This window comes from Schistocerca nitens, chromosome 1, assembly GCF_023898315.1.
Source record: "Schistocerca nitens isolate TAMUIC-IGC-003100 chromosome 1, iqSchNite1.1, whole genome shotgun sequence".
NCBI classification, from domain to species: Eukaryota; Metazoa; Arthropoda; class Insecta; order Orthoptera; family Acrididae; genus Schistocerca; species Schistocerca nitens.
The window spans coordinates 402,685,907-402,757,995 of NC_064614.1; the positions used below are offsets into that span (position 1 = coordinate 402,685,907).

General features: G+C 39.5%; 1 protein-coding gene across 1 annotated transcript; it reads left to right on the top strand.

Annotated features, from left to right (window-relative positions):
- The first annotated feature begins 52,196 nt into the window (after positions 1-52,196).
- LOC126249896 (uncharacterized) lies at positions 52,197-53,136 on the top strand. The gene is made up of 3 exons (XM_049951518.1): positions 52,197-52,298; positions 52,514-52,805; positions 52,865-53,136. The coding sequence occupies exons 1-3, from the start codon at positions 52,197-52,199 to the stop codon at positions 53,134-53,136; spliced, it is 666 nt and encodes a 221-aa protein (XP_049807475.1).
- The last annotated feature ends 18,953 nt before the right edge of the window (positions 53,137-72,089 follow it).

The following is a 72,089-nucleotide window of genomic DNA, read 5'->3' on the forward strand; positions in this document are numbered from 1 at the left end:
GGATAGGTCAGGAGTCCACTACACGCAACAAGCGGCTACACGGGTAGCAGGGGTTGTGTGGCGTGGGCTGGGCGGTTTTTTAGGTTAGATGGTCTTGGGCAAGTACAGAAAGGGCAACAGCCTCAACGGGTGCGGGGCAAAGTCAGGACATGCGGGGACCAAGCAGCAATCGGTATTGTAATTGTCAACTGTCGAAGCTGCGTTGGTAAAGTACCGGAACTTCAAGCGCTGATAGAAAGCACCGAAGCTGAAATAGTTATAGGTACAGAAAGCTGGCTGAAGCCAGAGATAAATTCTGCCGAAATTTTTACAAAGGTACAGACGGTGTTTAGAAAGGATAGATAGCATGCAACCGGTGGTGGAGTGTTCGTCGCTGTTAGTAGTAGTTTATCCTGTAGTGAAGTAGAAGTGGATTGTTCCTGTGAATTATTATGGGTGGAGGTTACACTCAACAACCGAGCTAGGTTAATAATTGGCTCCTTTTACCGACCTCCCGACTCACCAGCATTAGTGGCAGAACAACTGAGAGAAAATTTGGAATACATTTCACATAAATTTTCTCAGCATGTTGTAGTCTTAGGTGGAGATTTCAATTTACCAGATATAGACTGGGATACTCAGATGTTTAGGATGGGTGGTAGGGACAGAGCATCGAGTGACATTATACTGAGTGCACTATCCGAAAAGTACCTCAAGCAATTAAACAGAGAACCGACTCGTGGAGATAACATCTTCGACCTACTGATAACAAACAGACCCGAACTTTTCGACTCTGTATGTGCAGAACAGGGAATCAGTGATCATAAGGCCGTTGCAGCTTCCCTGAATATGGAAGTTAATAGGAATATAAAAACAGGGAGGAAGGTTTATCTGTAATAGAGTAATAGAAGACAGATTTCAGACTACCTAACAGATCAAAACGAAAATTTCTGTTCCGACACTGACAATGTTGAGTGTTTATGGAAAAAGTTCAAGGCAATCGTAAAATGCGTTTTAGACAGGTACGTGCCGAGTAAAACTGTGAGGGACGGGAAAAACCCACCGTGGTACAACAACAAAGTTAGGAAACTACTGCGAAAGCAAAGAGAGCTTCACTCCAAGTTTAAATGCACCCAAAACCTCTCAGACAAACAGAAGCTAAACGATGTCAAAGTTAGCGTAAGGAGGGCTATGCGTGAAGCGTTCAGTGAATTCGAAAGTAAAATTCTATGTACCGACTTGACAGAAAATCCTAGGAAGTTCTGGTCTTACGTTAAATCAGTAAGTGGCTCGAAACAGCATATCCAGACACTCCAGGATGATGATGGCATTGAAACAGAGGATGACACGCGTAAAGCTGAAATACTAAACACCTTTTTCCAAAGCTGTTTCACAGAGGAAGACCGCACTGCAGTTCCTTCTCTAAATCCTCGCACAAGCAAAATAAAAAAAAAAAAAAAAAAAAAAAAAAAAAAAAAAAGGCTGACATCGAAATAAGTGTCCAAGGAATAGAAAAGCAACTGGAATCACTCAACAGAGGAAAGTCCACTGGACCTGACGGGATACCAATTCGATTCTACACAGAGTACGCGAAAGAACTTGCCCCCCATCTAACAGCCGTGTACCGCAAGTCTCTAGAGGAACGGAGGGTTCCAAACGATTGGAAAAGAGCACAGGTAGTCCCAGTCTTCAAGAAGGGTCGTCGAGCAGATGCGCAAAACTATAGACCTATATCTCTGACGTCGATCTGTTGTAGAATTTTAGAACATGTTTTTGCTCGAGTATCATGTCGTTTTTGGAAACCCAGAATCTACTCTGTAGGAATCAACATGGATTCCAGAAACAGCGATCGTGTGAGACCCAACTCGCTTTATTTGTTCATGAGACCCAGAAAATATTAGATACAGGCTCCCAGGTAGATGCTACTTTTCTTGACTTCCGGAAGGTGCTCGATACTGTTCCGCACTGTCGCCTGATAAACAAAGTAAGAACCTACGGAATATCAGACCAGCTGTGTGGCTGGATTGAAGAGTTTTTAGCAAACAGAACACAGCATGTTGTTATCAATGGAGAGACGTCTACAGACGTTACGGTAACCTCTGGCGTGCCACAGGGGAGTGTTATGGGACCATTGCTTTTCACAATATATATAAATGACCTAGTAGATAGTGTCGGAAGTTCCATGCGGCTTTATCGCGGATGATGCTGTAGTATACAGAGAAGTTGCAGCATTAGAAAATTGTAGCGAAATGCAGGAAGATCTGCAGCGGATAGGCACTTGGTGCAGGGAGTGGCAACTGTCCCTTAACATAGACAAATGTAATGTATTGCGAATACATAGAAAGAAGGATCCTTTATTGTATGATTATATGATAGCGGAACAAACACTGGTAGCAGTTACTTCTGTAAAATATCTGGGAATATGCGTGCGGAACGATTTGAAGTGGAATGATCATATTAAATTAATTGTTGGTAAGGCGGGTACCAGGTTGAGATTCATTGGGAGAGTGCTTAGAAAATGTAGTCCATCAACAAAGGAGGTGGCTTACAAAACACTCGTTCGACCTATACTTGAGTATTGCTCATCAGTGTGGGATCCGTACCAGATCGGGTTGACGGAGGAGATGGAGAAGATCCAAAGAAGAGCGGCGCGTTTCGTCACAGGGTTATTTGGTAACCGTGATAGCGTTACGGAGATGTTTAGCAAACTCAAGTGGCAGACTCTGCAAGAGAGGCGCTCTGCATCGCGGTGTAGTTTGCTCGCCAGTTTTCGAGAGGGTGCGTTTCTGGATGAGGTATCGAATATATTGCTTCCCCCTACTTATACCTCCCGAGGAGATCACGAATGTAAAATTAGAGAGATTCGAGCGCGCACGGAGGCTTTCAGACAGTCGTTCTTCCCGCGAACCATACGCGACTGGAACAGGAAAAGGAGGTAATGACAGTGGCACGTAAAGTGCCCTCCGCCACACACCGTTGGGTGGCTTGCGGAGATGTAGATGTAGATGCTAGCTGTTTGCCACGGCCCTGTAGCAAGCGCCGGCAACGCGCTCTGCGGCAAGAAACTGCCGCTCTAAACTCCTGCCATAGCTTGTGTGCTCATAATGACCCCCACTTGCTACTCCATAAACGCAGTGAATGGTGTCGCAAGTAGCACCAAACCCAATCTGCAGCCTCAGAAACGAAATAATACACTAAATAAACCCTATATATGATGGCAGCAAAATCGTCATGAACAAGGCCCTATGTTATGGTGCGGCACTTCCTACCCAAACTTAACTAAACTTATGCTAAATTCATTTATTCATCAGCATTTCAATGATGCTGATATGATTGGTCAAAGGTTTCTTAAAGTCCTCTAATTATTGTCCGTTTTTATCAATCTTTTTATATCGATGTACTGTGTTTCTTGGTAGAAATTACACAGCACATACAGTAAGCACGACATCTTTTGTTGTCTTCTGCGGTGCGCCTCTGACCTGCATCAGTGCTGCAGCTCAGACCTCAGGCGCCGTTTCTCAAGTTCTCCTAGCTAACCCGATTCTACCAGGAACAAACAAAATTCACCTGATCTATTTCCTATCAGCAAAGGTGTCTGGGCACCAAGAACCGATTGGATGTAAATCCACCCACTCTGGTATCCAGACATGACACATTTAAAGCCAAATCTCATGATGAAACTTGACACAAAGACGCAGATAGTAGTGATGCCAAGAAATACATGCTGGCTACACACTTTTGTTTGAACGCAACAATTTCTTCCATTCAAGAACAGAAATGATCCAAATCGTTGCAACTGTACAACATTGAGACAAATTTTCTCTAACCAAAGTGAGACTAAGAAAATATGTGACCAGAATAATTCCATGGTAGGCTCCAGCAACAACCCTGTCTCTAGTTTTAACCCAAACAATAATGTAACTGCTGCTCAATGACCAATGAAAATTACAGCACTGCAAATTGAATAAAATAAAACGTATAAAATACCCCATGACACAACATAATCCACAAATCAGCCTATATTCCCACAAAGAGCAGTAGATACAAGCGCCCAGGTATATGCCATGCTCCTTTGATGCCAGGAAGGCATTAGATACAGGTCCGCACTGCCACTTAATGAACAAAATAAAAATCATGTGGAATATGAGACTAACGGTGTAATTTGAAATAAGATTTCCTAGCACACAGAACACACCTTGTCATTCTGAATGGACAGAGGCCTTCAGACGTAAATCTAACATTGGGTGTGCTCCAGTGGAGCGTTATAGGACCATTACTTTTCACACTACACTATGTGATCAAAAGTATCCGGACAACTGGCTGAAAATGACTTACAAGTTCGTGGCGCCCTCCACTGGTAATGCTAGAATTCAATATGGTGTCGGCCCCTCCTAAGCGTGGATGACAGCTGCCACTCTCGCGGGCATACGTTCAATCAGGTGGTGGAAGGTTTCTTGGGGAATAGCAGCCCATTCTTCATGCAGTGCTACACTGAGGAGAGGTATCGATGTCGGTCGGTGAGGCCTGGCGCAAAGTCGGCGTTCTAGAACACCCCAAAGCTGTTCTACAGGATTCAGGTCAGGACTCTGTACAGGCCAGTCCGTAACAGGGATGTTAGTGTCGTGTAACCACTCTGCCACAGGCCGCGCATTATGAACAGGTGCTCGATCGTGCTGAAAGATGCAGTCGCCATCCCCGAATTGCTCTTCAGCAGTGGGAAGCAAGAAGGTGCTTAAAACATCAATGTAGGTCTGTGCTGTGATAGTGCCAAGCAAAACAATAAGTGGTGCCAGCCCCCTCCATGAAAAACACGACCACATCATAACACCACCGCCTCCGAATTTTACTGTTGACACTACACATGCTGGAAGATCATGTTCACCGGGCAGTCGCCATACCCACACCCTGCCATCGGATCGCCACATTTTGTACCGTGATTCGTCACTCCACACAACATTTTTTCACTGTTCAATCGCTCCTTCCACCAAGCAAGGCGTCGTTTGGCATTTACCGGCGTGATGTGTGGCTTACGAGGACCATGAAATCCAAATTTTCTCACCTCCTGCCTAACTGTCATAGTACCTGCAGTGGATCCTGATGGAGTTTGGGATTACTGTGTGATGGTCTGCATGTAACACATTACATTCAACTGTTGGCGGTCTCTGTCAGTCAACAGACGAGGTCGGCCTGCACGCTTTTGTGCCGTACGTGTTCCTTCAAGTTTCCACTTCCCTATCACATCGAAAACAGTGGAACTAGGGGTGTTTAGGAGTGTGGAAGTCTCGCGTACAGACGTATGACACAGGTGACACCCAATCACCCACATTCGAAGTCAGTGAGCTTGGCGGAGCGCCGCATTCTGTTCTCTCACGATGTTTAATGACTACTGAGGTCGCTGATGTGGGGTATCTGGCAGTAGGTGGCAGCACAATGCACCTATATGAAAAACGTATGTTTTTGAGAGTGTCCGGATACTTTTGATCACATTGTGTATATTGTAGCGAAAATCAGGAAGACCCACAGATGATCGACACTAGGTGCAGGAGTGGCAACCGACTCTCAGCATAAACAAATAGGAACTATTACGAAAACATAGACAGTTTCTTTATTGTATGATTACACAATGCAGCGCGGGATTAGCCGAGCGGTCTGATGGCGCTGCAGTCATGAACTGTGCGACTGGTCCAGGCGGAGGTTCGAGTCCTCCCTCGGGCATGGCTGTGTGTGTTTGTCCTTAGGATAATTTAGGTTGAGTAGTGTGTAAGCTTAGGGACTGATGACCTTAGCAGTTAAGTCCCATAAGGCTTCACACACATTTGAACTTTTTTTTTTATATTACACATTGGAAGAACCATTTATGGAAGCAGTTACTTCCATAAACTATCTAGGAATATGCGTAGGGAGCGACTTGAAATAGAACCACTACATAAAATTCATCGTTAGTTAGGCATATGCCAGAATGAGATTTATTGGAAGAATCCTCAGAAAATATAGTCCATCAACTAAGGAAGCTTGTAGAACAGTCGTTCGACCAATACTTGATTATTACTCGTCAGTATGGGATCCGTACCAGGTTGGACTGATAGAGGAAACAGAGTAGACCACAAGAAGAGCGGTGCACCTTAACTCTTCTGTCATCCATTACCATATCATGGATTTTATCAATGATTTCTGGAGTCGTAACCTCCACAGGGCGTCCAGAACGTTCAACATCACTTGTGCCCATATGACCACTCCGAAAATTTTGAGACCACTTATAAACTGTTCTAATCGAAGGTGCAGAGTCACCGTAATGTTTATCAAGTTTTTATTTAGCCTCCTGGGTCGTTTTGCCATTCATAAAGTAACGTTTAATCACCACACGCAATTCCTTTTCGTCCATTTTTTGACAATCACTCGACTTCCTTGATTCGCACGAATGCCAAACACAAATAAATAGACCAACATGGCTGAAACTTGGTGTGACAGCGAGGGCGTAATCCTTACCCATTGCGTTCCAAAGGGCACTACGGTAACAGGTGCATCCTACGAAAATGTTTTGAAGAACAAATTCCTTCCTGCACTGCAACAAAAACGTCCGGGAAGGGCTGCGCGTGTGCTGTTTCACCAAGACAACGCATCCGCACATCGAGCTAATGTTACGCAACAGTTTCTTCGTGATAACAACTTTGAAGTGACTCCTCATGCTCCCTACTCACCTGACCTGGCTCCTAGTGACTTTTGGCTTTTTCCAACAATGAAAGAAACTCTCCGTGGCCGCACATTCACCAGCCGTGCTGCTATTGCCTCAGCGATTTTCCAGTGGTCAAAACAGACTCCTAAAGAAGCCTTCGCCGCTGCCATAGAATCATGGCGTCAGCGTTGTGAAAAATGTGTACGTCTGCAGGGCGATTACGTCGAGAAGTAACGCCAGTTTCATCGATTTCGGGTGAGTAGTTAATTAGAAAAAAAATCGGAGGCCTTAGAATTTGAATGCACCTCATACTTCCCTTGAAGGTGCTCCTCCTCCTCTCTGGTTGTTGCTGCGCTTCTTGAACACCTTGCAGGTTGCCATGTGTGGCACGCTACAGTTGCAGCACTGTTGCGTGTCTTCTCTCTGCAGGGTACATCCCTTACTCTGATGTAGACCTGTGCACTTTACACAAATGGGCAGCATGAGGCAGTAGTGTGTGATGTTGCCTAGGCTCTGGCATGAGTAACCAGCCAGTCTCCCCTTTGTTTGGAGTGGCGAATCGGTCACCCGTAGTTGGGCGACGTAATGCAACTAGAAAGATCTTTCGGTTTTCGATGTTATCGATGAGGACAACACAGAACAGGGGCGTGTTTCTGCGGTTGGCGACTCCATCAAAGTTATCGATCAGACGTTGTAGCCTAGTGACTCTAATTGCAGTAATCAGGCCGCCTTTAATACTTTAACTATCCAAGCTGGTGGCACTTCCGGTCATGGGATTATTTCACCACTTCTGGTCACAGTTATAAACTACTATCTTAATTGTAGTTTATAATTGTGACCAGAAGTGGTGAAACTACTAAACTACTATCTTAATTGCCCTCCCCTCATGAACCATGGACCTTGCCGTTGGTGGGGAGGCTTGCGTGCCTCAACGATACAGATAGCCGTACCGTAGGTGCAACAAGAAGGGAGGGGTATCTGTTGAGAGGCCAGACAAACGTGTGGTTCCTGAAGAGGGACAGCAGCCTTTTCAGTAGTTGCAGGGGCAACAGTCTGGATGATTGACTGATCTGGCCTTGTAACACTAACCAAAACGGCCTTACTGTGCTGGTACTGCGAACGGCTGAAAGCAAGGGGAAACTACAACCGTAATTTTTCCCGAGGGCATGCAGCTTTACTGTATGGTTAAATGATGATAACGTCCTCTTGGGTAAAATATTCCGGAAGTAAAATAGTGCCCCATTCGGATCTCCGGGCGGGGACTACTCAAGAGGACGTCGTTATCAGGAGAAAGAAAACTGGCATTCTACGGATTGGGGCGTGGAATGTCAGGTCCCTTAATCAGGCAGGTAGGTTAGAAAATTTAAAAAGGGAAATGGATAGGTGAAAGTTAGATATAGTGTGAATTAGTGAAGTTCGGTGGCAGGAGGAACAAGACTTCTGGTCAGGTGAATGCAGGGTTATAAATACAAAATCAAATAGGGGTAATGCAGGAGTAGGTTTAATAATGAATAAAAAAATAGGAATGCGGGTAAGCTACTACAAACAGCATAGTGAACGCATTATAGTGGCCAAGATAGACACGAAGCCCATGCCTACTACAGTAGTACAAGTTTATATGCCAACTAGCTCTGCAGATGACGAAGAAATTGATGAAATGTATAATGAGATAAAAGAAATTATCCAGTTAGTGAAGGGAGACGAAAATTTAATAGTCATGGGTGACTGGAATTCGACAGTAGGAATAGGGAGAGAAGGAAACATAGTAGGTGAATATGGCTTGGGGCTAAGAAATGAAAGAGGAAGCCGTCTGGTAGAATTTTGCACAGAGCATAACTTACTCATAGCTAACACTTGGTTCAAGAATCATAAAAGAAGGTTGTATACATGTAAGAATCCTGGAGATACTAGAAAGTATCAGATAGATCATATAATGGTAAGACAGAGAGTTAGGAACCAGGTTTTAAATTTTAAGACATTTCCAGGGGCCGATGTGGACTCTGACCACAATCTATTGGTTATGAACTGTCGATTAAAACTGAAGAAACTGCAAAAAGGTGGGAAGTTAAGGAGATGGGATCTGGACAAACTGATTAGACAAGGGCAGCATAAGGGAACAATTGACAGGAATGGGGGAAAGAAATACAGTAGAAGAAGAATGGGTAGCTCTGAGGGATGAAGTAGTGAAGGCAGCAGAGGATCAAGTAGGTAAAAAGACGAGGGCTAGTAGAAATCACTGGGTAACAGAAGAAATATTGAATTTAATTCATGAAAGGAGAAAATATAAAAATGCAGTAAATGAAGCAGGCAAAAAGGAATACAAACGTCTCAAAAATGAGATCGATAGGAAGTGCAAAATGGCTAAGCAGGCATGGCTAGAGGACAAATGTAAGGATGTAGAGGCTTATCTCACTAGGGGTAAGATAGATACAGCCTACAGGAAAATTAAAGAGACCTTTGGAGAAAAGAGAGCCACTTGTATGAATATCAAGAGCTCAGATGAAAACCCAGTTCTAAGCAAAGAGGGGAAAGCGGAAAGGTGGAAGGAGAATATAGAGGGCCTATACAAGGGCGATGTACTTGAGGACAATATTATGGAAATGGAAGAGGATGTAGATGAAGATGAATTTGGAGATAGGATACTGTGTGAAGAGTTTGACAGAGCACTGAAAGACCTGTGTCGAAACAAGGCCCCGGGAGTAGACAACATTCCATTGGAACTACTAAATGGCTCTGAGCACTATGGGACTTAACAGCTATGGTCATCAGTCCCCTAGAACTTAGAACTAACCTAAGGACATCACACAACACCCAGCCATCACGAGGCAGAGAAAATCCCTGACCCTGCCGGGAATCGAACCCGGGAACCCGGGCGTGGGAAGCGAGAACGCTACCGCACGACCACGAGATGCGGGCATTTTGGAACTACTGATGGCCTTGGGAGAGCCAGTTCTGACAAAACTCTACCATCTGGTGAGCAAGATGTATGAGACAGGCGAAATACCCTCAGACTTCAAGAAGAATATAATAATTCCAATCCCAAAGAAAGCAGGTGTTGACAGATGTGAAAATTACCGAACTATCAGTTTAATAAGCCACAGCTGCAAAATACTAACGCGAATTATTTACAGACGAATGGAAAAACTGGTAGAAGCCGACCTCAGGGAAGATCAGTTTGGATTCCATAGAAATGTTGGAACACGTGAGGCAATACTGACCTTATGACTTATCTTAGAAGAAAGATTAAGGAAAGGCAAACCTACGTTTCTAGCATTTGTAGACTTAGAGAAAGCTTTTGACAATGTTGACTGGAATACTCTCTTTCAAATTCTAAAGGTGGCAGGGGTAAAATACAGGGAGCGAAAGGCTATTTACAATTTGTACAGAAACCAGATGGCAGTTATAAGAGTCGAGGGATATGAAAGGGAAGCAGTGGTTGGGAAGGGAGTGAAACAGGATTGTAGCCTCTCTCCGATGTTATTCAATCTGTATATTGAGCAAGCAGTAAAGGAAACAAAAGAAAAATTCGGAGTAGGTATTAAAATCCAGGGAGAAGAAATAAAAACTTTGAGGTTCGCCGATGACATTGTAATTCTGTCAGAGACAGCAAAGGACTTGGAAGAGCAGTTGAACGGAATGGACAGTGTCTTGAAAGGAGGATATAAGATGCACATCAACAAAAGTAAAACGAGGATAATGGAATGTAGTCGAATTAAGTCGGGTGATGCTGCGGGAGTTAGATTAGGAAATGAGACGCTTAAAGTAGTAAAGGAGTTTTGCTATTTGGGGAGCAAACTATAGATGATGGTCGAAGTAGAGAGGATATAAAATGTAGACTGGCAATGGCAAGGAAAGCGTTTCTGAAGAAGAGAAATTTGTTAACATCGAGTATAGATTTAAGTGTCAGGAAGTCGTTTCTGAAAGTATTTGTATGGAGTGTAGCCATGTATGGAAGTGAAACATGGACAATAAATAGTTTGGACAAGAAGAGAATAGAAGCTTTCGAAATGTGGTGCTACAGAAGAATGTTGAAGATTAGGTGGGTAGATCACGTAACTAATGAGGAGGTGTTGAATGGGATTGGGGAGAAGAGAAGTTTGTGGCACAACTTGACTAGAAGAAGGGATCGGTTGGTAGGACATGCCCTGAGGCATCAAGGGATCACAAATTTAGCATTGGAGGGCAGCGTGGAGGGTAAAAATCGTAGAGGGAGACCAAGAGATGAATACACTAAACAGATTCAGAAGGATGTAGGTTGCAGTAGGTACTGGGAGATGAAGGAGCTTGCACAGGATAGATTAGCATGGAGAGCTGCATCAAACCAGTCTCAGGACTGAAGACCACAACAACAACAACATCTTAATTGCGGTATTTTACGTGTGCCGAGATGTATGTCGGTGGAAGAAAGGAAATGACCAGTCGTTAAATTTACTTCTTTCGTCGGCTTTGGACTCCAGAAATGGGATTTCAGGTGCTAGACACACAAAATTACCTAGATCCAAATGAGAATTGAAGTTTCACAACAGATTTCGTTGTATATTCTGTGATGTGGTAAACGTAACGTAAGTTTATTACTTTAGACATAATTAATGTTAGTGTGTCCAGAATGAGATTTTCACTCTGCAGCTGAGTGTGCGCTGATATGAAACTTCATGGCAGATTAAAACTGTGTGCCGGACCGAGACTCGAACTCGGGACCTTTGCCTTTCACGTCAGTTCTGCCAGTACCTAGTCTCCTACCTTCCAGACTTCACACAAGCTCTTCTGTCAACCTTCCGTGAAGTTTGGAAGGTAGGAGACGAGGTATTGACAGAACTGAAGCTATGAGGACGAGTCGTGATTGGATAGCTCAGATGGCAGAGCACTTGCTCGCAAAAGGCAAAGGTCCCGAGTTCGAGTCTCGGTCCGGCACACAGTTTTAATCTGCCAGGAAGTTTCATATCAGCATACACTCCGCTGCGGAGTGAAAATCTCATTCTGGAAACATCCCCCCAGACTGTGGCTAAGTCATGTCTCCGCGATATCCTTTCTTCCAGGACTGCTAGTTCTGCAAGGTTCGCAGAAGAGCTTCTGTGAAGTTTGGAACGTAGGAGACGAGGTACTGGCAGAAATGAAAGTGTGAGGACGGGTCGTGAGTCGTGCTGGATAGCTCAGATGGTAGAGCACTTGTCTGTGAAAGACAAAGGTCCCGAGTTCGAGTCTCGGTCCGGCACATACTTTTAATCTGCCAGGAAGTTTCAATATTAGTGTATTTTTAAAATAGTCTTCGAAGAAGTTCAATATACAATAGTTCATAATCACACTTCTCTTTGCTTGATAGACCTCTCATTCATGGAAGTCGTTAGTTTACACCACATACAAGTGATCAGTGAAGAGTATAGTGGCGTCCTTTGTAAATATTGTGCAAGTTGCCTCTGAAGTACTATTTCCACAACACAAAGCACTTGTTGCCAGGTACAGAGCTGCATAGTTAAGGATAGAAAGGTTTTTCTTTACTTTTCTTTTCATTTTTTTGCCGTCTGTCGACGTTGTATATCAGTTCTACGATACGACGCTAAAATCGTGATTCCTTAATCATGGAGTAGTCATGACGATCTTGGTAAGAGCTGACCTATCTGAGTACTGTCTTTCTCGATATAGATTGCTGAAGTGCAGTATATCACTTTAACAAAGAAACAGCTGTATTTTAGGGGGTATATGTTATGTACGGATGCATGCTCTCACGGCAATATACGTTAGTAAAATATTCTAGAATTTCAAGCGGCGTCAAGCGGTTAACTAACCACAAGCTTTCTGCAAAGACCTCCCTGTCATTGTCAAGTGGTTGACTGTCATGTGGTCTCGCTCAAAATGACAAGCCTTTCCTGGGCTTGACTGTGAGTATGTTAAGAGCCTGGTGCGCTATTCCTACCGTTCTTCTTTGGTTTGGGGTAGTTGTGCCTCACTTCTTGGATATTCTTCTTTTGAGGATGGTTGCTAGGCCTTCCTCAGGCTGGAGGCATAGGTTTCTGTTCCCTCAGCAGGTCAGGCCTGCGCGTGGTTGGTCTACAGTGGATCCGCTGGCCCAAGCGTTTGATGAGCCGGTTCTCGGAGTTTTACGTCTTCACGTAGAGCTGGCGTTCTGTCTGCTTGTACCTATGTCGAAGTAGCGGGACGTCAGTATCTTCGTGTAGCATTTGCGTGCTATATCTGCTCGGAAGGCGCAGAGCGAGCTTCTGGCCCGGTTCTGCTCCTCTGCAGCGTCCCGACGTTGGTGTCGTCCGCGTTTCCTCACACCACCGCCGCGTATTCTAACACTGACCTGGTTAGTGTCAGGTATGGTGTGACGCCGTGGTGCGGAGGCAACGAGGACAACGGGTTGAGCAAAGGGTATAGTGCGCAAAGTCGTCCTAGTGCTTTGCCCTTGACGTGGCAGCTATGTCAGTCTTTGGTCCCAAGTGACTCCAAGGTATCAGCCAGTCTTGCTCCATGGGATGGGGCCTCCTCCGATGGTAACAGGTGGCAGATCAGGTGGCAGAAACTTTCTTGAGAACACCACTGCCTGTTTTTTGGCAGCATTGTGTTTCAGCCACCATTTGTTTGACCACGTTCCAAGCGTGTTGCAGCCAAGTTGCAGCAGTCTTCTCATTTCTGCGGCATTCATACTTCGCACGAGTAGCGCCGTGTCAATACCATACAGGGCCAATTTCTAGTGCGCCATCCTTAGGGCGTCGGCGGCGTGGAGGGAGTACAACAGGGGCCCAAGCACCTATCCCTGTGGCACTCCCGCTCGAATCGACCGCTGCGTCGATCTTCCGTCGTCAGTGCGGACTTGGAATGCTCGTCTGGCGAGGTAGAAGTGGATCAGTACTCCATGTGGCATGGGCACACCATGCACAAATAGTTTGTACACGAGGCCATTGTGCCACACGGAGTCGAAGGCCCTGGAAACATCGAGTAGCACTGCCCTAAGGTACTCTCGTATCTCCAGGGCGCGCATGGCTTCTTCCACCAGCCTCAGAAACTGATGGATGGTGGAATGTCCGCTCCTGAACCCGAACTGCTCGTCGGGGATGACGGCCTCTTCTTCGACGTGACACAGCAGCCTCCTGACGTAGAGTCTCTCGAATACCTTCGAAAGGGATGAAAGAAGACTAATGGGACATTAGCTAGCGGCCAGACGAACATCCTTGTTCGTCTTTGGCACTGACATGACTTCTGCATGCTTGTATATGGAAGGCAAGACTCCAGTCCGAAGGATACTGTTAAAGATGGTCGTCAGAGTCCGGTGGGCTGAAGCCTGCAGATTTTGTAAGAGAAGGTTGTCAACTCCAACTACTCCTGCCTGTCTGACGTCCATGGACCGCAGCTGCTCTGCTACTTCCTCTTCCTTGATGGGGGTGATATCATCATTCTTTTGTCTCTCTGATAGGTACGTTGGAAGTTATTTGTCCACATGTTGGATGTGATCCAGGTCCATGTCGTCCTCAATAGCTGTGAAGTTCTCCGTGAAAGTATCTGCTAATACTCTCTCCTTCTCGCCTGGGTTTCAGTACTCGCCATGCGCTGCCGTCCTCTGGGCTTAGGAAAGTGACCAGCCCAGCCCAATCCCGGTTCCTGTGGTCTTGCACCACCGCCTTGATTTCTCGCCTCATCTGGTCTAAGCGGCACTTGGTAGCCGGCAGTTGCATGAGCTGCCACTCTCGGAAGGTCCTGTTCTTTTTCCTGATGGCCTTCACACTGTGAGGAGAGAGTTTATAGAAGTGGTCCCACTGCTGAGGTGGACGTCTCGGTGTGGCTGCTTCTGCTGCTTGTAGAAGTCGGCGATTCATGGATTCAAGAGTGGCGTTGGCACCTTCGGCGTCAGGGTCTGGCAGGTCCTCCAGCATGTCGGGAACTTCGTTCTCAAAGTGCCGTACATTCATCTTCTTGTAGCAGCTGCGGCGGGCGGGTAGTACAGTACGTACAGTGTCTATATCGTAAATAACTGGCAGATGGTCTGATGACATGGCGCAGTGAGTTGTGGCAGCCGTATGTCGCTCAACGCCTTTGATAATGGTGACGTCAAGGACGTCTGGCTACCCTTGGGCAGGGTAGATCGTCGTGTTGGGCGGCCTCAGTATGATGGCGCCGTTTTGCTGGGCGGTGCGCAGGAGGCAGTGACTGCTAACATTTATGATGCAGGAGTTCCGTTGCGTGTACTTTGCATTAAAGTCACCTGCAATGAAGATTCTCCCCACTCTCCCCACCACCACCATCATCGTCAGCAATGCTTCAATGTCAGCAGCCTCCAAGTTCCCTCTCGGTGGTCAGCAATGAAGATGATCTGTCCAACCGTGGTGTTGACAGTGACTCCTGTTTCCTCCATGCTCTCCAGCGCAGGCAGACGCACCAAGTGGTGTTTCAGGAAACACGGCAGTGCCGCCACCAGCTGTCAGCCTTTCACTTCAGTGGCTCACATGTTGACTCCAGCTTTGAGGTGAACTTCACACACAAGACAGATGTCGATTCCCTCATTGTGGAGGAACTGGCGAAACTTACCCTGCTGGGGACAGAGACTGTTTGTGTTGAAGCCAGAAACTGTGAGACCATGGATGTGACGATTATCCATGATGCATGATGGTTTTTCATGGGAATGGTACAGGCCTGGAGGGCTGCCATAACTGCCGTCACCAGGACTGGCAGTTTCTGTAGGAGCTCGTTGAGTGATCTCAGGAGTGATCGAAGTTCTTTGGCGTTTCTCTCTGGGCAGGGGCAGCTATCGTGGCGTCCTCTGCGGCTGGAGCAGCGCACTGCGAATGGACAGCAGCTGCTGGCTGTTGTGCGCCTCGTTTTGTGGGACGCAGTGTGGTGAGGGGGGGGGGGGATGGCACTACGTGCATTGGCCTCGCCCTCTGCGCGCTGTTTGCGGAGCAGCTGCTTCTTTGTCTTGCTGTTCCTTGGCTGCTACGGTAGGCTGCGGCTGTTGGTGTGGGTTACCGTTGGGTACTTTCCCTTTAATGGCATCCACGAAACTGGCGCAAGGCTTCTTAGACAGTGCTGCCTTTCCTCGCTGATTGTTGTTGGACTTCTTGAACGCCTTGCAGCCCCTGTAGCTTGCCATATGAGGCTTACTGCAGTTTCAGCATCGTGGCACGTCTTCTTTCCTGAGAGAGCACTCTTTGCTCTGGTGAGGGCCTGCGCATTTGATGCAGCGAGGTGACATGATACAGTACTGCGCCACGTGGTTTACGCCCTGCAACGAGTAGCACTGAGGCCGCCTTCTCTTAGCTCGGAGCAGCTCTGTCACTTGTACTTGGACAACGTGCTGCAGCTGGAAAATCTTACGATTTTCGACGTTGTCGACCAGGACAACACAGAACAGAGACATGCCCTGTTCATCCTCAGAGACTTCATCAGGTTCATCGATAAGACACCATAGCCCAGTGCCTCCAGTTCTTCCTTCAGGTGGCTAGGATCCACCTTCGTTGGAAGCCGGCGTTTGACCACCATGAGGAGTTTGAATGGCTCCGCAATGCGCGTGTAGCATTGGAGCCCATCCTTTCTGAACATATCCATGGGTTTGCAGTGCGCTTCAGTACTGCCGACTTTGACCTTGAGAAGGTCGTTTCCGTTGACTGCGACTGTTGCTGGTTCTATCTCTGCGATTAGGTGCAGGAAATCGTTGTCGGTACCACCCCACTGGACGATAACAGGCGGGGGGGGGGGGAGGAGGTTTCCTCCCCTGTGACGGCTCAGTGCCACTCACGCCAGCGTCCCCCGACTCAGGTATACCACTGAAACGATTTTCCATCGGTAGCTGTTGCACTGGCTGGAGCACTATGGCCCTAGCAGTGTGCTTCTGGCTTGGGAAGATAAATCACTCATCTTCCTTCTGATTAGAAGCGGGCACAGCAACTTCCTTCTGCTCCCCCTTCTTTGATCATGACTTGCTGTTGCAGTTTTCAGTGTGGAGTATGCTTCCTCAGAGGTGGCTCTGTGTTTCTGGGATAGCCGCGAGTATTTCAGGTGTTCGTGATCCTCTAGGGGTGTACGCTTAGGGAGAACTCCCTTTAGGGACGCCAGGGCATCAGTCACAACCTGGGTGGATGCGGGCGTCTGCGTCTTCCTGGCTGCCACAATGATTTTCGTATCCCCATCTTGACGGTAGAGGTGGCCTCCCCTAGCCATACAGTGCATGGCACCATTGTATACATCGACAGAATGTGTATGGTTGCGCGAGTTGTGTACATGCACAGATGGATCTGTGTCCGTTTTACATGCTCACAATCTTCCAGTGACGTAGTGCGAGTGCCGGTCAGTCATGGGTGGCAGGCAGGATGTTGCCAGCAGAGCAAGCTCCATCTGACGACGATCCGCTGGGCCACTCACAACTGCAGTCAGCATAACGACCTTCCAACCCTCTAGTAGCGTCCTTCTTGTGTTCCACTGAAAGAGACTGGTCCATCATAGGTGATGAGCAGGAGGGTACCGCTGATTGAGCAAGCTCCACTGGACGGCCCTCCGCCACGTCACTCGCTTCTGTGACTGAGGCCGTGTCCGCGTACCACTGTCCCATCCTCCTAGCAGCGCCCATCTGTCGACTGGGTGCGAAAGTTGGTCAGTTATACCTGGGGGGCCGGATTAGGCCGCTGACAGAGCAAACTCTGCCAGAAAACAATCCATCACACCCTTCGCTCCACCACCGCTTACATCTCGCCTCATCATCTCGCTAGCACTGTCTGACTGTCATGTTAACGCCGCTGCCATGTTTATATAGCTGCACCGCTGCCAATGATGTCACTGGTGCCCAGCCTCGCACCATATTTGGCAATGTTTTGGTGGCGCGACCACCGTACCTGCTTCAACCCCCCAATCACAGGATCCCAAGCCATACTTAACCATAATCACTGTCTTTATTGAGGGTGTTGTCTGATATTTTGATCTCAATTACTTCATTTATTACGCTGCACCAGGAGCTGTTGGTCCATTCAATAATAGAAGTATCATCGAATGCAATTCAGTGTCTTTTTTCCAGTGCATGCTCCGCTACAGTTGATTTTTCAGGATAGCATTTGTGGAAGGACCTTCCATATCCTATGTGGCGCTGTTCAATGGTGTGGACAGTCTGACTGACGTAAGACTGGCAACACCCATAGGGTATTTCGTGTATTCCAGGCGTTCTGAGGCATCGTCTTTTACTGGCTTCATTAGTTGCCAGAGCTTTGCTTGGGTTGTGAAGACTGTGTTGTTTTCATGTTTCTTCAGGAGCCGGCTAACCTTCACTGTTAATGAGCCAAAAAACGGTAAAAACGCTATCCTCTTCTTGTCTTCTTCGGAGGTCCTCTGCTTTTGCTGCTTAGATGAAACTGCTTGCGAAATTTCTCTGTTATTGTATCATTTTCCTTAAAATCTTCAGGTAAGTGGCTGAGTTCTCTCTGCAGGTTTTTGGCATGTGACGTGGCTTCAGCTTGATGTATCAAGGTCCTCAGAAGAGACCATTTCTGTGGAGGGTGGTGTTAGCTGCTGGTGTGCAGATACTGGTCCATGTGGATGGGCTTGCGATAAATGTTTTGAGTGAGAAACCCATTAGATTTACGCCAGACAAGGACATCCAGGACTGGCAAGGAACTATCCTTCTCTACTTCCATCATGAATTTTATGTGTTCGTGGATATTGTTGAGATGTTCCAGGTACTCTTTCATCTTTTCATGAGGCCATAAGACGAATGTACTGTTGATAAAGCAATAAAAACAACTAGGAGCCATGCACAAGGCGAAGTCTTCAAAATGCTCCGTAAAGAGGTTGGCTACAATGGTCAGACTGTCTGCACTACTGAACAGTGCCCCATAGAACATAAAAGGAATTCCCACTTACACTGTCCCGAAAAATCAGCTGTAGCAGAAGATGCGCAGGAAAATGGACCTGAACTGCATTCTATGATACTTCTAATATTAAATGCACCACTGGCTTCTGGGATAGCATAATAAATGAAGCAACACAGAGAGCAAAATAACAGAGAACATTCTCAATAAAGACAGTGGATTGTGGCTGAGTGCAGCCTGATATCCTGTGATTGTGGAGTTGAAGCAAGAACAGCAGTTGCACCACCAAAACATTGCCATATATGGTGTGCGACTGGACACCAGTGGCTTCATTGGTGGTGATGCAGCTACAGAAACATGGCAGTAGCAGTCACATGACAGTCAACCACTTAACAATGGCACAGGACATCTCTGCCAAAAGCTCTCGGGCTGTTAACTACTTGATGTGGGTTGAAACGTGAGAATATTTTATTAATGGGGTATATACTTATACAACATTTTTAGCCAACTCTACCATAGGGTTTGTGACTGTATGTATAATGCAGTATAAATGGTGCATAATATTTAAAAAAAATGTTTACTTATCATGCTTATTTCTTAAGACCTGCAGAGAAACAAGATGCACATCCTAAAGTGCACTACATGCCAATACAGTATAATAATAATTTTTAATCATATCCAAATGGGAGTGAAAGCTTGTACACAGATCGTCCATATACCGCATAATATATCGGTAAACGTTATTGAACCCATCACTTTTGACAAGTCCACCAATAGGTGATCACCCTGCATTAACATTTATATTAAATACAAATATCTTGTATCCCTCGTTCGTATCCTGATTTTTTCCATGTTCTATTTGCAAATTAATAAAGAATGTGTACAAGAAAATTTATATTCTTACTGATATCCTACCAGATGCATGCTGTTTTCTTTACTACTCATCGATGATACAGTTTCCTCACACCTAACCAGAGTGTCTGCAAAGTGTACCTCTTCCTATTTCACCAAAAGTCTATGCCAAAAACCTCCTGTAACTACATAATGCTGGCTGTTCAAAACACACCTTATGTACATTAAAATACACCAATTGTGGTGAATTTGGGATCTGTTACTGTGTTACTGCATTGTAGAGTGGTTTGTTGACTTTAGCTATCTTAAAACATCCTTTCCATATTATTTCTCACAAACTTTGTGATCACTTAACAACAGTCACCCTCAGTTACGCTTAGTCCTATGTTAATAACACAAATTGCTGTCCAAATATAGCAGTCAGAGCTTTGTTTGTACACTAAAGATCTATGAAGGAAATAATGTTCAAGGAACTGATTTCACTCAGTTCGAAACACCTAGACCCATTGTGCTATTTTGAGTATTTGTTGCTTTATTGTGGGAGTTCCCCAGACCCTACCCTGGACCTAATGCTGGCGGATCCACCTCTGAATACTATTCCAGATGTAATGGGCGTGTAACAAACTCTGAACACAATTCTGGAATTCACCTCTGAACACTGTTCAGATGTAAAGGGTTGGGATTCACCTCCAGACACCAGTCCATGAATAACATGAGTGGATCCACCTCCAAAACATATCCAGAGGTAATTTGGGTGAATACACCTCCAAAACATACAAAGAAGTGATACAAGTGGATCCACCTCTGAACCTACCTTGGAGCCTTCATATTTAGAGGCATAGAAATAGCTTCTACAGCTCTGCACAAGGCAGCTGTGGCAGTTGATGAATGAATAGATGGTACACCTCACAGTGATCTGGTTGCTGCTGTGGCACATCGCAGTGTGGTGGGGTTGCTGGTGTGGCACTTCATGTAGCTACTGAATGAGCTACTGTATCCATCTTACTGGTCAGTAAATGTTTGCATATTTAGTATAAAACATGTAAATTAATAGAAAAATACCCTAATCCTAGAATAAAACCCCAACCCAGTTCCCTATCATACTGCACACAATGGTGGTAAAACTATGCATGCATTTTAAAGAAAAGATGGTGACACATGCATTTATGAGTAGATAATCATCTTATTGATATTATAAGAGGCTCTAATATACATCTTGCTGGAAAACATTGTATTAAGCTTTTATTTAAAACTCTATGGAGCTGCAGTGCATTTTCACACAACGATGCAATATTTATAGTACACCTCCCTCCTGTGTATAATTTTACTAAATGAAAATTGACCATTCTTTTTCAAAAATGGTATAAACTCTAGTTCTGTGCATAAGAAATTAAGAAAAGGTTTGCCTTCAGTTTTAATTGTTTAAAAAGGAAATCGATTGCACAAACTAATGGCTGTTAAATGTAATACTCCATTCAACAGTTTACACCATAACAGAAGTGTCTGGCGTGGGATTACACTGTAGGAACATATATACTGGTTGTTATCATGAAAAATGTCTTGCAGCACCAGGGAGTTACAAATCATAGCTTAATACAATGCTCTTTAGTCATAGCACTTTACAACATAGTTCGGAGTTTGTGCAATCGATTTCCTTTTCAATCAATTAAAATTGAAGGTGCATTTTTGGCTGCCTATAGTTTTAATTATTATGGGCTTAAGGATCTGTGATAGCATATCTTGCTTTGTTGTGAACTTTTTTAAGTAGGTTAGTATGTTATTTTTATCATTGTGACAGTGGTCTACACAGTCAGTGACATCTAGAGGGCAAGAACGCCTTCATTCTAATGGAATGTGACTGGATTCCTAGAGAATCAGCAGAGGAGTATGACACAGCATCGCTCATAGCTATAATAACAATATCAATGGAAGCACTGCTTGCTGGATTGTAGTTCATAGGAGTTGACAGCCACTTCTTTGCTCCTGGTGTGAGCAGTGGTTTGGAGTAGGGGATGGGTTAGTATGGTATCTCACATAATCATGGGCAAATTTGTGAGTGTGAGACATGATGATGCAGGCATAGCGGTGCGAGGTAGAATGGAGATCAGAGGATAAGACTGGAGCAAAGTGGTCACTGTCCAAGGCCTGAAGAGGTGCATTATTGCAGAAGCACTCCTTCTTATAATGCTCAAAACAGCTATAGAGGGACAGAGTGAAAGGAGAAGGAGACTAAAAGAAGAGGAATATAAAAATTATAAAGAAAAATTGGCAAGGATAGGGAGACTCAAAAAGTTTGCAGTAGAGTGGAAGCAAAACTTTTCAGACAGAAGGAAAGGCTATGGAAACAAAAACACAGAGAATAATTGAAAAACATTATAAAATTAGTAGAAGATAATCCAGACAAACCAGGATTTACAGTGCCTCAAAGCAAAGGGAAAACATTGTAAAATTAGTAGAAGATAATCCAGACAAACCAGGATTTACAGTGCCTCAAAGCAAAGGGAAAACATTGTAAAATTAGTAGAAGATAATCCAGACAAACCAGGATTTACAGTGCCTCAAAGCAAAGGGAAAGTATTAAGGTCACTCCCAAAAAGTTCTTCAAAGGCTTGTTATCACAAAAGAAAAAAGTAGTCGGATTTCTGGGATGGAAAATGAAGTTTAACAGTTTGTTAAAGAGATGATGTTTCAAGACAAAGACCTGGAGGCAAGATGTCATAACTGTGAGAAATCATAATGTGAAAACCAAATATCAAAATAGATATGTGCACACAAATATTGCAGAAACCTATCAAATTTTAAAAACAAATATTCAGGCATCACAATTGGAAAGTCAAAATTTTCCCAAAATTTGTTCTTCCTCATACTGAAATGTTACATCATTACTGTCTGTAGCATTACCATGAAAATATTCAGTTGCTTCTAAGAGCTCTGTCAGGTGACTGCAGAGAATTTCCAACAAAATACTGTTATTTGATATCACTTTCTGTTTGTAGTGATGAGAATGAAAATGTATGACAAGTAAGTGTGAACTATGTGGTGTACAATGTGTTTTTCATATGTTTAATGAACTCACAGATGATACCACTGAATTAACATGGTAAACTGGGAAAAATTGAGATAGAAGATGCTGTGTCTGAAGCTTTCAAAGAGTTAATCAGAAACATACTTCTTTTAATTAATCATTGTTTCTTAATAAAGATGCAAAGTTGCCATGTCTTACAAAAGAAAAAAAAAGAATAATGTAGATACCTTGTCTTCATACTGGGGTTCACAATAAGTCACCATATTCACAGCTATTACCTGGATATCTCCTACAGTTCTCTAAAGCTGTGCTATAATGATGATGAACTCTCTGACAGCAAATACACTGTTAATGCCTTTCTAAATATCTATTAATTACAATTAAAACAAAGTTTACAAATGTGGTGGGGCAGCCAGCTAATTCAAGCAACTGTATGCATTATGCAACATAACCTTAATTCAAGAGGAACTGAAGCTTTTATTAACATGGAATTACCTGACTGCTAGCCATGGTAAAGACAATGTTGATGGTATAGGCGAAGAATTAAAATGTCATATGTGGCATGCTGTGTTGAGTGGAAAATTCAATGTTGTCAATGCTAAATCATTTTATGAATGTGCTCAGAAAGTTTTGAAATCCATCAATGTGATGTCATTGCATATTGATGCAATTCCTGATACTTAATGAGTGCACAAAGTTAAAGCTGTTTTGCCATACACAGTATACTAAAGCACCCATTCCCTAAGCAGTGTTGAAAGTGCTTCACTTCTTACAAGGAAAACACCAAATGAATGATCCTCTTGAAAATAAAAATACAATTCATCTAGGCTCTTTTGTTATGGTTAATATTGCTGCTAAAAGTGGAATCATATAATTCATAGGCCAAATTACGACAGTTCAAGAGGAGTAGGAAATTATGTTCATGAGGAAAAACACAACAAACCTAAAAATTTACTTTTCAACATATTAATACAACTTCCATTGCATGATCTGACATTGTGAAAACTCTTTCAATCCTTGACATTGACAATCCTCAAAGATATTTCTTTCCTGGGTTGGATGTAACAATTGTATCATAAATATTAAAAATGTAGTCTGTAACTTCATAATGTTGACTGTTTCTCTCTAAAATCCATGTAAGATCTTAAATAAGCCACTTGTTGGAAAGAAAAACTTAGTTTTGTTCAAACTGAGTAGAGGATAATCACACCTGTCCCATTCTGTAACACTGCCTGTCCCTGTCTGTCACAGAAATATATGTTTTTAAGATATTAATCATGAGATCTATTGCATGTATGTGACTTGTATACCCAAGTAGCGCCTCTAATGCATCACAGAAAGAAAACTGCTACTACCAATAATTTATTTTCACAGGAATTCCATCTTATACTCAGAAGGATAATGTTACTCAGGTTTGTGAGTCCCATTCAGTCATGCATTTGATTGTTTATAAATTTTGTTGTGTTAAGTGAGGTATTGCTGTGTTTCCCATTCTGTTAAAAATAAATTATACTCTTTTTACTATTGTGCACTAAGTTTCAACATCTAGTCTGCTACAAAAATTAAAAATTAAAATTGTTGCATCATTCAAATAAATTTTCCCTAATCTGACAGAGATGTTAGCCTTACATACTTTGCAATATAGGTAATTGTAATGTCAGTCATTTCATATATATTATTTTGCCCATGTAGTGTGAGGTACAGGAAGACATTACTTAATGATATTAAGGTAACTGAATCTTTTGTCCTCTGTGTCATTGCAAGTGTACATACTCACTAGTGGTTGGGTATGAGGTCTTGAGCTATGTTTTTAGATTAGATTAGATTTACTTTCATTCCAATTGATCCATAGTGAGGAGGTCCTCCAGGATCTAGAACATGTCAGAAAAACAATAATACATGACAAATATTTACAACTGAAACAAATAAGTTAAAGTACCTTCCACAGGTCACAAGTGGAATGATTATCATTTTTTTTAATGAACACTATATGAAAGAATTATTTTACAAACACTCGTTTACTAAGATTGCATTAATACACTGAATTTTAAATTAAAAAAAGAATTTTTTTTATTTATAAGGTAATAAACATATTATAGAACTACTACAATACTTATTTACAATGAACACATTACTGCACTGAAATGGTGCAGAAGTTAGATTGTACTTTATATTTTAGTCCTCTCTTAAACTGAATTTCATTGGCTGTTAAGCTTTTTACGGCTGCTGGCAAGTTATTGAAAATGTGTGTTCCTGAATAGTGCACACCTTTTTGTACAAGAGTAAGTGACTTTAAATCCTTGTGAAGATTATTCTTATTTCTTTTATTGATCCCATGAATTGAGCTGTTGGTTTGAAAAACTGATATATTTTTAATGGCAACTTTCATTAAGGAATAAATATATTGGGAAGCAGTAGTTAGTATCCCTAGCTCCCAAAACAGGGTTCTGCGGGATGTTCTTGAGCTCACACCACTTATAACTCTTGTTGCACATTAATGTGCTTGGAAAATTTTAGCTTGGCTTGATGAATTACCCCAAAAAATATTCCCATATGACATTATGGAATGAAAGTAAGCACAGTACACCAGCTTTCTCATTTTTATATACCCCCTATGTCTGACACAATTTGCATTGCAAATAGAGATTTGTCAGGACACTTCAGCAGTTCTGTGGTGTGCTGTTCCCAGTTGAATTTATTATCAAGGTGTAATCCCAAGAATTTAATGCTTCTATCTGCTTGTCATCGTATGTTAGGTATATACTTGTGGGACACCCCTTACAAGTTCTGGACTGCATGCATTGTGTTTTTTCAAAGTTTAGTGACAAAGAATGGGCTAGGAACCAGTGGTTAATGTCCACAAATACTTTATTAGCCAATCTTTCTAAGACTACACCTGATTTGCTATTTGTTGAAATGTTTGTATCTTCAGCAAACAAAACAAAGTTGGCATCTGGTAATGCTACTGATGAAAGGTCATTGATATAAACAAGAAAAAGTATGGGCCCTAAGATGGAACCTTGTGGAACGCCACATGTAATTTGTTCCCAGTTGGATGATGCCTGATATTTTTCCTAATAACACCCTTTGTTTCCTGCCACAGATACAAGATTTGAACCATTCTGCAGCATTTCCTGTTACACCATAATATTCTAATTTACTTAAAAGTATATTGTTATTTACACAGTCAAATGCCTTTGACAGATCACAAAATATTCCAATTGCATGCAATTTTTTGTCTAATAAATAATACATAAGTACATTTTCACTGTAAATGTAGATAGCCTTCTCAATTTCAGAACCCTTTAGAAATCTGAACTGCGACATTGACAGTGTGTTATTTGTGTTACCAAACTAACCATTATTTCTTTAGGGTCATAAAATTTCAAATGTTGAACAGAACTTTCTTAGTTTTACTAACTCATGTTCTTCGATGATTAACTGAATATAATGGTGAGTAACTTAGAGATAATAAAACTAAGTATTGTTTCTGAGATTGCTATTAATCTGGAACAAAGAGCAATACAGGGCAGAAAATATTTTGACTGATTTCAATTGAAACTTGTGAAAAATGAGTCTACAATACATGAAACGACTTACATATTGTATGAGGAATAAAGAAAATAGCAGAGGTTTCATATATATATGTGTTTAGTAAAAAAGAAAAACAGAAACATAAACAGGGGAAATGTGATGAGGGGAAAAATATTAACTAGTAATACATAGGAAAATAAGGCAATAAGAAATTGTTATTAATAAGTATCATATAGGTTTAAAAAGGCTCAAATGATTAAACATTATAAGCACATGCAAATAATAAGAAAAAGTCACTGTTCTGTATTCTGTTTCATTTAAATCTATCCAATTTCATTGGGCCTGAATAATTTATATGATAAACACACAATGATGAAAACTGGAAGAGCCAGGAGAAAACGTGCAGCACAGCTTACCGATCAACTCAAACACCTCATGAGTGTTAGAGATTGGGTCAGAGATGGACACAGGAAATGTTAAAGGCACGCAGCCTCTGAGACTCATCTCACTTACAAGCAACTGTGCAACTGAGTTAGTCAGACTGTGAGAAAAGCAAAAGTCAAGCATGCCCACTCATTAACTGATGAGTTTCACATGCCCTTCAGCTTTTTGAGAAATCTATAAGGTCTAGAAATAGGCAGAGACAAATCTGCAACTGAACATCTAGTTCCTATTGAGGATCTAAATGAGTATTAGTATTAGTAGGAGTTTATTCATCCAGAAACAATTTGCATTTCATGAGTTTCATCAGAAAATACATAGTGTATGTGTGTGTCTATATATAGGGAAACATTCCATGTGGGAAAAATATATATAAAAAAGAAAGATGCTGTGACTTACCAAACGAGAAAGCACTGGTAGATAGACACAGTAAAAAACACACAAACGCACACACAAATTTCAAGCTTTCACAACCCAAGGTTGCTTCATCAAGAAAGAGGGAAGGAGAGGGAAAGACGAAAGGATGTGGGTTTTAAGGGCGAGGGTGAGGAGTCATTCCAATACTGGGAGCGAAAAGACTTACCTTAGGGGGGAAAAAGGACAGGTATACACTCACTCACACACGCACACACACACACACATAAAAATAAACAATTATTGATAATATGATGCAAATGGGTAGATAAAAAATCTACTCATCAAACGATGAAAACGGAATGTACACACAAAAGGATTTAACTTTTACAATCTTTTGGAGCCAGTGGCTCCTTCTTCTGGCAGAAGAGCCAGAGGAGAAGGAACAGGGGTTAAGGAGAAGGACTGGAGAGGTTTAGGGAAAGAGGTACAGTTCAGAAAAGTCACGCAGAACCCCGGGTCAGGGAAGACTTACTTTTATTATCTCTTTTCATCCATCCCGGTAAGTCTCCTGTGACCCAGTTCTGGGTGACTTTTCTGAACTGTACTCCTCTGCCCAAGCCTGTCCAATCCTGTTCCTTCCCCTCCAACTTTTCTGCCAGAAGAAGTAGTCACTGGCTCCAAAAGCTTGTAAAAGTTAACTCCTTTAGTGTGTTTGTTCCCCTGCCGCCACTTGGTGAGTAGCATTTTTATCTATCCCTTTATGCAGGGTGAAGCAAAATGCATTCACCCAGGCTTTGCAGCACAACTCCTCACATCCCAGTGATAAAGAAATGTCTCACAAAATTTTGTCCAGCGAGGACATCCGGCAGGAAAAAAACTTTAGTCTGCCAACATTGTAACCACAGATATGGCAACTACCTCTGTCAGCAATCAATAGCCGTATTGTACAGTTGCTGCACTGGATAGAGTTTTGGGCTATTGTGCAGGAGGTTGTGTGTTCGATCCTGGGTTGGTGCACATTTTTTTTTGTTTTTTTGTTTGCTGATTTCATTCTGACATTTCATGCTGTAATATATGCCGTTTCTTGGCCCACTTGTATCCTAAATTTACAACATTTTGTTACACTGACCATAAGAAATACGTGGTTAGACAAATAAAAAATAGACAGTTGAAGCAAATGACCTGTCATAGGACAGAATAACTACAGAAACAATGTCAATTTTGAAATGCTTAATATGGTAGCACAGTACAATAACATAACATCTATTTGTCATTTATGCTACATGTAATGTGAGCTCACAGATGTCACACATTTGCAACCAGTGACAATAATAATGTCCATATTAATGACTTTATGACCTACACAAGAGAATACACTGTCCTCAGAACAACAGATGCTCAAAGTGACCTCCCTGCTTATTCAAATGTTGTGCAACAATGTGGCGGCCATACAATTCTATCTCCACGTCTGAGCCATTTCCCTGGAAATGTTCTGTTAAAATGCTCTCTCACATTAATTCAAGAGTGTGTAGGTGCACCACCATGTTTGAACCATATCCTCTACTGAACATATAGTGAAACATCTTCCAACACATCAGGCAAGTAGTTTGAGCGGAATGCATGATACTTTTGTGCAGTCAGCCGTTCAGGCAACATATAGGGGTCCAAACACCTCTCACCCAGTATTCCAGCCCAGACATTGATACAAAACTGAACATGATATCCACGATCCCAGGTGACATGCCGGTTAACCTCACACCAATGGTGGGCATTGTGTATGTTGAAGACACCCTCGCAAGCAAATGCTGCTTCATCTGACCGTATTATAGTGTTCATGAAGTCATCGTTGGCTTCCTGTTGCTGTTGGAACCATTCACAGAATTTCACCCGCTGATGGCAATCTGCACGATGCAGGTGTTGTGTGAAAGCATAATGACAGGAGTGTGCTGTGAGACATGCAGCTGCCTTACTATGCTATGTGTACTTTGCTGAGGTTCTTGGTGTATGACCTCCAGAATAGCTTCCTCAGTAGCTGGAGTACGGTGAACCTGTGGACGATCTCAGTCATGTGATGCTGGAAGGAGAAAGGCACAGAACCAGAAAATGAAACATAGTTTTATGTTGATGCCGTTGATGATGATATCTAGCAGCTTATTTACAAATGGCCCAGTTATCAGATGCACCAAGAACCAGATGCATATCCACATAATCATTGTTTGTGTATGCCATACATCTGTCACACTGGTTTGGAGGTTTACAATGTGAAAACTCTATACATTTTAATGACCGCCTTTGTTACAGACAATTGGATGACCATTAATTGTAATAAATGTTTGCAGAGTAAAAATATTGGCTGAGTTTAGAGGTAGATTTAAAGAAAAATAATCATCTCGTTTTGTAAGGATCTCCTCCAATCCATTGCTCAGATTTCTTCTGTCTGGAATCCAGATTGTATTGGAGATCTGGAAACCTTGTAGGTTGATACGTTTCTTGAAATAACATAGATGACAGTTAGTTAGTTACTTAGTTACGTGTTCCATTGATCAACAACACAGAAAATGGTTATGATGTGGAACGTGTCAAATGCACAAGAAATGCACACAGGAAACAAGGCTCTTTTTTTTTTTGTTTACATTATAGTGTAATACCTAAATATTTCTGTTATCTATCCCATTCCATTAAATGGCATAAAATGCACATAGTATATCTCCAGATTTATTTACTGATATTCAAGAATTCATCTATGGTGTAGAAGGAGTTGTCAAGGAGGAATGATTTCAATTTGTTTTTGAAACTATTACTGCTGTCTGTCAGACATTTTATTTCATCTGGTAATTTATCAGAAAGTTTTATAGCAGCATATTTTACCCCTCTCTGTGCCAAAGATAGGTTAAGTAAAGGATAGTGTAGATCTTTCTTTTTTCTGGTATTGTAATCATGAATGTTGCTGTTGATTTTAAACTGGTCCATGCTGTTGAGAAAAAAATTCATTACTGAGTAAATGTACTGTTAAGCAGTTGTAAGAATTCCTAACCTTTTAAAGAGATGCCTACAAGATATGTCACTATGAACCCCACACATTATTGTAACTACTTTCTTTTGAGCAGTGATTACCTTTTGCCTAAGTGTTGAGTTCCCCCAGAATATTATTCCTTATGACATCAGAGAGTGGAAGTATGCAAATTATGTTAGCTTACTAATTTCTACATCCTCAAAATTGACAATTATTCTGATTGCAAAAGTTGCTGAGCCTAGTCACTTTAGGAGATCCAAAATATGAATTTTCCAATTAAGATTCTCATCTATATGTACACCCATAAACTTAGTGTGCTCTATCCTGGTTACTGACTTCTTTTGATGTGTTATGTTTATTGAAGGAACTATACTTTTTGCAGCAGAAAATTGGATGTACTGTGTTTTTTCAAAGTTCAGAGCAAGCACGTTCACAGAAAACCAATTAATAACTTTTCCAAAGACCTTATTTGTATCATTTTCTATCGGACTTTCTTTTACTGGATTAATAATTATGCTTGTATCATCAGCAAACAGTGCCAATTCAGCATCTTGTTTCACATAAGAAGGGAGATCATTCACATATATCAAGAACAAGAGGGGACCCATGATCGAACCTTACGGAACACCTAATGTAATTTTACCCCTGTTAGATGAAGTGGCAAACCCCTTTGAATCACTTGAAGCATATAAAGAGACTTTTTGCTTCCTGTTCTGTAGATATGACTTAAACCACTCATATGCTGTTCCATTTATACCACAGAATTGTAATTTCTCCAACATAACGTCATGGTTCTCACAATCAAATGCTTTGGATAAGTCACAGAATATTCCTACTGGTGACATTTTACTATTTAAAGACTCTATTATGTGGACAGTGAAATTGTATAATGCTGTCTCAGTGGAACAGCATTTCTGAATTCCAAACTGTGATTTACTAAGTATCCCATTACTGTTGAGATGGCTAACCACTCTTGAGTACTTACTTTCTCAAAGATTTTTGAAAATGCTGTAAGCAAGGAAACTGGCCGGTAATTACTGACATCTGTGGTTTCCCCCTTTTTGTAGAGAGGGCCTGACAATGGCATATTTTAACCTGTCTGGAAAAATACTCTTAGTCAGTGATGCATTACATATGTGACTCAAAACATCAGCTGTAATTGCTCCACATTGTTTTAATAACTTGTTAGAGGTGTCATCTACACCAGCAGAACATTTATTTTTCAAAGATTTAATAATTTTCCTTATTTCACAGGAGGTTGTTAGATGAAATTTAATTTGACTAAAATTTTTCAAAACTGACTCTTCTATGTACTGCCTGGCTTTTTCTTTTGAACTATTCTCACCAATTTTTCCTACACTTAACAAGTGATTGTTAAATACATTGGCTACCTGTGTACTGTTGGTTAAGATGGTCTCGTTCTCTGTTAGTAATACTAGGTATCCCAGTGGTTACTTTTCCTGTCTCCCTTCTAACAACATTCCATATTGATTTGATTTTATTGCTGGAGTCATTAATTTCTTCTCTAGCATACACATTTCTTGGTTTCCTTACAACTTTTCACAGTATGTTACAATAATTTTTATAGTGTAAAACTTCTTCTGGGTCTTTACTAGTTCTTGCTGTCTCACACAGTTTTCTTTTCCTCTCTGAAGACACTTTAATACCTGTAGTAATCCAAGGTTTCTTTGAAAAGTTTTCTTTGGAAAACAATGTTCAAAAAGGGATACAAATTTATCAAGAAATATGCTGTATTTATCATTAGCATTTGGCTCATTATATACATCTTTCCAGTTTACATTTCCTAAACTTTCTCTGAAGTGATCTATAGATACCAGGTTGAGCACTCTCACACTTTTACTTAATGGTTTCTGAACTGTACATCCTGTTAGGTTTTGTAAGTCAATCAGTTATGATGAAAATTAGACTCATAGGCTGCCTTGACACCTTCAATCTTCTATAATGTAATCAACATGGTTTTCGAACAGGTTACAGCATAGAAACAGCTACACAGGCTTATATGGAAGAAATAATTAGAAATTTAGACAATAACAGATATGTGGTAGGAATCAACCTAGATCTTTCCAAGGCCTTCAATACAGTAGATCATCAAATTCTCCTTGACAAACTGGAGGCAATATGCATCAGAGGAATTGGGAGGAAATGGTTTGAATCCTATCTTCAAGATATAACTCAGGTTGTGGAACTCACCTCATCTCAGAATAAGCAAAAAATAAAGTGGGTTTTTGATGCTAAGAAAGTGGCAGTAGGTGGCCCCCTATTATTCCTAATCTATATAAATGACATTGAAAGGCCTAACAGATCATCAAAACTTATGTTATTTGCAGATGATACAAGCATAATTGTAATTGATGACAGCAAATCATTATTCACGACAGCTGAAAAGGTTATGAAGAGTGTGCAACAGTGGTTTTACACTAATAAATTAACACTCAGTTTAAATAAAACAAATTACATACAGTATGGTAAAGTAAATGAGAAGGATGATCACCATTTATCATTGAGTGACCATGAAATAGAGAGAGTCTGGTCTACAAAATTTTTGGACATGTACATTGATTGGCACTTGAGCTGGAAAGACCATGTCACATACATATCCAAAAAACTCAATTCAGCATGTTTTGCACTGAGAATAATTTCTAGAGTTTGCAGAGCAGAGTGTGCAAGATTAGTATATGTGGCTTATTTTGATTCTATTATATCCTATGGAATAACATTCTGGGGTGCAACTAAATGTAGCTTGAGAGAGGTTTTTAAAGTACAGAAAAGGGCCATTAGAATTATTACACACAGCTCCCCACAAACACACTGCAAGCCCTTGTTCATGCAGCTAAACATACTTACAGTACCATCTTTGTACATATTAAAAAGCATACTGCATACAAGAACACACTTAAGTAGTTTACATGTAAATTCAGATCTTCATGACTACAATACATGTATCTGTAAGTATCTGCATGTATAAAGAACAAGAAAAACAAAAACTCAAAAACTTGTAAGCCACTATGGAATAAAGCTTTATAATGCTCTGCCACTCTGCATCAGGGGAACAGAAGACGAAGGAAAATTTAAGTCAGAATTTTAAAAGTTTATGATAAATAAATGTTTTTGTAGCATAGAGGAATATTTTGAATCCTTAAATCACTAACTGATAGTTGTGTCGTCAATATCATTTTGTTCTCATTTATACTCTTTTAACTCTAAAATTATGTGTAATATGTGTTTTCAAAAATGTACTAAATATATATAAATCCATCACATACAGTACATGTTAAAAGAGCATGTAAAAGAACAACACATTAATTCAATGTTTTAATTTTCAACATATTATATAACATTAATTTTATGTGTTTCAATTCAATGTTTTAATTTTCAACATAATGTTAATTTTGTGCGTTTGATAGAAATTTGTAATATGCTGCTGTACATATTGTGGACAGTATTATGACAATTCCTATATTATGTAAATGATGAAAAGGGTGATAATAAATGAAATGAAATGAAGTGAAATCATGGTCAGATAATCCATTTACCACAGGGAAAGCATGTGTTTGTTCTACATCCTCTTGCTGTACAAGTACATTATCTATTAGAGTACTTCTGTCCTGAGCTAAACGTGTAGGGAAATTGATCACTGATATATGTTATATGTTGTTAACAACACTTCTAGTTCACTTTTGTTATCAGAATTGCTTAGAAAGTTAACATTGAAATCACCACAGATTAATAACTTTTTCTTTTTGTCTGACAGACAGCATAATAGAGAGTCAAACTTTTTTATGCATAGCTCCCAATATCCTAGTGGAGATCTGTACACTGTTGCTAATATCAACACAACATTATCTAGCTGAAGTTCACATGCACAAACCTCAAAGTGCTGATCAACACAAAATTTGCTTTCTCCAACAGTTCTGTATTTATACCCTTGTTTTATGAAAACGGCAACTCCTCCTTTCTCCATACTAGATCTACAAGTGTAGGATGCTAAATTATACCCATTTATACTGACTTTTTCCATCCCCACAGTTACATGGTGTTCAGACAGACAAAGTATATCAATCTCATTCTTATTTTTGAGACCATCTAAACCAGTTACAGTTCATCTACTTTATTTTTTATTCCCCTGACATTTTGGTGTAGTAAGTTGATACCATCCTTAGCTTTATCCGTATTTTCTGTGGATGAAGTTTCTTTTCTTCTATTTTCCTTGGTTGTTGTCTGCCTGGAATCTGGCTTTAACCTATAAAACCTGTCTGCCTGCTTCCAATAACCACAGGGATCACCCCTTGTGTGACTGTGGCCCCCCTCCCAGTATCTGCTAATAGAGAAACTGACTTATCTTTCCCCTTCCTATTAATGTGCAGGCCATGTGTAATGTAACTCCACCTACCAATAGCATCAACTGAAACAACACTCATGTGAGACTTTGCCGGTGTCTGGAGTATCCCGTTAAGCTCAGTGTTAACATCCCTTACAGTAGTGTTTACCCATGGCTGATCATGGCGCTGAAAGACCTCCACAAACCCCACATTCGTGTGCCCAGTTTCTGCTCCTATTTTATCCAGGTCACTCCTAATACTATATCTTGGATTCATAGCCAGGCTGTTTCCTGCTCCCCCAACTATAATTACCTGATCTTCCTTCTCAAAGTCCTTGCATAGCTGACCTAAGTTTGTATTGATTTGTATGTAATTTTCGTTTTTAATACTCCTAGATACCTTGCTGCTATCAATTACAATGGTGACTCAGTGAAATACATTCCATTTGTACGCAAATTCAGAAAACTTTACATCTCTCCAGTTTGGATATTATTTGCGAAGCATGTTGCTAGTCCTACTGGTATCCTAAGGCCATAATGAAATGTAATGGGCCTGAACAAGGCAAGAATAATAGCTGGTACTAATCTATGGGACCATTAGAGGAGGGTACGAAGAAAACAGGTTTTGCATCTGTGAATAAATACATGCCCACAACGTGAAAAGGGCTTCCTTCAAAGCTGACCAATCTTCCATTTCTACAATGTTAAGTGCAAATGTTTTCTAGAGGACCTGCTGCAGTCACCAGATACCATATCACCAGGACTGCATTTACCAAATAAAAGACATATGCCTGAACCCAGGATTGAACTATCAACCTCCTACAGAGACACACTCTCACACATACACACACACACAGACACACACTCCTATATAAAGGTATGCAGTATGCCACAAATACAAGGGTTCACAGTGCCCTACACAATCTTACATTAAAAACTGTACATACAACTTTGGTTAATTACATAAAAAATATTTTTCATGGATTACTTTGTTAAGCTATAAATAAAAACACATTTTGGTTGTAAAAACTCTGTTCAGTCTACTAATTCCAATCATAGTGAACATGTGACTGGAAATACTATTGTCATTTAGCAACATAGTGCATAAATATAATTACTTGCTGCTAGGTTGTTGAAGGTATTTGTTTACACTGTAATAGTAGTTGGTCATTAAATACTTGAATATTACTTCCTTAAATGCGGGCAATTTTTTCATTGCTTTTATATGTGCTAGAAGTTTGTTATATGATTTTGTACCTTGATCATTTGTTTGTTTTTGTGCAGTAGCCTTGTTTATTAAATGGATATCATTGCACATTCTTGTATTATACAAGGTGTGACAATAATGTAATGAGACGGATGTGAAAAAAAATGTTGCTTTCCATTTTAGTCAATTTTAGTGTTGTCTCCTTCAAAGTAGTTCCCTTCTGATTGCACACACTTTTTCCAACGCTTCTACCATTGATGGTAACATTTCTGGAACTCATCTTCTGTAATATCCTCCAAGACCCTCGTACCAGCATTTTGGACATCTTGTGTTGTTTGAAAATGGCATCCCCTGCCCACTGTTTTGACTGTTGAAAACAGAAAAAAGTTGCACGGGGCAATATCTTGTGAATAAGGTGGCTGTGGTAGTACTGAAATTTGTTTTGAGGTTAAAAATTTCTGCACTGATAGAGCAGTATGGGATGGTGCATTATCGTGATGCAAAAACAAATTATCAGCAATGTTGGCACGGCCACAAAGAATTCTTTTACGAAATCTTTCTAAAATTTCTTTGTAGTGATATTGGTTAATTCTTTGACAAGGAGGCACTCATTCTTTATGAACAATTCCCTTGGAATCAAGGAAGCACACAAGCATGCATTTCACTTTTGACTTTGACATGTGAGCTTTTTCTGGTCTGGGTGATCCTATTGAGCTCCAATGCAAACTTTGGCGTTTTGTCTCTTGATCATACTGAAAAAACCAACTTTCATCACCAGTGATAACAGAGCTCAACAATTCTGGATTGATTTTTGTTTGCTCTAACAGATTCACTGCCACATTTTTCCGTGTTTCTCGCTGTTGTGATGTGAGATTTTTGGGGACCATTTTTGCACAAATCTTTCTCATACCAAGATCCTCAGTTATTATCTGATGAACCATTTCTCAGTTGATGTTCAATTCTTCTGCAATCAGTTTCATGGATAATCTTGGATCAGATTCTACGAGTTCATGCACCCTGGCCAAGTTGACATCCGTCCGTGAGGTTGATGGTCATCCACTGCGGTCTTCATCTTCAACATTCATTCTGCCTTCACTAAACATTTTATGCCAATGAAAAACTTAGCTCTTGACATAACTTCCTCTCAAAAAGCCTTCTGAAGCTCACTGTTAGTTGTCATCATATTTTCACCCAATTTAATGCAAAAAGAAATTGCATACTGTTGCACAATATTATGTGGTTCCATTTCCGTGACAAGAGACACAAACACATGTTAACTTATTACAGTACAACTCTCAACTGAGCAGTTGCATCGATGTGTCACTTGAACTAGAAGCAGCTTATAGACCAAGGTCAAAGATATTGTGCCTATGCAAGCCTGCAGGGTTGTCACATCCTTCAAAGAAAATCAGTCTCATTACTTAATTGTCGCACCTCGTATGAATGCATTTGAGTTAGTTTTGAAATTTTGACTGTATCTTTTTATGATAATTACAGTTTTTTGTACATAGAGACATGATAAAGGTAGAATATTTAGCTGTTGAAATAGCTGTTTGGAGGGTGTTAGCCTTGAACTGTTGGTAATTGTTCTGACAGCTCATTTTTGTTATGTGAAGATGAGATGATGATGATGATGCTGATGTTTGGTTTGTGGGGCACTTAACTGTGCGGTCATTGGCACCAATACAAAGTCGCGATTTTTACACAGTCCAAATTTTATGCAGTCCAGTCCACTGTCCCAAATAATAATGATGATAAAATGATCAGAACAACACAAACACCTGGTCCCTGGGCAGAGAAAATCACCAATCCAGCCAGTAATCAAACTCAGGACCCCATGATCCAGAGGCAGTGATGTGAAGAAGGTTTTTATATTTCTCATATTATGACCCTAGAAAGTAATCCCATGGGTAATAGTTTTGTGAATTCAAGCAAAGTAGGCAGTTCTACTGCACTGTTTACTAGACACATTACAAATTACATATAGTGCAAAGCAAGAAGAACTTAACTTGCTAGTGCAGTAGTGGATTTGAGCTTTCCAATCTAAATTTTCATCTATGTGGACACCTATAAGTTTGGTGACAGCTACTTTCTAAACTTCTTTATTTTTTATTGTGTGGTCGAGGTCATTTTATGACTTTATTTTCTCATGTATGGATGTAATTGGTTTTTTAAATATTTAAAGCTAACTTATCCATTTGAAACCAATTTTGTAAATATTCCAAAACTCTAGTTGCAGGTGTGGGCAATACTCATTTTACATCAGTTACAACAATATTTGTATCACCAGCAGACGTGGTTGTATGAGTATGACTGATTGGAATTTTGATATCATTTACATAAATTAGAAATAAGAGAGGCCCTAAAACACATTCCTATACTACCCTAGATACTGAAAATCAGATCTGTAAGCAATACTTTGGTTTTTAATGTTGGCTGAGGTAATTGCTACTATCTGCCTTCTGTTATGGAGATGAGACTGGAACTATTCTTTTGCAGCTCCTCTTATATCAATAGCTTTTAGTTTGTCTAGCAATATATCATGTTGGATAGTATCAAATGCCTTCAGTGAGTCCAAATTTATTGCCATTGTAGTGTTGTGTCTGTCTAGTACCATTACAACATTTTCAATGGAATGGGAAATAGCTGTTTCTGTACTCAATTCTTTGCAAAAACCATTCTGGTTTACAGACAAGAGATTGAATTTTTCAATTTGTAATTTTATGTTTCATGACTGTCTTTTTCACTTTTGAAAATACAGATAACAAAGCTATTTCTGTATAATTTCCCACTTTTTATTCAGTTGTTTTATTTTTGAAATTTTTAATCTTGATGTAACACCACTTCTGATAATGATATATTTGTGATGTGTGAAAGTGATTCTGATATGACCTGTGACACTCGCACATTTTGTTATGACTTAACCAGGTACTTCATCAGCCCCTGAAGACATTTTCCTAATTGTTTTTATTATTCTTAGAACTTCTGGTTTGTTTGTGTGGCATAGCAACATTGAAGTGACACTTTGTTCTTGCAGAATAGAGGTTCCACTATACCCGAGGCAAGTTGACTAGAGTATTTATAAAGTAGTCATTTATATAATTTTCAAGATTAAAATTTCTGAGCTACACATCATGATCATCTTTTAAAACAACGTCCTTGTGACTTTTAACATTCTTGTTTACTTCTTTTTTTACTACAGTCGACATTGCTTTCAATGTATTTGCTGACCCTAAAGTTTCTTTGCCATTTTGCATTGTTTTAGCTTTATTAATCACCTTCCTATAAATGTTCTGATACCTCTTAACATAGTCTGCAAATTGTTTATCTTTGTAGTCTTTTTTGATTTGGCTGAAATGTAGAGTTTGGCTAGATCTTCTGATAGATGATATCTACTGGTTGTTGTTCTTTGGCATGACATTGTTTTTGTAAGCTTTTATGGAAAAAATGTCTCAAAGAGCGACATGAAAGTGCTAGAAAAAGCATTTATGAGTGATCAGTAGTTGTTTTTGAAAATAAATTCTCCCATGTTTCCTTTGCTAACATCTGAATAAAAGCATTTCTTTCGTATTATCATTTATTTTATTACCTTGGGTATAGAATAATTTACACATGCGATGAGTGTGCTCCAATCTGAAAGACCTAAGTTTACATTTTGTGTCTCAGTGATACCATTTTCTGTGTTTGTGAAGATAGTGTCTAATAAGAAAGATGGAAAATTTATTCACTGGGGTTCATAAAGAGTGCTTTCATGTGAAAGCTGTTTAGGATACTTAGAGGCTGTCCCTTTTCTTCACTTTCAGTCACCATGTTAATGCTAAAAATCCTAACATAAAAATAATTTCACTTGATTACTATATAAAGTGCTTAATGCTGCCTCCAGAATTTTAAAAACCATGTTTTTATCACCCACTGGTGATTTATATATTGACATGATAATTAGTATTTTACTCTTCTCCTCAGTTTTTATCTCTATGGCACATTATTCAAAATGTTTCTCAGTATTTAGGTGGTTCACTTTATTAAACTGTAATCCTGTGCCTGTATAAATGTATAATCCAATGTGGCAGTACTGAGATTCTGATTTAAATGTGCTTAAGACTCAATTCATTTCCCTTGCACCAGTGTTGTGTTCAGATAAACAAACACATGAGGCATCAGCAAAATTATTTAAAGCTACTTCTAAATCCAACACTTTGTTCTTGAGGCACTGTATATTTTGACACATTATCCTGAAAAATGTTCAAGTATTTCTGTTTTTGTCATTACCTGGTAATGTTCCGCTTTTTTCTTGATGTTTGTCACTTATCTGCAAGCTTCCAGTTCCCGTTTTTTTTTTTTTTTTTTTTTTCATCCATGGAACAATATACATTGTATGGATGTCATCAGTTTAATAATACATGAACACACATTATTTACATTTACAATGAAACACATTTCTCATATTTTGTGTAGTTTTTATAACTAGTCATACAAACATTTATAATTACATCATATTTTGGTGATAATGTCATATGTTGCTTATAATCTACCTCTATGTTAAATATTCTTTTACAGTATAACAACTTTTACTTACTAAGAAGGTTTTAAGCTTTTGTCTGAAAGTGAGGGGCTCATTTATTTCTTTAATTTCCTGTGGTAATTTGTTATACAGTTTTATCCCATTATAAAATATACTTTTTTTCATCTTTGCCTTGTTCTTTCTATCTAGATGGAGGTGGTGACAAGATCTTATTTCATGTTTGCATACATAAAAAAATCCACATTAAGTGGAGTTGATATACATTGCCTTTGGCTCTTCCTTAAGCAGTGTTGTGCTCCTACAACTGCTGTTGTTGCTGTTGGTGCTGATGCAGATATGATTTTTTGAATGGTATCTGTCTTCGTTTCTTTTACTGAAGCTACTGGTACTGCTGATGTCTGATCTGCTATTTTTGCTGGTGTTGGTTTTGTTGCTGTTACTGGTGATGATTCTACTATTTGTATCAAGTCTTCTGCTGCTGCTGATGTTGGTCCTGTTGTTGTTGCTGTTCCTGTTGTTGCTGTTAGTGGTGGTTGTGGGGCTGCTGCTGCTACTAGTTCAGTTGTATCAGCTGTTACTGGTATTTGTGATGTTGCTGGTACTGCAGATGCATGTTTGTGTCTCTTGATTTCTTTAAATAATTTCTGCATCACAATTTGCTTCCCTAGGCCATTCAAGTGAAGTCTATGTGTGGTGTAAAATCTGTGCCCAATGCTATTAATGTCAACAACACAGACATTTTTAAACTGTTTGCAAATACTCCAAAAATGCTCATTAGCAGCACTAATCTCCTTCTTTACACTAGACCAATGCAGCAAATCATAGTGGTGTGGAATGTTCACAAAGGCAATGTTTGAGTGTGACAAATGAGCCAGAAGCTTCTCTACTTCAGTGCAGGCTGTGGATGTTTCGTTCTTGTATTACAGCACACCTACATGTCTACTTGGCTAACACAGAAGGATGCAAAACATAAAGATGCAAAGAAGTCTCTGAGTACAGACCCATTTGCATTCTACCAGCATTACCTAAAACTTCAAAATACATTGTTCACAATTAACTTACAAATTACATAACATCACATGACCTGGATGAATACCTGTCTGATTTCCAGAAAAATCACAGCATTTGATCTGGTTACTTTTATAAGGTGGCGCCGATAAAGAAAGTACGTGTAGGTTCAGCTCCCAGTTATGAAGATAAAAGTAATAGTAATTGTAAATTGTGTATCAGAAAAGTTCGTAAAGGAATTCAGTGTAGAACCTGCAAGTACTGGTTTCATGAAAATTGCTGCAAGATCAACTTAAAACTCGTAACTGATGACTATTTGTGGCCCAGTGAGCCGTGCATAGCAGCCGCGTGTGAAAGTAAATTTTCAAACATTATCAAAAATAAGGACGAAATAATCAGAATGCTACAAACCGATATTGAAGTGCTAGAAGTGAAATACGCTGTCCTCCAAGACCGATATACAGCTCTACAAAACAGTAGTGCTTCGACAGTGTGTGTAGATCGGTGTTATGTACGTCGTGAAAACGTAACCGTCGACGACGCCACATTTATATACCAGAAAGGAAACCCACAAGTGAATAAAGAAGCAACAGCGGACAAAGTTCAGTGCTTGATAAACAGTGATAATTCAAATAATAAAAACAGTGCATCTAAAATTGTAGTAAACGGCAACACGTGTACACAAAACACGCGTGGTTGCGTAAGAAAAAGTTCGATCGCGTACGTAAACAAACACAACGGAAAAATAACGTAAAAATATTTGGCGACAGTCATGCTCGCAATATTTCGACATGCATGTCAAACTCTGCTCAAGATGGTTCGTGTATATCAGCAATTGTTAAACCAGGAGCAAAATTCGTGAATGTGGTAGAAGACATACACACAGAATGTGCTAAATTCACGGAAAAAGACTGTGTTGCGATAATCGCAGGAGCAAACTTTCATTAAAAAGCTACTCGTATTGCTGCAGTTATTACAGCATCAAACATAATACTAACAACTGTGCCCACGAGATATGACCTGGCAGACTGGTCTTGTGTGAACAGAGAAATTCGCCTAACGAATAGTAAACTGAAACACTTTTGCACTAAGTTTACGAATGTGACACTACTCGATACAGACAGGTATGAGGACACTGCTTCACAAAGCATGGACTACATCTAAATCAGTTTGGCAACAATAAACTAGCAGCAGACATTGGAAAAGCTTTTCATGAAATAATAGGCCTAAACAATAACGATCATGAAAGCAGACCAGTCATAGCCCTAACTAACGAGGGAAACTAGTGAGCTGGGCCAACTCTAGCAGTATTTGGTCCAATAACAAAAATCTGCAACAAGTAATTAATACACAAACGAAAGTTCACTCAAACAGCAATACAATTAAAGACAAACAAAAGTTAACAGTGTTTCATCAGAACATAAGAGGCCTATACTGCAAGCTGGATCAGTTCACAGCAAATATAGAAGACACAAAAGGTATAAACAGTGCCCACATTGTGTGTCTAAAAGAACACCACATCACTGCTGGTATTGAAGTGGTCCCTATTCCTAACTATGTTTTGGCAACGTCTTATTGCAGGAACTATATGGACGAAGGAGGAGTAGCTGTATATGTAAAAAACAATGTCTTGTTCACGGCAATAGATGTACAAAGATTCTTTTGAGCTACATTTTGAAGTATGTGCTATAAAGGTGCCAGACACTGTCTCCAGATTAACAGTTGTGGCAGTTTACAGGGCACCATCTGGTAATTTTAAAGTGTTTGTTAAACAATTAGATACTCTTTTGTTGTACTTAAGTAGAAAAAAAGGGGCATGGTAGTTGTTGGGGATTTTAACATAGATTTCTTCGTTAATTCTCCCTGCAAGGTGGAGTTTGAAAATCTCATGTGCACGTACAACCTTGTTCCCGTGGTTAGCTCGCCCACCAGAACCACAACCTCTTCCAGTACTCTCATTGATAACGTTTTTGTTGATCAGAGTAAAGTCAACCATATTAATATTGAAATGGTTATAAATGGTCTGTCTGACCATGACGGACAACGAGTTACTTTCAACAGCTTGGGAATTCCTCTGAGTGACACCTCACTTAGATGGAAAACAGTAAGGAAAATAAGTGACGAAGCTATTCAAACGTTCAGATCACGTCTTCAGCATACTGACTGGACACCTGTTTATCTAGCAGAAACTGCTAATTCAAAATACAATTTATTCACAAATGAGATAGCAGGTACCTTTGAAAGTGTATTTCCAAAAAAGTCATACAGAGTCCAACCTGCTAGGTCTGCAAAAAAAACCATGGCTCACTAAGGGCATCATAGCTTCCTGTCAGAGAAAAAGACAACTCTACATAGCATCTAAGACTTCTAACAGCAATGAAGCTAAAACATTATAAACTCTACTGTAAAATTCTTGCCAAAGTAATTAAAAACTCTAAAAGTATGTGTATAGCATCTGAAATTACTAATTCTGAAAATAAAATTAAAACAATCTGGAATGTGATAAAGAGAGAAACAGGGACTGTAAACTACACCAAAGACAAAAATATTGTTTTAACTGTTGACAACTCAGAGATAACTAATAGTGAGGAAATTGCTGAAATCTTTAACCAACATTTTTTAACTGTCCCAACACAGATAGGTTGCCATGGTTCTGTAGATAAAGCTGCCTGTATAATGAAAAATAATTTTCCAGAACCTTTCAGTCAAATAAGTGTGCTTCCCATTACTGCCACTGAAATCAAAAAAATCATACAGTCTTTGAAAAATAAACATTCTGCTGGTATCGACAATATTTCAAGCAAACTGTTGAAGGCTTGCTGTAGTGAAGTGACCGAAGTTTTGTCTCACATCTGCAACACATCCATGCAACAAGGAGTGTTTCCAGACAGAATGAAATACTCTGTTGTCAGGCCCCTGTACAAAGCAGGGGATGCTACAAATGTGTCAAACTATCACCCTATCTCTCTATTAACAACATTTTCAAAAGTCCTAGAAAAAGCTCTGTACAACAGGATTGTGGCACACCTTGGTGACCTGAACATCATTAACAGTCAGCAGTTTGGTTTTGTGCACCATGTTACTGATAAATATGCCTTGCCATCTATAGTAAGTTATACTTTAGTAACATACTACTGTAGGGAAAGTAAAGATAAAGGTGGAGTAGCAATTTATGTTAAGGATAGTGTAGCATACAAAGCTATAGATATTAAGAAATATTGTGTGGAACAACAATTTGAGGCATGTGCCACAGAAATAACAACTAAATTCTACCCAATAATAGTGTTGGCTGTCTACAGGGCTCCTTCAGGTGACATAAAAACTTTTCTGCATTCAAAGGAACTCCTTCTGTCATGGTTACTTTCAAAAGCGAAGGATATTGTAGTATTAGGTGATTTCAATATAAACTTTTTGACTGAAAATAGGAATAAAATATACTTTGAGATTGTGATGACCTTACACAATCTGACATCAGTAATAAACTTCCCAACAAGAATTACATCCGAGTGCCAAACTATGATAGACAACATTTTTTTAGATGTAAACAGACATCAGAATTATATTGTCAGGCAGGTTATAAGTGGGCTTTCAGATCACGATGGACAAATTCTCACTATTTATGACGTTAATCCGTTCAAAAAAGAATTTCCTCGATGGAAATTCATAAGAGTAATTAATGAAGCAGCGAAAGGAACTTTCAACCACAGGTTGCAGCAAATCGGTTGGTCTTTAGTATATAGCCATGATGATGTTGATACTAAATTTAACTGTTTTATAAATGAATTCTGTGCACTTTTTGAAGAAATCTTTCCCAAGAAATGGGTCAGATACAGTGCTTCCAATTCTGTAAGCAAGCCTTGGATTATAAAAGGTATAAAACAGTCATGTAAAACCAAAAGGGAAACTTATGCTGCAATAAGATTCTGTAAAGATGTAGAAAAATGGGAACACTATAGAATATACTGTAAAATTTTGAAGAAACTAATACAGAAATCAAAAGCCCTTTATTATGAGAAGAAAATAGATAATTCTAATAATAAAATAAAAGCAATTTGGAGCATTGTAAAAAAAGAAACAGGAAGAGATACAACAAGTAAAGAAGATATAAATAATATCAGATATGAAGGTATCCTAGTAGATAACCCCAAAACGGTGGCTGGGATTTTTAATAAACACTTCCTATCAGTAACTCAACAGATTGGTTGCAAGCCCGATGTTGATAAAGCTGTAACTCTTTGTCAAGCCGTATATTCAAACACAATTTCAGAAATGCACCTTAATCCTGTCACTGTAGAAGAAATTCAAAAAATCATCATGTCTCTAAAAAGTACGAATTCTGCAGGGGTTGATAATATATCTAGTAATTTATTGAAATATTCTTGTGTGTGGATAAGGGACATTCTCTGTCATATTTTCAATGCTTCCCTTCAGAAAGGTGTTATTCCCAATAGACTTAAGTATGCCATTGTGAAGCCCCTGTACAAAAAGGGTGATAAAGCTGAACTAACTAACTAGCGACCTATCTCTTTGCTGACAGCTTTCTCCAAAATTCTAGAAAAGCTAATACATGTAAGAATTACTGATCATCTCATGAAGAACGGAGTTCTCAGCAAGAGCCAGTTTGGCTTTCAAAAGGGCCGTTCAACAGAAGACGCAGTCTATGCACTTGCAAATGAAGTCCTAGAAACTCTTAATGAAAAAATGCTAGCACTTGGTGTCTTCTGTGATTTATCCAAAGCATTTGACTGTGTTGATCACCAGATTCTCTTGCAAAAAGCAAAATTGGTAGGAATAAGTGGTGTTGCAGGCAATTGGCTACAGTCATACCTCCAAGACAGAAAACAAAAAGTTGTGTTGAATAGCTCGGGTGGAATATGTGACACTTCCTCAGATTCTGAATGGAGTTCCATTACATGTGGAGTGCCCCAGGGCTCAATTCTTGGGCCACTATTATTCCTGATTTTTATAAATGATCTACCATCATGTACAAGCCTGCCGTGTAAATTTACATTATTTGCTGATGATACCACAATTTTTATGAGCAGTAGAACAGACAACAATCTTGAGGAACTCATTAATCACATACTCTCAGATATGGTTAATTGGTTCAAGGCGAATGGTCTCTCATTAAATTCCAGTAAGACCTGCTTTATTCAATTCTGTACAAAAACAGAAAAAGAGAGAGAGATAAGTGTGACATGTGGTAATCAACCAATAGTTAGAATGGAAACAACAAAATTTCTTGGAGTGCACATTGACAAGAAAATGAACTGGTCTTCACCTATTATTGATCTCTTAGATTAGATTAGATTAGATTTACTTTCATTCCAATTGATCCGTAGTGAGGAGGTCCTCCAGGATGTGGAACATGTCAGAAAAACAACAATACATGACAAATATTTACAATTAAAACAAATAAGCTAATGTACCATTCCACACGTCCCAAGTGGAATGATCGTCATTTTTTAATGAACACTAAGAGTAATTTTACAAATACTAATGCACTGAATTTAAAATAAAAGAGGCTTAGCTCTGCTACCTATGCTTTATGGGTTGTCACTACATGTGTTGAACCTAACACTGCAAAAGTGGCATATTATGGCTACTTTCATTGTCTCATTGAGTACGGAATTATTTTTTGGGGCAACCAGCCATTAGCAAGGAAAGTGTTCATTGCACAGAAGCGAGCTTTAAGAATTATATGTGGATTGCGCCCAAGAGACTCTTGTAGAAATAGTTTTCGCAATCTTAAAATATACACAACTACATGCCAATATATTTTTTCTCTCATGTGTTTTGTTTGTAAAAATATAGGTATATTTCAACCAAACAGTAATTATCATGAGCATAACACACGGAGGAAGAATGACATACACAGTGAACTCAGAAATTTGAGCTTGGCACAAAAGGGTGTCCACTACACTGGAGCAAAACTCTTCAATGCTCTTCCTCCCGAAATAAAGACAAAGATTCATAACAATAGTGAGTTTAAGAAAGCTCTAAAAATATTTCTGCTAGAAAAAGCTTTTTACAGTCGAGATGAATTTTTAACTAAATAAATTGTAATATATTAATATTATATAATACAAGTTGACATAATGCCACTATGAATTTTATTTAACCTGAGCCCTGTATCTGTGTGTGCTCCGTATCTGTTTTCTGTAGTGTTTTAATGATTCTAAGAAAATATGTATTTTCTTTTTCTGTATTGCTGCCCCCAAGAATTTACTGTATAATTTTTATATAATTATGTGCTCAAATTTCTGTATATGCTATAAGATTATCAGATTGTATTTGTAAAAAACTGACTCATTCCACGTCCTTGTGTATCCAACACAGTTGGACCTATGGAACACGAAATAAATCAAATCAAATCAAATCAAAAGGGAGTTTCAATAGATAACGCAATTTTCTCATTCACAAATGATGTTCTAGAGTCTATAAACAGCAAGAGGCTGCCAATTGGTGTCTTATGCGACCTATCAAAGGCGTTCGACTGTGTAGATCACCAGATACTCTTCAAGAAGGCCTGTCATTATGGAATTACAGGACCTGTAGGGAACTGGTTAAAATCGTACCTCGAAAATAGGAAGCAGAAGATTATTCTAAATGTTCCAGATAGTGTATCACAATATATAGTGGACTCTGAGTGGGGAATTGTGTAGCATGGAGTGCCACAGGGATCAGTGCTTGGGCCCTTGCTGTTCCTCATATATGTTAATGACCTACCTTTATCCATCAATAAGCAGTGTAAATTTACAATGTTCACTGATGATACGAGCATTGTGGTGGATAATGTGTCAACTACTGACTTAGAATCCGAGATCAATGATATCCTTAACGAAGTTCTGGGTTGGTTTAGTATTAACTCCCTTTCAATAAACCTGAAAAAAACCAATTTTATCCAGTTCCAGACAACCCACAAAAACCCAAAAGAAATAGTTATCACACAGAATGATCAGATGATAAAGCAAGTGTACTTATCAAAATTCCTAGGCGTATACGTGGACAGTAAGCTGAACTGGGAACATCATGTTCTACAAACACTAAAACGGCTGACGTCGGCAACATTTGCTTTACGAATTTTGTCACGCTTCAATGACATTACCATCTCAAAGTCAGCTTACTTTGGCTATTTTCATTCAGTCATGTGTTATGTCATCATCTTCTGGGGCAATACACCTGCCGCAAAGAAAATCCTCACAGCACAAAAAAGAGCAATAAGAATCATTTGTGGTGTACCCCCACGAACCTCATGTCGAAATCTTTTTAAACGACTTGAAATACTGACAGCAACATCTCAGTACATATATTCATTGATGTGCTTCATAATAAATAACCCCACTCTGTATGAAACGAATTGCCTACATCATGAACATAACACCAGAAGAAAAGAGGATTTCCACTGTGAGTTAAAGAACTTGACACTTATTCAGAAAGGGGTAAAGTACGCTGGAACGAAAATTTTCAATTCCCTACCCAACAGCATCAAAAGTATGAGGAGTAGTACATCAGTATTTAAACGTAGCTTGAAAAATTATTTACTTGAGACCTCACTTTATTCACTAGAGGAATTCTTTCAGAGAAATAAGTAAAATCCAGATTGGAAAGATGTTTTTAAATTTTTTGACACTGTTTACTGTTAAACTAATGTAATAATGCCCTAATGTAAAAATTCCTCTTTTTCTCATTTCCATTTTTGGGTCACTTTTAAACCCAAAGTGGGAAGTTTTGATTACTGTTCAAGGTTAAAATAGATGCAATAATGCCCTAAATATGAAACTGCTATCTTCACATTTATGTTGACTAGTTTTTAAGCTAATAAGCATGACTTTTGTGCACTCTTATTAATACTATAACAATGTCTTTATTCTATGTATTTTATTATGTACATTGACACGTTCCACATCTGAGTGACTTGCTCACATGTACAGATCTGTGGAACAAGTATATAAATAAATAAATAAAATAAATAAGAGCAACTGACAAACTGAAACAGGCTGTTATACCTTTTTGGATTTCAGCAAAGTGTTCAACACCATTGACTTTAATGTTCTACTTGCTAAATTCAGAAGTCAAAACTTTCCTTCAACTGCTGTACAACATTTCCACTCATACCTCGCATTATATCAGTAGAGTACAACGGCTGGAGCAAAGAGGTTACAGTGAAGAACGTAGTATCAGGGTTCCACAAAAATCAATATAGGGCCAGTGGGAGTGACAGAACTGATAACTGACAGCACACCATGTGCAGATTTTCATAGTAAAAGTACTTTATTTGATTATATTGTTGGTTGGGATTTACTGATGATACACAGGTGCTGTTGTGTCTTTTGTGGTAACCAAGATAATTTTTGGTGTGTAGTATCCATGTATGCACTATTTAGTATGAGTACTCCTATACAAGGGATGATCCTGGAACTAAAGGAGCATGATAATGGACGCATTACTAATCCATAACTCACTTCATTATGTATCAGCATGTTGTCCATGCATAACATTTTGTGCACCAGTGATGGTGCAATCCAAAATATCAAGAATGAGATCAAGGTTGTATAACACCCTTCTGTGTTACCACTATCATGAGATCCTGCACCTCATGCCGATATCAACTGTGAGGTGTTGGAATCATCTGCCACGCTGTCAGATTCAGTACCACTACCACAGAATATTGGATGCCTCTGTTTGTACCCAAACAGTTTGATATTTGGTTTACTACACAGTCCAGTCACATTAATGTGACCGTCATCCGCATTCAGAGTCAATGTTCAATAATCACTCACTGATGGCAGGTGGTAGCATTAGCAGTGGAGGATATATAAAGCATGTGGAGGGGGGGGGGGGGGGAGCTTTGGAAAAAAGTACAGTCATTGTCATGATTTGAAAATGGACTGATTTATCGGGGATGTCAAAAGAGGCTTGATCATTGACTTTCTGGCCAAGGGTATAGGCATTTCCAAAGTGGCTAAGTTTGTAAACTGTTTGCATGGTGCTATGATCAAAGTGTCCTGCTCATGGCAAAATGATGCTATTTGAAACTGGCAATAAAGAAAATGTGTGCGCCATGGACCTTAGATAAGAATGGTGAAGAATGGTTGTGGAGATGTTTAAAGGCAAACAGACATGCAACTGTTGTGCAGCTGACCACCCAGATGAATCAAGGGGCTACCAACAGTGTCTCAGCAACAACCTCTCAGCTAACATTGCTGTGTATGGGCCTCCACAACAGGTGCCTGGTTTGTGCTCCAAGCTGACTGCTGTTCATTGGTGATGAAGGGTAGAATTCACACACCAGTACTGCAAATGAAAGTCCACTGACTGGAGGCTGGTGAGCTTTATGATGAATCACATTTTATGCTCCATTGGACAAATGGCCTTTGGCATGAATGGCCCTGAAATGGCTGTCAGAAGTGTCCAGGCCAGAGGAGGGAGTATTATATGTTGAGGAAGATTTTTGGCCAGCAGGAGTGGCCGAGTGGTTCTACGCACTTCAGTCTGCAACCGCACGACTGCTACGGTCGCACATTCAAATCCTGCCTTGGGCATGGATGTGTGTGATGGCCTTAGGTTGGTTAGGTTTAAGTAGTTCTAAGTTATAGGGGACTGATGACCTCAGATGTTAAGTCCCATAGTGCTCATAGCAATTTGAACCATTTTTGAAAATTTTTGTGGTTTTCCTAAGTGATCACATAATTCCAGAAGGCATAAAGGATCAACACAAATATGCATCAATCTTTGGAGACCATGTCCACTCTTACATGCAGTTTGTTTTTCCTTAGCACAAGGCCAACTACCAGCAGGACAATGCAGTGTGTCACACAGCTTGCAATGTTTGTGCATGGTTCAAAGAAAACCAGGATGAGTTTATTGTACTCCTCTGGCCACCAGAGCCCTGGATTAAAAATCCCATCAAGAATCTGTGGGACCACTTCATTTGGACTGTTTGTGCCAGGGATCCTCAGACATCAAACCTAGTGCAGTTGACCATGGCACTGGAATCAGCAAGGCTCCACCCTCCTGTTGGTATCTTCCTGAACCTCACTGACTTTCCCTGCAGATGCATAGTGGAAAAGGTGGTTATTCTGGCTTTTGGCAGGTGATCACATTAATGTGACTGGACAATGTATTATGGAGAATATCTTCATGCAACAGAAAATACGATAAGTTGAACAGTTTATGTTGTTGATCTCCAACCTTCACGAATGTGCTTCTTCGATGATGTAGGAAATTAATTTACACTCCACTTCACAGCATGCCTACAGCACCCTCAAAATGACGTTGATCTCCTGCTGCAAGAAACCAATATATCAGTGACTGACACAGTTTCTTTACTCAGAAAAACATAGTGAGGGTCACTTTCCAACCTTTGTAGATACTTACATGCTGTGCTTGATTCCAACATTCTTTTAGATGCTACACACTGTAGTTGATTCCTGCGTATTTTTGGATGCTCTGCTCTTACACATTTGGGAGCAACAGTTACCTCCACATGTATGTTTAAACTAAATTGCACGCAAATGTTGCCCATTATGTGAGTTACTATAAGTGGCCGATAGAGTGCATGCCCTGCTTGACTCGCCCACTATCATGGCCACCACCACAACCACCATTGTTTATGATAATATCAAGCATTGATGAACCCTGCAGATGTAATGCTGCCAAGCTGTACAGCAACAACTGACTGATGACCAATGTATGTCGCTGTTGACCTCCTGTCTCTCCACGCCCCCTTTGAGAAGCTACATAAACAACTGCAGATTTTGTAGTTGTGGAACACAGTAGCAGATGACCCAGTCTTACAAACTAACTGCCCTTCAAAACTCAGACACAAGGAACCTAACTGGACAGAGTGTTACTGGTTCCACAGGCATTTTGGCTTTCAAGCTATTTCGTGAAAAACACTGTGCTGTCACTGAAATGCCTCTTATGGTGAATTTTAGGTGTGACAGATTGTGGTGACAGCAAACAGTGCCTACCTGCACAAGCCGATGTTGGGAGACACAAGCTGCACACAACTAAGAATGATGTTACAGCATGCAAGTAGCTTCCCAGAGCACTGGTCAGACATGCAGCATCACACACTGGACCTGACATTGGCACACTGATTGTTGGTTCCCTTCCATATGCCACACACACCAATGTAGCTTCCTTGAAAGCCATCAACAACCCTGTAATAAAAAAATATGGACTAACAACAGTGGTCTTTGACAGTGGACTCTCTACCAAGTGTGGATGGACCTTTGTGCCCACCTACATTGACCAACCCATTCTAGTCACTGATTTCCTTAAAGAAAATACATTGATTGTAGACTTATACAACTTGTCCATAGCCTCAATGGCCTCATTATTCCCATAGTCAAGGGACAACAGAAATCTTGTGTCTACTGCAGTGTGGACAGCCTCGGCAAACCTAATCTGGAGGACAACAGGAGATGGTTGCAGCATTATCACAGCACCCTGCAAATGGCTATCTTTAACTTGGAGGAGAAGACTGAAGCAGATAGGCGTGAATCAAACAAATTACACAAAGAGAACAAAGTTCTGGAGGATGCTGCTTGGAAGTGGGTTCCTACCTTCAGGTTACTCTGAAAGCAACAGAATAGCTCATGGCACAATGACAAGTAGTTGCTTCTTCACCCTTTTCTACAGCCTCTGAGTCACCGCAACCTGCAGCAAATAAGGGCGTGGTCAAACACAAATCTGTACACCCCATCCAGACAACACTGGGTCTGCCAGTTTTCTCAAATATTCATTGAATAGCACCTGATTGTCTATGCAAGACTAAGGCTGTCTTCAACAACATATCACAAGAAGGAGTCACCCGCCTATCTGACAATGCACTGTCCTCTCTACTGCATCTTGTGTGTAAGAAAAATGAGCCATATCGTCTTTGTGGGTCATATCATCTTTGTGGTGACTGTTGTGCACTGAACACCAGACCTGTCCTAGACAGATACCCCCTACTACACATCCAGGATTTCAGAATTCACTGCTTTGGCAAAAGTTTTCAGCATGTTAGACTGTCATACAGCTTACAATCAGAACATATTTCAATGTCTGACATACTTAAGAGTGCAGTGATTGTCCTGTTGGGTATTGAAAATGCTGCTCACACTTTGCATCATTTTCAGACAGTCTGCTGAGGAGATTACCTTACTGCTTTGCTTATCTTGATGACATGTCTGAATTTTTACAAAAATCTCAGGACTATGAGAAACATTGGAATAAAGTACAAAGTAGGCTATATACCCATGGAGTTGCACTGAATGAAGATAAGTGCATACCTTGTGCACCTGTGGTAACTTTCCTTGTCTATAGACTATTGACCCCAGAGATGCCATTTGCACACTATGGTAGGCCAATTCCTGACATTTACAATGCTATTCAGGCTTGTCCACATTGATTTAGTTGGGCACCTCCCACTTCCTAATGCCACACTGATGTGTGAAGGAGATTCTTGAATGGATACATTGCTACTGGCACTGATAGATCTACAAACAACACTGAAGACTGGTGTTGCTTGCTCATCAGCAGTGATGGTATATAGAGAACAACACAGATTCCAGCATAATTTCCAGCACGCATTCCACTAGCTAATAAGCTGCAGTTATCCAACCCAGTGCATAAGCTCTGGAAACACTTTGGAAAATTTCAAACTATTCCAGCATCGCAGAAGAATATTCACCCAGTATATGTACACAAGTCTCACAAAAACTCTTCCCACATCATGCTCCGTGCAGTACTTGTACACTATCCTTTACAGCCTCCATATGCCAACCTGTACCCCTTTTTTAATGTGACACACACATGAAGGACACTCTTCTCCAAGGAAACCTACCATGGTTTCCATTGAGCAGATCAGACTGACTTGGTAGCTTGTGACATCGTCCAACAATACCCTGAATGCCCTTACGAGCTCCTGCAATAGGAACTGCCACCCCAGTGACTCCAGTCAGATGTGCCATTCCTGAATTTCACACAAGAGGACTGCAGGGATCATCAGAGTTATTCACCAGCCCACCTTGCCTGGCTGTCTTCACATGTGCATGCTGTGAGGTCAAATTTAAGTATTCTGGCACCCCTGGTGCTGCACACCTTAGGGGTTGGTGAGTGTGGGAGCGACACAATCAGTAATTGACAGTGCACTGTGTGGAATCTGTCTTTAAAAAGCTACCTTCTTTGATTATATTGTAGGTTGACATTTGCTGATGATTCACATGTGCTTTTGTATTGGTTGTGCTTAAAAAGTGAATTTCTGCTGTTTGATATGTGTGTATGCTTTGTTTCTGTAATATGACTGTTCCTACAATCCAGTTACTTTTATCATTGTATGTTAATTGTGTGTTGAGTATTATTTCACATTGTGACTGTCTCCTCACTCCAAAGGTTAGCATCACTAGCAACAGATAAACAGCTCATTCGTCCAATTCCTAGTGATCATCTTGATTTTTTTATGGGGTGAAAAGATCACAAATGGGATCCACTCAACCTCATAAGGCCACTTGAAAAGTTGATCAACTAAATAAGCAGTGATTGAAACACTGAAGTTGCTAAAGTCACATCTCATTGAAGTGTTTACACAACACTGTAATCAAAACGTTTTTACTATTTCCAGTAGTAATAATGTGTTACTGTACACACACTCAATAAAACCATTCAATTCATAAACCAAGTTTTTGGGAATTGAATTATATCAGAACAGTATAGTTCACACAGTCCAACTGTTTGTCGTACACTAATTTTTTTGGGAGGAGCAGATCACTTAAAAGAAGTGCTTTATACATTCGGTTCACACATGCAAGATGACATAAATAGTGCCTGTGCAACAGTGTCTTAGAATTACATTGCAGACTCATCATAAAGTTGGCCCTAACAATTATAGCAGATTGTATCATGTATTTCTCAATAGAGCTACCAGTTTCAGCAAATTTGTAACAGTATTATATTTAATGTATATTTCAATATAATCGATTGATGGTTAGCTTAGGCAGTAAACCATAACTTAGTCACTATAATGTTTGTGAATTTTTGACTACACTTTGTTTCCTATTATTCTCTCATAACATTTAGTTTATGGATGTCATTTGAATATATGAAATAAACTGAATAAATGTAATATCTACTGTTCGTGGATAAATTTATTTCAGATTTATTTTTAGCTGGCTTATCTGTTGTATGTTTCTTTTTATTAAATCTGTTCATAGTTGCAGAATCTTCATTCAAAAAATAATATTTTAAAATTATATCATTCTGTACTCATTTAAACTGGCACTATTTTGACTGTTCTGGACATTAAAATATTGATCTGGATAACCTTCTCTCTCCAAACAGGATGCTAACCAAACTCTTGAGGCCAAAGAGAAAGAACTAAGAAGTCTGCAAGAGGCACTTGAAATGCTGTCGGCTGAACGTGATAGGTATAAGGTAACAAACCATTTGTTACTATTTACTACCAAATTTTAATAAGTTTTAAGTCATAATTGGGCAGATTGTGGCAGTTTTTCAACACAATTAGGAAAATGTACAATAAACTGGGGATATGTTAATGTTAGAATATGTTAATATTGTGTAACTTAATAACTAGAAAAAACAATTTAATGGTTTAGCCACTGAAAAGTAATAAATACTTAAATTTTAAAAAAAAGTTGTATCAGACGTCTTAAATTAATGACACTATCTGGCCTGGCTACACATTCTAGCAATTGTACACTTCAATTCTGCGACTTCAGTTTCAGAAGATACACTATCTTCATTAGGAGGTTACTAGCTTACAGAATTTGAAACACTTACTTTGAACCTCTTCAATTCTGTGACTTCAGTTTCAGAGGATTCACTATCATCATTGAAAGGTCACTAACTTACAGAGTTTGAAACACTTACTTTGAACCTCTACTATGGCAGTGACATCTCATAGAAGTAGTATTCCCACATAACATCATCTGTTAATTGGTTAGAAACTGATATCTTTATTGTATCTGTAATTTTATTTTGTGCTTGAAGTCACTTAGCTGATAATTCATTGAAAAAACTTCAACACGCAAGAATAGTAGCCTGAATTACAATTGAAGCTTATAACTGCAAGTGTTTGCCATTATATAATTCCTGAATACTGTAAAAAAAGTTCATTCTAATGGAGGGAATCATAATATTGAAGGTAAATCATTTTATAGTGTTGAGTGCATCAATTAATATTCACATGGTCGTGTATAACTAGAGAAATTTATTTTTCATTATTTTCGCCCTGGACATTTTTTTCAGGTATAGGACAAAAGAGAGTTGAAGTTCATTACTAATATTATTACAATTTATCTTTCGTGATTGCTATTTACAATATGGACTTTGTATGTAAAATAAAGGCAATGAAACTACTCTCTCAAAGCTGACTGAAGTGTGGCACATAGAACTCCCAATAGAATACAGTACTTGCACTTGCTTTCAAGGTCTTGCTCTTTCTCCAACACTTCCACATTCACACACTTAAGCACACAGACATGTGAACACACACACCCAGAGCTGCAGTGAGATGTTTGGGTGTTTGGGTGATTGTGGGTGTTCTGACTGTCACCACCCTCTTGTTGCCAAAGGTGCTTTATTAACTTTGAAGTAAATTACTAATTTGGGCAGCTGGTCACATTTTCACAGTACCTGCCACACTGTGATAGTGACACAGTGTAGTGAGAGATAGCAATGGTAGAATTTGAATAACCAGTTTTATCAATAATACTCATCTTTCTTTCCTCTTCTTTGTTGTAAGTTGAGGGTTCAGTACCCTTTTTTTGTGTAGCTTTTTATGATAGTCCTGAGCATGTCTGGGTTCCTTCTACTAAATCATGCAAACACTGGTGGACTTCCTGGTCATTAACTCATATACATTTTCAGTCATTTCACTTCACACTACAAATCAATATAACAGACATAACTTGTACTCCATCCTTGCATTTCAAACTCATACAACCAATCACTCAAAGACAAATATTTATCTCTAACATCGTGCAGCAAAGAAAATAGTATAATTTGTGAAAAATTATCTTTGGAACATATATTCCATAAATAAAATACAAAAAATTGTTTATATTTTTAAGATGCACATAATCATCACTGTAATTACATTAATTGTTTATATAAGTTTATGTAAACCATAAATTTAATAGTCATGTGTGACTGGAATTTGATGGTGGGGAAAGGAAGAGAAGGAAACATAGTAAGTGAATATGGACTGGGGGTAAGAAATGAAAGAGGAAGCCGCCTGGTAGAATTTTGCACAGAGCATAACTTATTCATAGCTAACACTTGGTTCAAGAATCTTGAAAGAGGGTTGTATACATGGAAGAAGCCTGGAGATACTAGAAGGTATCACTTAGATTATATAATGGTAAGACAGAGATTTAGGAAGCAGGTTTTAAATTGTAAGACATTTCTAGGGGCAGATGTGGACTCTGACCACAATCTATTGGTTATGAACTGTAGATTAAAACTGAAGAAACTGCAAAAAGGAGGCAATTTAAGGGGATGGGACCTGGATAAACTGAGTAAACCAGAGGTTGTACAGAGTTTCAGGGAGAGCAAAAGGAAACAATTGACAGGAATGGGGGAAAGAAATACAGTAGAAGAAGAATTGGTAGCTTTGAGGGATGAAATAGTGAAGGCCGCAGAGGATCAAGTAGGTAAAAAGACGAGGGCTAATAGAAATCATTGGGTAATAGAAGAAATATTGATTTTAATTGATGAGAGGAGAAAATATAAAAATGCAGTAAATGAAGCAGGCAAAAAGGAATACAAACTTCTCAAAAACTAGATCAACAGGAAGTGCAAAATGACTAAACAGGGATGGCTAGAGGACGAATGTAAGGATGTAGAGGCTTATCTCATTAGGAGTAAGATAGATACTGCCTACAGGAAAATTAAAGAGACCTTTGGAGAAAAGAGTACCACTTGTATGAATATCAAGAGCTCAGATGGGAAGCCCAATTCTAAGCAAAGAAGGGAAAGCAGAAAAATGGAAGGAGTATATAGAGGACCTATACAAGGGCAATGTACTTGAGGACAATATTATGGAAGGAAGATGATGTAGATGAAGATGAAATGGGAGATATGATACTGCGGGAAGAGTTTGTCAGAGCAATGAAAGACGTAAGTCAAAACAAGGCCCTATGAGTAGACAACATTCTATTAGAACTACTGACAGCCTTGGGAGAGCCAGTCCAGACAAAACTGTAGCCTCTCCCCAATGTTATTCAATCTGTATATTGAGCAAGCAGTAAAGGAAACAAAGGAAAAATTTGGAGTAGGTATTAAAATCCATGGAGAAGAAATAAAAACTTTGAGCTTCATCAATGGCATTGTAATTCTGTCAGAGACAGCATAGGACTTGGAAGAGCAGTTGAATGGAATGAACAGTGTCTTGAAAGGAGGATATAAGATGAACATCAACAAAAGCGAAATGAAGATAATGGAATGTAGTCAAATTAAGTCGGGTGATGCTGTGGGAATTAGAGTAGGAAATGAGACACTTAAAGTAGTAAATGAGTTCTGCTGTTTGAGCAAAATAACTGATGATGGTCGAAATAGAGAAGATATAAAATGTAGAGTGGCAATGGCAAGGAAAGCATTTCTGAAGAAGAGAAATTTGTTAACATCGAGTATAGATTTAAGTGTAAGGAAGTCATTTTTGAAAGTATTTGTATGGAGTGTAGCCATGTATGGGAGTGAAACATGGACGATAAATAGTTTGGACAAGAAAAGAATAGAAGCTTTCAAAATGTGGTGCTACAGAAGAATGCTGAAGATTAGGTGGGTAGATCACATAACTAATAAGGTGGTACTGAACAGAATTGTGGAGAAGAAGAGTTTGTGGCACAACTTGACTAGAAGAAGGAATCTGTTGGTAGGACATGTTCTGAGGCATCAAGGGATCACCAATTTAGTATTGCAGGACAGCGTGGAGGGTAAAAATTGTACAGGGAGACCAAGAGATGAATGCACTAAGCAGATTCAAAAAGATGTGGGTTGCAGTACGTACTGGGAGATGAAGAAGCTTGCACATGATAGAGTAGCATGGAGAGCTGCATCAAACCAGTCTGAGGACTGAAGACCACAACAACAACAACAACAACAACAACAACAAGTTTATGTTTAAACATTTTTGTATTCCTATGTACTAGTGGATTTCTGGGTATTGAGTCATCAATTTGGAATCGGTCATGTCATATAATCAAAGATTGGTTAGTGAATTTATCTCACGATAATCATATTTATTACAGTGTGAATGTGTATATGTGTACCTACATTAGAGAAAGAGCATGAGCTCAAAAGCTCATTAGAACAATTTATCACACATGAGTGTACTATGAGCAAAGGAATGTTAGTAATTAAACAATGGAAACTCCAGGTAGGAATATCAACAATGTAGCTAAAGACAGATTGCTGCTTACTGTAAAGAAGACATGTTAAGTTGCAGACGGGTACAATTAAGTGTCTTTCAATTGTGCCTCTCTGCAGCTTAATATGTGCTCTTTATGGTAAGTAGCAATCTGTTTCTTCCTACATTGTTAATGTTAGTAATTACACCTGTATGACAAAATTAATATACTTTATAACACATATGAGCAATTTTAGTCATATCACAATATACATTTAAGAATGTGTGTTTATCAGATAGTAAATAGTCACAGTGTACTTTGTTTAAGAAACTAATCATTAAATTATATATAACACCAGTACATTATATTCAGCTGGCACAATTTAATAATACTGGTTTTTGTATATGTATGAGAACACGTACATGTGTGTGCTTGCGCACGCGCGTTTGTGTGTGTGTGTGTGTGTGTGTGCAGTATACATGAAGACTCACATACATATGATATTATGTATGTGTACTCTACTCAGGAAATCGATTATCCTAAAGCTATGAAAGATTTCAGTCTTGCTTATATGCCTGTCAGTTACTAAGTGCCTCTACTATTTGGAGAGTTGTTACGTTACAGCTAAATGACTTATATTTTCTAGAACTTCCCCCTATCAATTTTAGGAGTGGTATTTCTCTTCTCTTTAATGGGAAATGTGAAAGATTATGTTTACAGTTGGTCTTAGTTTATAGTATAAGCTGATTTTTATTGTCAAACCAGTGTGTTAGCTCAAATCATATGTATCTGTCGATTACTCAATGGTCTAACTCAATAATCCTACCCTGAAATCAAACTGCTGGAATCATCCACAAATAGAGATTTCTTGTTGGCATCATCAAAGTCTCTCAGATCATCCTTATACAACACAAAAATTTTGAACAAGTGTTGACATCTGCTACATTACAGTCTTGGTTAAACAGTATGTATACACCCTGTAACAAGTGGGAAACCTGAGAAAAATTCTGAATTTTTTTCATATGGCAGAAAACCAGCGAAAAATGCGGGAATTTTTTAGAATTCCAGGAATTTTTTATTGTTTTAGTTTTTAGTTAAGTTTTTGTAATTTTGTCTAGTAAGAACTGATACTCTAACAAAGAATTTTACTGTATTCCACTACAGCAAAAGAATACTGCAGCAATAAAACATAAATGAGAGAAAAAATAAAACTTAAGCTCCAAAGGAAATGTGCCATTTGCTACAATAAAATGTAGTACACACATAAATGACTACCAACGGCAAAATGTGTCAAAGGTTTTAGAAAGAAGACTATACAACACTTCATAGCAAGAAATTGCTTCTGACAAGCATGACTTCACAACATTAGGTTTGTTTGAGCAGTTGCAAGTGGGCGCATGCACCATTAATCACTACCATCTCCCATTTATGACTACTTGAAATGTGGCTGTTATCTGTATTGGCAGTAGCAGCAAGCAGCCAGATTACATTCGGAAAAATTTCTCTGACATGCCCAAGCTGCCAGATTCACACATGCACAGAGCAGCCTGAGTTGTAGTGGGAGGGGGGTAGTCTCCATGTGACCTGTTTTTATGTTTAGTGATTCTTCTGTTTCCCCTTTGTTTACAGCTCCCACGTCAAATGAAAACAAAATGGATTTCTGTGGTTGAGAGCTATCAAGTGAATTAAAATGCATAATTATGGAAGGCTAAAATATTTTTTTAGTTTCAGTTTTCTGATTTTATTTTGTTTCCACACTTTTGGCAGTTACATTAATCACCTAACAGAATGATGAATCTATGGGGGTCGAGATGTTATGTACGGTAATATCGAACCCAAGATTAAGTATTCGCTCATTTATAATGAATTAACTTTATTTTGATCATGTCGGTACAAACACATCTGCTCTAATACAGAGTTTGTAACACACTGAGATCAATAGTTTTCAAAGAAATTCACTCTCAAAGATGAGGTGGTCGACTCTTGCAGTCGATAACCGCCACAGAGACCCCCTCCGGTAGTGCGGAGCATCGTAAGGATGATGAGAGGCATGTGTGCACCTGGCTGGCTGATGGCACAGGTGCACTAGCTCACTCTTACACACATCAATTACACCAACAGTTAATGAAAACTATTATTATTTCCTTTTATGTAATCCTATGCAATATCCTTAACAATTTCCTGCCTATTTGCAACTGGTTTTACAATATTCCATTGTAAGATGACCAACCTGAATGTTGTTGTCCGTTCTTCTATGTTTTTTTCAGTAGCATAGCAGCCTGTAGCTTTGGAACTGAAATTTATGATGAATATTATATGGTTTCTATTTAATAATGTATACAGTGCCATAATTTTGGTTCTTTTTCACGCAATTATTATCCTTGATACCCTGCTGTAGGTACAATTGCCTGTTGCTTAACTTTATAAGAGAAACAGTTTATAAACTGAGTCATCTGTCTCACACAGCAAGAGCCCAGTGGCAGGATTTATCACATAAGTAATGATCTTATTGAAGTACAGTTTTTACAAACACTGTCCAAGATTAAACAGATCAGCAGAACTAAATGATCACAAGTGGCACGGAACACAATTCATATTGACTCCATATGTCACAGTACACATACGGTCTTGCAGTAATACATCAAAGAAATTTCCTCAAAAGCATTTCTCTTAGTCCATTAATGAAGGTCACCATATATTACAGTAAATTATTCCAGTGACAGTAATGATCTGACAGTCCTACAACACAACTTAATGGAAATATTCACAAACTCACTTCTATGTCATTTAGAAGTTCCTTGGCACATACATTACTGAGCTGTTGCAGATAACAATAGATATTTTCATGGGTAGGTTGCACATAGCTATTACATGAGTGATTACAGGGAGCAGACTTGACAGTTGTGTTACTTGTTTACTCATTCAGCCAGGTCTGACTGTTTTGGGTGATGAATGTCTATTTAAAGAGTGATATGCGAACAAACTGTTTTTCAAAGACTACACAGTCATTTGAACAAGTACTATGTTAATTTATGCTACTTAGAATGAACCATAAGTATTAATCATCAATTTGTTTCTGAAATACCAGGTCACTAAGATAAAAGAGGCCTTGTCTTACACTGAATGTGAAATTTGAAGGTATCTGAGTGTTGTTATTTCTTAATGCTAGGGCAGCATTAGAGTGGGGTTGTGTGATGTCATATGATGTGGGATAGTGATTTAGAGATCACTGCAGCATTGTCAAAAGTCAGTTTGAAGCTTGTTGTGAACACAGTTTTGCATGATCAATTGCTTGTGTATATTTGAAAAATGGTTGTTGACAGCAGTAATCTTATTGTGCACGAAAGAGCAAGGCAGTAAGTCATGGCAGTGTAGTATGTTTATAGAGAGAATGTTTGTGTGAGACATATGAGAAAGATGCTTCTCTAATTCACAGCAAGCTGTTGAATTTTCATTCTTGTATACAGCATTAGAACCAACAAACAGTGCTAGAAAGTTCTTTGAAGTCAACTTGATAATTTCTTCAGAGTGAACATTCTTAATTATATCTGAAAGCCAGGCACCAGGCCTAATGAAGCTTGTGGATTCTACAACTAACACTTTGTTAAGGAGTGAGATGATTCCCTGTCCATGTTTATCTGCTAAAATGTAAAGTTTCTGAAGGTGATCATGATTGCATGGTGTTCTATCACAGTCTATCCTTGCAGGCACTTCAAAGGGGTTTTCTTGCACAAAATTTACTTCACTACACTCACTGGTTTTACATGTTTGCACATCTTGCACACTGTTTTTATGAGTCACTTACCATCTGATAGCAAAGTACTTGTCAATTATCATGGACAGATTCACTTGACCACAGTGTGTGCTATTCACACCTTATTCCTGATTCCACAGTTTTACAACATTTCTTACAAATATGAGATTTCAAAGCAGTATTTTGAAGTGATCATCTGTGCACATTCTTACTTTGCATACTTTGTTTGTTGCATGTTACATGCTGTTTCAATTAAATATCTTCTTGTTGATTAAGTGATGCTTACATTTTAAGTTGATAATATCTTCTATTTACATGGTAATGACCTCTCTAATGCGATATTAGTTGTTAATTTTTGGCTTGAGTTGTGCTCACATTTCACACATACCCAAATTTTCTGCTTGGAGTCAGCACTCATGCATTTGCTATAGTATGTTACCTTCCTTGCATTTAACACACATATGACATTTTTTTTCCCCCAACAGCAAAAGTTTCTTTAGGAGTGTGCATCGTTAGGTGTACTAGCTGAGCTCCCAAGGTCACTAAAGAATCCTTCTGATTTCAACTTGCATTTTTCTATCACCTTTGATATAACATATAATAAATTTATTGTCACTGTAAATAGTATGTTTTTGCAGCAATGTCAGTTTTCCTCATCACTTTTTGTTGTTTACATTGATCTTCCAAAATTATGATTGGGATATGGTGCCATATTGAAAATGGAGGATTTTAAACATCTTGTACTGACAGAAAAATATAATAAGGAAACTGTCTCTGTTTCATGTTAATTGTTACTGTCTTTATTTAGACAACAGATCTGCTGAAGTGGTGTGTTATTCATTCCATAGACCCATAAAAGAGGGAATACTCCTGGTTGTGGAAAAAGTCAGATAAACACATTACAAAAATGTAATTAGAAAAACTTGAGTCTCATTAATTTTTATGATCCTCAGTCAATAAACAGTAAAATTATATACATGAATTAAATTTAAACTTCTAACATTTACAGGTTTAATACTTACATCTGCTTTCATTAAATCCATCATTCAGACATTTGCTAGTTTCTTGGCTATTACAACCAAGTATTGTCAAAAATTAAAGTAAATTATTCATTTCAGTGATCCTCAGTTAAGAACAGTTAGATTAAGTACAAGATTTCAAATTAAACTTCGACTATTTACAGATATAAGACTTACATCTGCTTTCCATACATGCATCATTCACACAGTAGGTAGTTACTTGGCTGTTACAACCAAGTATTGTCAAAAATTAAAGTATAATAAATTTTCATTGAAATGGTCTACTGCACATGTTGAGAAACTCATGGATGGAATAGAATGAGTTGTCCACCAAAATGTCTTTTAAATTATGCTTAAATTGTGCCTTGTATGAAACTAAACTCTTAATGGTTGCTGGTAACTTACTGAAAATATGCGTTGCTGAATAATGGACTCCTTTCTGGGCAAGAGTAAGTGATTTTAAATCTTTATGTATATTGTTCTTATTCCTATTATTGATACTGTGTTCTAAGCAGTTAGTTGGAAAAAGAAATGTATTATTTACAAAAACTTCATTAAGGAATAAATATACTGAGAAGCTGTGGTTAATATGCCCAATTCTTTGAATAGGTTTCGACATAATGTTCTTGGATTTACACTACTCATTACTCTTATTATACGCTTCTGTACTCTAAAAATTATTTCTCTGTTTGTGGAGTTACCCCAGAATATGATACCATATGACTTAATGGAGTGAAAATAAGCAAAATATGCCAGTTTTTTTATATTTATATCTCCTATGTCTGACATCATTCGCATTGCAAACACAGACTTGTTTAGGCCCTTAAGCAGTTCGTTAGTATGTTGTTCCCAACTGAATTTATTATCAAGTTGTAATCCCAAGAATTTTGCACTCTCAATTTCTCCTATTTCCATGTCATCATATTTTATACACACACCAGAAGGAAATCTCTTGGAAGTTCTGAACTGCATATAGTGGGTCTTTTCAAAATTTAATGACAGTGAATTGGCTATGAACCCCTTATTAATGTCAGTAAAAATTTGATTAGCTGCCCTTTCTAAATTTATATTTGATTTACTATTTTGATGCAGCTCTCTGGGCTACTCTGTCCTCAGCAAGCCTCTACTGCAGCCTACATCCCTCTGAATCTGCATACTGTATTCATTGCTTGGTCTTCCTCTACAATTTTTTCCCCTAACACATCCCTACAGTACTGAACTGGTGATCCTTTGATGCCTTAGAATGTGTCCTACCAACCGATCCCTTCTTTTAGTCATGTTGTACCACAAATTTCTCTTTTCCCCATTTCTATTCAGTATATCCTCAGTAGTTACATGATCAACCCATCTTATCTTCAGCATTATTCTGTGGCGTATTTCAAAAGCTTCTACTCTCTTCATGTGTAAACTGTTTATCATCCATATTTCACTTCCACATGTGGCTACACTTCATACAAATACTTTCAGGAATGACTTTCTGACACTTACGTCTACACTCAATGTTAACAAATTTCTCCTCTTTTTTTTTGCCATTGCCAGTCTACATTTTATATCCTCCCTATTTTGTCCATCATCCGTGTAGCAAAACTCATTTACTACATTAAGCGTCTCATTTTCTAATATAATTCCCTCAGTATCAGCTGGTTTGATTTGACTACATTGCATTATTCTTGTTTTGGTTTTGTTGATTTTTGTCTTATATCCTCCTTTCAAGTCACTGTCCATTCCATTCAACTGCTCTTGCAAGTCCATTGCCGTTTCTGAGAGAATTACAATGTCATCACCAAAACTCAAAGTTTTTGTATCTTTTCCTTGGGTTTTAATTCCTACTCCAAATTTTTCTTTTGTGTTGTTCACTGCTTGCTCAGTATACAGACTGAATAAAATCAGGATAGGCTACAACTCTGTCTCACTCCCTTCTCAACAGCTGCTTCCCTTTATAACTGCCATCTAGTTTCTGTTCAAACTGTAAGTAGCCTTTTGTTCCCTGTATTTTACCCCTGTCACTTTTAGAAAGAGAGTGTTCCAGTCAACATTGTCAAAAGCTTTCTCTAAGTCTGCAAATGCTATAAACATAGGTTTGCCTTTCCTTAACATATCTTCTAAGAGAAGTTGTAGGGTCATTATTGCCTTGTGTGTTGTAGTATTGAGTGTATAAGTGTGTTAAGGGAAATTGTTTACAGTGAACAATATTGAAGTAATCATCTGTAGTTGAAAAAAACCAATTGTAACTTCCTTTTCCCTGATGCTCAAATAATAATATATCATACAATGCACTAAGGTCACAGTAAACACTGTATTTTTCACAGAGTACACACTTTTCTCACTATTAATATTTATATTTGTGAAGCTAACACACATGCGATTTATACTATCCACCATATTTCTTGTGAAATGTAATAACAACAGTATGACAAAGAATAGATGTATAAAATCAAGCTCTCTTGCTGGAAAGAAACTCCATTTGGTTAGAACACAGTCTCATAATAACAGGTGCTCAAAGAATGTTGAAAATATACAGTACATACACATTCATAATCATCTGCCCTAATTGATGCAATATTAACGACACAATATTCAGTAAAAAGTAATGTTATTCACAACTAGAAACTGTGTTCAATTTATTTGAAAGTTGATTAATGTTTGAGGAGAGACACTAAGTTGTTATGCATGCAAATATATCCTTATAACATCTGAAATATATCTAAAAACAAAGATGATGTGACTTACCGAATGAAAGCGCTGGCAGGTCGATAGACACACAAACAAACACAAACACACACACAAAATTCAAGCTTTCACAACAAACTGTTGCCTCATCAAGAAAGAGGGAAGGAGAGGGAAAGACCAAAGGATGTGGGTTTTAAGGGAGAGGGTAAGGAGTCATTCCAATCCCGGGAGCGGAAAGACTTACCTCGGGGGAAAAAAGGACAGGTATACACTCGCACACCAATTGTAACTTCCTTTTCCCTGATGCTCAAATAATAACATATCATACAATGCACTAAGGTCACAGTAAACACTGTATTTTTCACATAGTACACACTTTTCTCACTATTAATATTTATATTTGTGAAGCTAACACACATGCGATTTATACTATCCGCCATATTTCTTGTGAAATGTAATAACAACAGTATGACAAAGAATAGATGTATAAAATCAAGTTCTCTTGCTGGAAAGAAACTCCATCTGGTTAGAACACAGTCTCATAATAACAGGTGCTCAAAGAATGTTGAAAATATACAGTACATACATATTCATAATCATCTGTTCTAATTGATGCAATATTAACGACACAATATTCCGCTCCCAGGATTAGAATGACTCCTTACCCTCTCCCTTAAAACCCACATTGTTGCGAAAGCTTGAATTTTGTGTGTGTGTTTGTGTTTGCTTGTGTGTCTATCGACCTGCCAGCGCTTTCGTTCGGTAAGTCACATCATCTTTGTTTTTAGATATATTTTTCCCACGTGGAATGTTTCCCTCTATTATACTTATGACATCTGAATTTGACATTCAAACACAGCAAAGAATCCAGCAGCTCCATCAGTCTGCAGCAGCGAAAGCAGTACATAATGCTCTTATTTGTGCATTTTCCACATTATTTCTGCTTTCTTCAACCCCCTCCTCTATCGACTCATGCTCTTTATCTCCATGTTAGATCAGGATAATATCCCTAACCTTAGCTAAAACCCAGTTCTTCATTATGTTCCTTAAATGCTACCTAATCCATGGGATCCTCCTCTCCACTCTATGGCCCAATCACAAAAATTCCCTTCTCTAAATCCCACCTATCTATTACACCACTTTCAACTTTTCATATTCTGCCAGTCCATATTCCTCACAAACTTTGTACTACAGAAACAAATCTCCATCTGCTCTCATCTGCAAGATATTGTTACTGTGCAATCCAAAATACCTGCACTATAAGTCCCAAATTGAAACACTTGCCCTCCAACACCTATAAGAGCACTCCAATCATTACTTCCAAAAATTACCCAATTTATTGACTTCCTGTTCTCGTCTCAGAGCACCACTAACCAACAACATCTGTCCTACCACCAGTGTACCCCATGTCAACCCCACATAGCATCCAGATCCTGCTTTGCTGACCTTTTCCATCTGCCACATCCTTGAGACCTCCCTCTTGACATTACATGAAATCCAGAACCTAACAATCTCAAAACACTGTTGGCAACTTGTCCACCAAAAACTTCAGTCCTGTGGAGGCTTCTTTCCTAACTAAGGACCTCATCTTCAACTCAACCAGTTCAACCATACTGGCCTCATCAAAGACCTCGTCTTCTTCTTGTGATTCCAACAGCAGAAACACCAGTTTGCTAACAATTCCTTCAATGGAAGCCAACCTAATCCCAGCATTGAACCTTCCCTCTCCCAGTTCATTTCACCATCCATCCTGGCCCTCCCCCTCTTGCACCTAATCACCCTAAGGCTGTTTTCCAAGAATTTCTAACCTCCAATTTTGCCTCACCGTATTTACCTCTGTCCCCTCCCAAGTACATAAACCTCTCCATACAAGAAATAATGGTCATCTGCAACCTCAAGACAGACCCTGATTCAATCATGCTTCCTGCAGACAAGGGATCCACCACTGTCAGATGAATCACTGTGACTACCTGACACAAGGCATCCACAAAGCTTCTGATCGCTCTAGCTACAAGCTTTACCAAAGTGATCCCGTACCGCAAGTCCAGTGTAATCTCCAATCCCTACTGAAATTATAGCCACTATCATGAGGTGCACGAGGGTCAGTTTGCAAAACATGTGAGAGAGACGTTGACCAGAACACAATTGATGTGGGCCAGAGGTGGTGGTGTAACACTGTGTGGTTAAGACTGGAGTCACACGAAATAGGTGTGGTGCTGCTAACCTGTGTGCTGTTGTCAGCAGAGCTGTCAGGCGTGGCGGATGAAGGTTTGGGTGTCGGCACTGCCGAGCGGTGTGAATTGATGCAAGCGGTGTTCGTAGCAAGGTCATTCTCGGCACGTGCAATGCAATATTTCAAAACAGCATTCTCATCGCAGAGGGTGCATATCTTGACACTTTCTGCCAGGATGTGATTCACAGTTGCACAAGCCCTGCTCATGAGAGCTGTGCACTGATGCACTAAACAGCTAACGGCATTTCCACTTAGAGCAGGTGACAGAGCACGATCACATGTGGTGTGAATGTTAGAGGTGTGGTGAAACTGAGAACCTTGAATGACATTTGGAAACAGGTGGTGGTGTGATAAGAAGTTGATTCCCAAGATTGGTTCTGTGATGTCCACCACATGGAAGATCCAGGGGAGCATGGGGGTGGGGTGGGGGGGTTGGGGGGGGGGGGCGTTAGGGAAGTGGAGTTGAAGCTCGATAGCTCGATGGAGTGGAGCTGTAGGTCTGGAGTGTAGATGAGTTCACAGCTTGCAGGAGCAAGCATGTGCGTGAGAGGGGCATGTGACCATCAAATTAGGTATGACTGAGACTTCAGTGCTGGTGTCCACGAGGAAGTTGTGACTAGAAGAATAGTCTTTGACGTAAAGGCGGCCATTCAACAGGATGGAGGCATGAACAGAATGTAGCATGGGTTGGAGCTTATCAGACAACTGGCTTTTCAGATGCTTGCACAGGGGCAGCACTTTTTTGCGTCATTGCCAAGTATGGTGTGGTACCAACATTGAGTGTACTTTGGGAGAGGAGCTGGCTGATCATCCTCTACGTGTTCAGGTTCGTACACTGGGGTGTCAGCATAGGGCGATGGATTCCAGGGTGTGGGAAGAGGAGATGAAGCTGGAGATCTGTAGGCAGTTTTGATAACCACACTGAACACAGGGTTTCATCTGGCATCATCTGCTCGCTGACCAGAAGGTGTAGCTAGCACCAAAACTGGTATGGAGTGTTGTTGCCAAGATGTTCCTTGTACAGTACTCACAGAATAACCTCTTATGGAGAATGCAAGAGGCACTCGATCATAGTCTATTTTGTGAAATCATACTTCGAAGTAAATGGTGGCATCAGAAGTAGGTCGCAGATCAGGTCTGTGTGTGCGTGCAGTTGAGTCATGATGCACAGGAATTTTGAATCGTCAGCGGTGATGCAGTACAGTTCAAACAAGTTCTCCAGCAGTGCAAACCACGTTGCTGGGTTGTCCTTATATAGCGGGGGCAGGGTTGGTAAGCAGCATGGTGGTGGCAATGAAGGCACAACTAGTTCTGTATCTTAGTCCCTCATATCACTCATATGACATGAATGCTGGACTGGCATGGTCGATGCAGATGGCACTGTGTAGTGTGTGAGTGAGTAGTCTGTCAGAGCAGGTGAGAATGGCACCTAAGCACTAGGAAATGATGCTGTTGAACTGTTGGATGTGACATTCATAGCGCAGAAGTCTAACACAAAAGGCATGGCCAGTGCCATGTGAAAAACAAGCTGGTGAATGGCTGCAGCCAAAACTCCCTGCGAGTTTACTTGTGGTGGAGGGTTGGGTGGAAGAGCAGACGTGCACAGAGCATTACAGTAACATGTTCCCACCGGGCTGTTGACATGACGAGCTGAGGCATGTTCAGAGGGGAGGAAACCACAGTTAGTATCACTATGTGGTACATAGTTCACATCAGGTGGGGGCCCGTAAAGTGCACTGAGGGGCCAAATGGTCACTGGGGGTGGAAACTGGCCTGGAAATGTTCAAGATATGCACTGGGCGTTGTCCAATTAGTAAACCGATGAAGTGGTAAAGCACTCGGGTATCACAGGAGCACAATCACTACACATGGCCTGTCCTAACAAAGGCAAGGTTGCACATGGCACTGTTGTAACGGTCGCCCGGCCGGCCGGTGTCTGATACATTTGTGCATGAAACCCAGAATTCACATCAGCATGGTGAAATGCAGGAAATTTTCTCTGCTCATTATCATTTTCGAAATGCATGTGTCAATGCACAGATGCTGGAGGGGCAAAGCCTGAGTCTGCAGTCACATTTTGCACTGTTGATTGGCGGAAGTATTGAGGCGACAAAACTGCAAGAAACGGGTTGTAGAATTCGGGTGGTTGTGAAGCAATGAAGTGTTCTGCTGTAGGTGCAGGAGCTTTGATATCCATGTGCTGGGCAGCAGGATACATGGCCAAGAGGAAAAAATGAAGGTGTAAACAAAGCCAGTGCGGTAGACATGAGAACACTTGCACTATGAGGAAACGGAGTTTGAAATCTTACTCGGGGTCACCACTGTGGGATTTCAGTTTGGTTGTAGCCCAAGGAAAAACACTTACTTCTGTAACACTCAGTATATTTCATACAGACATTCTTATTACAACAGATCATACATTGAACTGGAAAAGTAAGAAGGCGTGGGCCATTGGGTTACAGAGTCAAAGAACTTGCGATGGCAGAGATGGGTCATTTGTACTTGTTGGTGCCACACACTTATTTTTCTTAGAATTGTAGAAGATGAATTTTAAGGTTTCTTCTGAGTCCATGTGTAACTCAGGAATTGAATGTTCACTCAGAAAAAGCCTTTACTTGTGTAGATCAGCATTATATGGCTGGGATGTGGTGGTAAGTGTCCAAGAGGTTTCTCACTTATGATTGTTTCTCCTCAAAAGTCATTCAGTCCATTTGATTGTTTCACCTCAAAAGTCATTCAGTCCATTGGTGCATGTGACACCTTGAAACTGGGTTTTGTTTCAGAGATTTTTACTTTATTGATTCTGAAAAGCAATAAGCAAAAATCTCCATTAACTGTGATATAAAATATTCCACTTCCATAACACATAGTAGTTGCTCAAGGATGCATGGAACTTACGAGTAGAAAGGAATTGCACCACTGATTAGCCCCTGACTCAGCAACTCCAACTCAGCAATCTAAAACTGATCTCTTAGAGGCGCTTACCAACTAGCACCACCCAGAAGGCAGATGTAGCTTATGACTTGCTGCAGATAGGGTAAGCAATAATTCTGTTGCCCTGTTTTCATTCAACTCACTAAAATATTATGTAAAAGATATTGAGCCTAATACAAAACCTTTAAGTTATAATTTTCTGTTCTGTCTTACGAATGATTTGCTTGTGTTGTACCCAATTTTGAAACTGAGAGTGTAGTTGTTTCACACATTCTCACTAAGAGTTGAAACTATTTTTCATAATATGTTTGAAGCTTAACAGGAACTTAGTGAACCAAATATGGTGCCACCTGCAGCAGATACAGTAACAAAAGATATCAATGTCTT

What these genes read in the sequence shown, in the direction of transcription:
- LOC126249896 (XM_049951518.1), top strand. Translation starts at nt 52,197, where the DNA reads ATGGCTATCTTTAACTTGGAGGAGAAGACTGAAGCAGATAGGCGTGAA. An exon ending in AGGATGCTGCTTGGAAGTGG is followed by an intron (nt 52,299 to 52,513) that starts GTTCCTACCTTC and finishes TGTCTATGCAAG; the next exon opens with ACTAAGGCTGTCTTCAACAA. An exon ending in AATGTCTGACATACTTAAGA is followed by an intron (nt 52,806 to 52,864) that starts GTGCAGTGATTG and finishes CATCATTTTCAG; the next exon opens with ACAGTCTGCTGAGGAGATTA.